Below are 72,089 nucleotides of genomic sequence, written 5' to 3'. Positions count from 1 at the left end.
CCACGCTTCTCCAAGTAGATAGGGCCTTGCTCATCTTCGTGAGGGCGGCACTGTTCACTTTATTCCTTGAGAGGCGTGTGTTTGCGACGTCTACGGGGAACTTGTATCGTTCGTGCAGCTTCGTGAAGAGGAGGTTGCGCAAATTCCCTCGGTCCTTATGCCTTAGGTTCTCGGTGTTGATCGAGACAGTGCTTCGGAGAATACACCCGAGCTGAACTGCGTACCCCTTGACTATTTCTTTGGGCGCCGTTGGATACCCGTCGGAGTTCACTTCAGTAAATTCCTCCTTTACGGTGCTGAGCACGTTCGGGCGTTGGTCCTTCCGTTGCCTCTTCGATTGGCTGCCATCTGTGCGTGCGCTGCCATCATCAGTGGTGGCATCCTCGGCGACACCATTAGTGGTGTCATCCCCAACGCCACTAGGGGTTGTGTACTCGGGATCGGTGTCTTCCGCGACGTCCTCATAGCGGTGAGGTTCTTCCTCCATCTCTTGGGACAGCTCCCAGAATGGCTTGCCTGAACCGCCGGCCTCATCGTTGTGGGCAATGTTTCGCTCTAAATAGGAAAAAAGTTAGGTCAAAAAGTTGGTTATTGTCAAGGAACAAGATCAGTGTCTCATCATTTAGGGTTTGTCGACACCGAGGCATCTTAAAAGCTAAGATTTTATCATTTAGGGTTTGTCGACGCCAAGGCACCCTAAAAGCCTAAGGTTTCATCATTTAGGTTTTTATCGACACCGAGGCACCCTAAAAACCAAGAGTTTATAATTTAGGGTTTGTCGATGCTAAGGAACCCTAAATGCTAAGTTCAATTTTCATCATTTAGGGTTTATTGATGCCGAGGCACCCTAGGTTGACTGATATATATGGGTATCTTCTAATAATATACCCTATCAAGAAAAGGGAAGGAGAATTCTAAGTTGGGCCTAATCACTTGGCTCTATTGCCACCTATGGTTTAATGCAGCAAGAATAAAGGGGCAGTTGATCCTACTTAATTAAGTACTAAGATACCCCGGCCCATGCATTAGTCGCAAGTACCCCATATGTCCTATTTTTAGCAAAGTCATGCTAAAATTCACGGAAAATTTCAGCATGACCTTTGCTGAAAATAGGACATATGGAGTACCCGAATTTGCCGGAACGGAAGTTAATCGACATTCCGGCAAACTCAAGGGCCTCTCAGGGTACTTGCAAAATCATCACAACACGATGGTCGCAGAGCTCGGAGAAGGGTGAGCCCGGGCTCAGAAAAGAATATCCCAAACTACTAATACTACTACCAACTTTCTTGCGTGTGCACAACTTTATTCAACCACCTTTATTATGTTGCAGAGTCATATAAGGATGAAACTGATAAGAAAAAAAGGTTAAATACAACATGTTAAATATGAAATCTGCAAGAAATCTTGGCAGGCTAGTGAAATAAGCCTCTTGTATCAATGCTAGTGAAATAAGCGGGCAGAGTCACATTATGTGTATTTTAGCCCAGGGGGTGATGGAAGTAGAACAAATGACATCTCCACTAGGGTGCCAATTCTGGTTTTGGAGCATCGGGTTCGGTGGCTGACCATGGGCATAACTAGTTAGTAGTATGAGTTTTTGTTTTACAGAGTTTCAAGAACCAAGATGTGTCTCTTGTATCAATGAATTTCATTGTCTTAAACTCACTGCTTAATAGACCTTGAAATGACAGAGATAGGTAGGCCTTTCGTAGTTTGGTTGTCGTCGGTATACTATATGCTGATGGGGAACAATGATGCTTTATGTCTTCTCTTCATGCCTGCTTGATGTTTTATTTATGCTCCATGTTTTTGTCAGATGATTGCTCCATTTGTTCTGACGTTGGCAGGCAAACAGACTATTTACTCTTGAACTGGCTGGGTTAATGTCTTACAACCTATGTGCAAATATTACTTGGTAGTTGCTGGTCTTTAGCAATGAGCCTGTCTTGAATAGATCTAAATCAGATATTCCCAGTAGATGTTTTACTCCAGCAATGAACGAGAAGAAAGGCGTGCTACTTAATGGCTCAAACGAGACCCCCTCTCGTGGAGAGAGTGGTAGACTAGGGAATGTTGCTCCCGTTGCCAGATCACAGAGTCACAAGTTTCTAACTCTAGATTTACATTTAGCGTCTCTTCGGAATGCCAAAATCAACTCAAGTTCCCCTGTCAAGAGAGAGAAACTAGATCAATGGTTTTCTATTTTTCCTTCAGCAAGACCTCCCAAGGATGTGCAAACAACAAGTGGCACAGAATCTTCCTCTAACGCTAGCTTGGGAAAACTATCTAAATTAGATCTTAATGTATCACCGGACCCGGTTGATCAACTTGAAGGTTTGCCTACAATGCAGGCTGGCTTGAACATACCCCATCATAGAATCTTTCAGCATCAGAAAGCACATGTTCCCTCAGTGGCACCCTTTTCTTCAGTCAGCAGTCAGCTAAGTCTAAATATTGACCATACTCTGAAACCGTCGAATGCATATCAACTTTCTAATAAGAGTGGAGCAGCTGATGTTACCTTAGATTTGCAACTTAAACCACCAACAAGACCTGAGCTTGGTATAAGATGGAAAGGTCTTGCTCCTGATCTAGAGCTAAGCCTCTCTCTATTTGAAACAAGCCTTTCAATGTACGAACTTGAAAGAACTATTGAGACTTCTGCAACAGTTCAGAAAAGTAATGATCAATTCTCTCTATTATCATTTCTAGTTCACATAGTTTGATAACTTGGATGCATAAAGGCTATTGATGTAGAAAAAAAGACACTTTACAATACCAAGCACATCAGAGCAGACATTAGCAATATATCATAGAGAAGTACATGCCGATTAACAAGCTTGGGCTTAGCAGTAATATTCTGGGAAATTATTGTCTTGAAGCCTGAAAAAACTTGCTTTCCTCTTTAAAAACAGAACCAAAACCATGGCACGGTCACTTAACAACATCTATTGACTACACTAGATGGAGAATTTCCATATGATGCAGAAGACCATCGTACACAAAGATATCTGACAAGTGGCCCTTCCCCACAGAAGAAACTAGAACATTATTAGCATGTAAGTTGTTTCCACCACTTGACCAGTGAGAGTTTTCTACCAAACGTGCGAGGTTCACCAAGTTCAATGCGAAACCCAGACAAGAGCCAACGTTTTGGCCTCAAGAACCGCACCAAATCGAGCACGGGCCGGCAGAATTCACAAAATTCCTTATTGACTATTGACTATTGAGCTCCTAAACCTAACCCTAGGTCACCGCCGCGAGGAGAAGGGGATGAACGGGAGAGGTGGAAGACGACTCACCGGAATCTGAAGAAGGAGCCGTCGGTGGTGCTCTGCTACTCACCTCATCGAAGCACAACCACGAACGGCGGCGCGATCGTAGAGGGGACGAGCCGTAGGTGGAGGAGGACAGCGGGCTCCGGAAAAACCGGTCCCCCACGCCTCCGGCGCGGCTGCTGGGCTGGGCTGGGCGGCGGCCCTCTGGATCAAGCCGGGCGGCGCCGGAACCCGGGCCTAATCCCACGAACCAAGAAAGAAAGCAAGCAGGTCCGGCGGTGGTCGGCGAGCGGGGAGACGGCGGGCGCTGCTGTTTGGTGGAAAGGGGTAGGGGGAGGCCGCGGGAGAAGAGAGGAGGGCGCGACCCGGCTTAGGAATGGCGCGCCCCGAGCGGTGCGCCATTAGAATGTTTTTTTGTAGTAATGGCGCATGTATATGAGGTGCGTCTTCTCTATGTTGTTAACCTCCGAAGTAGCAGCGCAGTGGTCCGTGGGTTTTGCCTCCTAGCAGGAGGTTGCGGGTTCGAATCCTCTTCCCCCCTCTTTTTCTTTCCTTTTTTTCTATGCATTGTTTTCTTGTGCTGGTTGCACCTTGGTTTGAGAAGTGCCTAGTATATTATTTTTTATGTTTGCAAGTAGATGTCTAGTGTTTTTTTTATGTTTGCTATTAGATGCCTATGAATATCTAGTGCCTCACAACAACATCTAGTGCCTAGTATTTTTTTTGCATTGTTTTCTTCTGCTGGTTGCACCTTGGTTTGAGAAGTGCCTAGTATTTTTTTGAGAAGTGCCTAGTATCTTGTGAATAGGTGTTCTAGTGGTAAGTATGCCGACGGTGGCGGCGGTGGAGCGGGGGAGGGTGCGGGGGGTGCTCGGCGGCGAGGGGGATCTTGCGAGGGGTGATAGCGATCGAGATGGAGGGGATCGAGATCGAGTGTCCTCATGAATATTCAATATTTTTTCATATTGAATATGAAAAAATATAATCAAATTTAAATACAATCGATCTTAGCTAGCTATTTGTTCATAATCTTCTTGCCCTTATTTTTCGTAAATGGAGTTCTTCTCTTGAACGGACGTCCTTTAGGTAGGGTGGTCCTGCTTCTTCTTGTGGTGTATGCTGGTACTTCATCATCGTCGTCATGTTCCAACTTCGGGTCGCCATACTTGTCGAAGTTTTGCTCATTGGCGACTCCATCCATTCCGATGATCTTCCTTTTGCCTCTCCTCACGACAACACGACTGGGCTTTGGCGGGTCGGTAATGAAGAAGCATTGGTCCACTTGGGAAGCCAGTATCCATGGCTCATTTTTCGCGGTGACGTTTGCGCCTGCGGTCTTGGATTTGGCTTCGGGTATAACCATGGTGGTAAAATACCGGTCTTCTTTTATGACGCTCTTGGCCCATCTGACACGGAACATCGGGACCTTCTCTCCAGCGTAGCTCAGCTCCCAGATCTACTCGATCCTTCCGTAGTATCTGTCCTTGTCGTTACCGGTGTAGGATTCCATCGTTACCCCGGAGTTCTGATAACCATCGCTCTTCATGTCCTTTCCCTCGGTGTAGAATGTGTAGCCGTTGGTATCGTACGCCTCATACGTCATCAGGTTGTGCTCGGCGCCCTATGACAAGGCGAATATGAGCTGTTCTTCCGCGGAAGAATCCTCATGTAAAGGGTACGACAGAAGCTTCTGCTTGAACCAACACGTGAAACATGAGTTGTGCTCTTTGATTATATCTCCGTCCGTCCTCTGTTGGCCTCGGTCATTGTACGTCTTTTCAATAAAGGTTTTGTGCTCTACGACCCAAGGATCGACCACGTCTATGTGTTGTAGTGCGACTAGGTTTGCTCTTTCAAAGTCGGCGAGTCGACCCTCGAAGTCGACATGCATTTCGCGGCAACCCTCACGGTGACGCCATCCTATGAGCCTGCCGAGGTGCCTGTTGACGGGCAGACCAACGGGGTTCTCAATGCCTAGATAATTCGTGCAGTAGGAGATGCACTCTTCTGTCAGAAAGCCCCTGGCTATGCTTCCCTCTGGACGTGACATGTTGCGAACGTATCCTTTGATGGCACCATTCGTCCTTTCGAACGGCATCATGCTATGCAGGAACGTCGGCCCGAGTTGGATGATATCCTCCATGATATGGACTAGTAGATGCACCATAACATCGAAGAATGCGGGTGGGAAGTACATCTCAAGCTCGCATAGTATCACCACGATCTCTTCCTGTAGCCTTCTGAGTTGCCTCACGCCAACCGACTTCTGAGAGATGACGTCGAAAAAGTTGCATAGGCCATATAGCGTTTCACGAACGTGTGCATCCATGATCCCATGGATTGCAACTGGAAGTATCTGCGTCATCAGCACGTGACAGTCGTGAGACTTCATCCCGCTAAACTTCTGCTTTGCTGAGTCTAGGTATCTGCTTATCTTCCCCGCGTAACCGTAAGGAAGTTTTACTCCAACGAGGCAGGTGAAAAACTGATCGATCTCCTCCTGACTTAGAGTGAAGCACGCGGGAGGGAAGTCATTTCCGGTCTTCTTGGACTTTTTGCCTTTGCGACGACTTCCCGTGTCCTGCTTCGCCTCATCATCATCATTATTAGCGTGAAGCTCCTCCCCGATGCCCATTGATTTCAAGTCTGCCCTTGCTTTGGGCCCATCTTTGGTCCTCTCTGGCATGTTGAGCAGGGTACCAAGCAGACTCTCGCACACGTTCTTCGTGATATGCATGACATCAAGGCTGTGAGGCACACGGAGGATCTTCCAGTACGGCAAGTCCCAGAAAACAAACCTCATTTTCCATACCTTCAGCAGCGGCTCTGGCGCCTTTCGCTTCTTTCCCGACTCTGGCGCCTTTCCCGGTGGTGGGCACTCTTTCCAATTTTTCAACAGCTCGTATATTTCCTCGCCGCTCCTCATAAGGGGGCGTCTTCGGGGTTCGGTTTCATCATCGAACAGATCCTTGCGTTTTCTCCATGTGTCATCATCGCGAAGCCACCTTCGATGTCCCATGAACACGGTTTTTGAAGACACGGGATCTCTATCTAGCTGGCGATACATTGTGTCATCCATGCATCTGACGCATCCAGAAAATCCGTGGACCACCTGCCCCGCGACATATCTGTAACCGAGATAGTCGTGCACCGTCGTGAGCAGTGCGGCTCTCATAGGGAAATATTCTTTCTCTGCGGTGTCCCACGTATTGGCTGGAGTTTTCCACAGCGTGTCTAGCTCCTCTTTCAGCAGCCCCAGATATAGATTGATGTCGTTCCCTGGTTGTTTCGGCCCTTCAATTAGCATACTCATGTGAATGTACTTCCTCTTCATGACCACAGGGGGGAAGGTTGTACATCGACACAGACACAGGCCAGGTGCTATGTGTGCTTCTCTGGCTGCCAAACGGATTGACTCCATCGGTGCTCGCGCCCAGCACGATGTTCCTTGGATCGTCCCCAAATTCTGGGTATTCGTAGTTCAACGCTTACCATTGGCTCGCATCCTTAGGGTGACTCAGCATCTTGTCTTTTTTATTTGTCTCCGGATCATTTCCGTCATCTTCTCGCTTTTTCTCCTCCCTATCCGCGTGCCAACGCAGGAGCTTTGCTACCTTAGGTTCCGCAAAATACCGTTGTAGACGAGGAGTGATCGGAAAGTACCACACCACTTTTCGAGGAGCTTTCTTCCTCTTCTTGTATCGACAGACGCCGCACACCGGACATATGGTAGACTCCGCGTGCTCGTCCCGATAAATGATGCAATTGTTCATGCACACATGGTATTTCACGTGCGGTAAATCCAGAGGACACACGATTTTCTTCGCCTCCTCGAAACTGGTCGGGCACTTGTTCCCCTTGGGAAGACGTTCGTGCCAGAATGACATGTTCTCGTCGAAGCATGCGTCGGTCATTTTGTGTTTTACCTTCATCTCCACAGCCATGAGCGTTACTTTCAGGCGGGTATCCTCGGGCCTGCATCCTTCATACAATGGAGTAACCGCGTCTATCTCCAGTTGATCGAGGTTGGCTTTCTCTCGGGCGGCAGCTCTTGCGTTATCCCTCTGCTTGAGAAGCAGCTCTTGAATATGAGGGTCCTGCACCCAGGCCATCGATGGTCCATCGTCGTCTGCTCCGGCATCTTTATCTTCATGATCATGCCCTTCGTCTGCTGCTGCATCTTCCTCATCATCATGTCCGGCATCTTGTACATGATGACTGTGTCCTGGAGATTCTTCGTCTTCTCGCCCGCCCTCGCCGCGGTTGTCTTGCTCATGCCCTTCCTCATTTCTTTCCCGCCCCCCATGGGCGACTTCATAATCATCTTCATCACCTTGCCACCGATAGCCATCCATGAAACCACGCAAGAGCAGGTGGTCCCGCACCTTTACGGAATCCGAGTCCATAAGGCTCTTCAGCTTGCATCTTCGACACATACATCTTATCTCCGTCTCGTTCTTTTGAAGCATCTCGGCCTTCGCGGAGCTCAAAAACCTATTCACGATGCCTTCGGTCATCGTGCGGACCATGATCACGTGCGGGGTAGAGAAAAACTATATTTTAGAACCAAAAAAAAAAATTGGCATGACTTTGCCTAAAAATAGGACAAAAAAGAATGCATAGTGCCAAATTCTCGCCGAAACGGAAATGAATCAACATTTCGTGAAAATATTGGTGACTATCGCATTTCAAATACCGGTACCTGCAAACACAAACATATATGCAACACCACAAACATATGCAACACAACAAACATACGTAGATCTAGCTAGGCCATAAAAAGTGCATGTGCACGTTGTTGGAGGGAGAAAAAAGTATATCTACAACATAAAAGCTTTCCCCTTACTTACCTATCAAAAAAGGTAATTTAACCACTTAATTTGGGTGAATCTATGATGCAAATGAGGTGAGGAGGAGGAGGCACCCGAGACAAGCTTGGAGGAGGAGGTGGAGAGAATGAAAGTGTGGAAAGTGAGTGTGGTAGGTGGTTGTCCAAAATATCTAGCTGGTCCGAGGTTACTAATGGCGCACCACCTACATATGCGCCAATAGTAACCCTGGTTACTAATGGCGCACCTCCTCTAGTGCGCCATTAGTAGTTCTGTAAAAAAATAGTAGTGGCGTACCACCAACAGATGCGCAATTAGTAACACTGGTTACTAATGGCACACTAGCTTTGGTGCGCCATTAGTAGTTTGCAAAAAAAACCAAAAAAAAAAATTATAGTAGTGGCGCACTACTAACAGATGCGCCATTAGTAAGCAGGTTACTAATGGCGCACCAGCTGCTGGTGCGCCATTAGTAGTTTTGCAAAAAAATAAAAAATATATAGTAGTGGCGCACCGAGAGTGTGGTGCGCCATTAGTATCCACCACACTAATGGCACACCTCACATGGTGCGCCACTACTATATAGTAGTGGCGCACTGCTTGTGTGGTGCGCCATTAGTATCTATATCATCTATAGCCCTTTTCCTAGTAGTGTCAACTAGAAGTTTTATATTTCATTTTGTAAAACTGATGTCTCATGTATGCACCTTTTACATGTACTTATATGAACCTGATGTATGCTCATTTTGTACAACTTATGTCTCATACATGCATCTTTTACCTATCCTTTTGTGAACACGGTGTATGGTATCTGAGTAGTTATGTTTAGAACTGACTTAAGTGTGTGTATGTGACAAATAGTTAATGGAATAAAAAATGTTTGGTGGACCTGAAGTGAGCCTGATCGGTGTCTTGGTGATTGTACTTAGAACACATCAACTATATGTATGTGACAATCAGTACCATATGTAAGGTGTGGTTGGCTGAAGAAAATGTTTGTGAACTGTTGGTCGACGAAGAAAAACCCTTGCTAATTGTTGGTCGGCAAAACAAACCTTGTCTGACAGACGGTTGGCAAAGGCTAACACCAGGCCCAACATAATGTCGGTCGGGAAAGAATACCATGTCCAATAGTCGATCGGGAAAGGCACATGGTTTCCCTAACAGACTGTTGGTTGGGAAAGGCCCATGGCAGGCCCAACAGACTGTTGGTCGGGAAAGATACTCCATAGCCGTCAAGAAGTCGGTCGGGGAATCTATGACGGTCGGGAAAGGGTTTTCCCGTATGGACTTTCCCCAACAAACATTGTCGGTCGGCAATAGTTTTTCCCGTCCGACCGTTTGTTGGAAAAAATCATATTACCAACCAAACTGTCTGTCGGGGAAGCAGTGTCGTGGTGTAGTGCAAGCTACCAGCCTCAGCCGTATGCCAACCCCCAAGCCAGCATACAACCCTCCCAACAACAACAATGGGGGCAAGCCCAACAACCCCAGGCAAGTCACATGCTATGGGTGTGGTTAGCCTGGGCACTACTCTAGGCAATGCCCCAATAAGAAGCCCGACGCACCGCGCCCCTATGCGCCAAATCAAGGGTAAGGTCATGGAGAACGAAACCGGAATGAAGCTCCCCGCAACCAGGAATACAATAGCAGGGGACGCGTGCATCACGTCTCCGCAGAGGAAGCCCAAGAACACACGGACTGCATACTGGGTAGGTTCCTCGTGAACTCCACTCCAGCAACAATGTTGTTTTATTGTGGTGCCTCACATTCTTTTATCACCCAAAAGTTTGCGATGAAGAGTGGTTTGAAACCTACATTCCTGAATGGTCAACTGGCAGTACAAATCCCGGGTGCAGTGTTAAGGACAAATATAGGATGTAGGGGAGTTGGGATAGGCATTAACAGGGTAGACATCGTACCAGATCTCATCATCCTTAAGTCGCAAGGCTTAGACGTGATTCTTGGTATGGACTGGTTAGCCAAGCACCAATGCATATTGGATTGTGCCAAGAGGGCTATTACCATGACCAGTGATCAAGGATCGAAGTCAAATATGTTTTCGAGAAAGCCTCCACTCAAGCTCCTCAGGTTAACTGCCTTTCGGGAAAAGAGTTGGATCAAATACCACTGGTATGTAAGTACCCGGCCATCTTCCTTCATGAATTGTCGGGGATGCTTCGTGACCGAGACATCGAGTTCATCATTGAGATCATGCTCGGATGAAGACCTATCTATAAGAATCCCTATAGAATAGGATCCGAGGCATTGGCCGAGTTGAAGAAGCAGCTCGGGAAGGGGTTTATTCGTCCTAGTGCCTATCCTTTGGGATCACCTATTCTATTCGTGTGCAAGAAGGATGGGACTATCAGGCTTTGCATTGATTACCGTTCCCTCAATGAAGTCACAATAGAGAACAAGTATCCACTCCCCAAGATTGAAGACCTATTCGATCAGTTGAATGGTGCCAAGGTATTCTCCAAGATCGATATCAGGTCTGGATACTACCAATTAAAGATTGGGCCCAAAGACATACGAAAGACAACATTCGTGACCAGGTACGGCCTGTAGGAGTGCATAGTCATGTAATTTGGGTTGACCAATGCCCCAGCCTACTTCATGTACCTCATGAACAAAGTCTTCATGGAATATCAGGAACAATTTTTCCTTGTCTTCATTGACGACATACTGATCTTCTCCAATTCTGAAGAAGAGCATGAGCAGCACTTGAGGATGGTGTTGGAAAAACTTCGACATCACCAACTTTATGCCAAGTTCAGCAAATGCGAATTTTTGTTGCGGGAGGTTGGATTCTTGGGTCATACCATGATGCAAGATGGATTGGCAGTCGACCCGACTAAGATTACTACGGTAATGAATTGGGAGTCGCCAATCAATGTGAAGGAAGTCAGAATCTTCTTTGGACTTTCGGGATATTACAACAAGTTCGCGGAGGGATTCTCCAGCATCGCATGACCATTGACTCAACTTTTGAAGAAGGGCAAGAAGTTCGAATGGACGCAGAAGTGCGAAGAAAGCTTCCAAGAACTGAACAATAGGTTGACAACCGCCCCAGTATTGGCCACTCCTGACATTAACAAGGAGTTTGTGATATACTATGATGCATCAAGGAGCAGACTCGGTGTTGTCTTGATGCAAGATGGCAGAGTCGTGGCTTATCTGTCACGGCAACTGCCACCCTCATGAGGATAACTACGCCACTCATGACCACGAGATTGCGGGAGTAGTCATGCTTTGAAGACATGGCGGCATTACCTTCTGGGGAAGCGATGCAAGGTATACACCAACCACAAGAGTTTGAAGTATATTTTTACCCGGAAGGAGTTGAATATGAGGCAGCGGAGTTTGTTGGAATTGATTAAAGAGTATGACCTCAGCATTAAATACCACCTAGGTAAGGCCAACGTGGTAGCAGACGCATTGAGACGGAAGTCTTGCACCTTGAATGTTGTAATCAAGGAAAGGCTACCTGCCCTATATGAGGAGCTGGAAAGCTTCGGGTTGTAGCTAGTCGAACCAGGATTCCAGGAAAAACTCGAAGCCAAGCCCACACTGATGGACAATATTAAGGAGGCCCTAAAGGGACACGAGAGCATCGAAGACATCAAAAGGAAGATCAAGGAAGACAAGGCCCTAGGATTCTTCGTGGATGAGCAAGGAGTTGTATGGTTTGGGAATCACACATGCATACCCAACAAGACTGAACTCAAGAACCTGATCTTGCAGGTAGCTCACAACACACCATATTCTATTGAGCCTGGCGAGACAAAGATGTATCAAGACCTCAGGAAAGGTTCTGGTGGCATGACGTGAAGAGGGAGATAGCTTTATACGTCGTTAAGTGTGACATATGCCAGAGGGTCAAGACTGAGCATGAGCGACCTGCTGGGCTGCTACAACCTTTCCGAGTGCCTGAATGGAAGTGGGACAAAGTCAGTTTGGACTTCATCACGGGTCTTCCCAGGTAAGGAAAGCGGCACTACTCCATATGGGTCATCGTCGACCACTTGACCAAGGTGGCCCATTTCATTCATGTCCGTACCACGTACGATGGTAACCAGCTGGCCAACCTCTACATCCATCGTATCCTGAGTCTGCATGGGGTTCCAAAGTAGATTGTGTCCGACCGAGTCACGCAATTCACCTCAAGATTCTCGAAGAACTTCCAAGATGCTCTCGGGACCAAGCTCTCCTTCAGCACCGCCTTCCGCCCGCAGACCGGTGGGCAGACAGAGTGAGTAAATCAGATACTTGAGGATATGTCGTGCACTTGCGTCTTGGCATACATAACCAAATGGGAAGATTGTCCGCCTTTCGTCGATTTCTCGTACAACAACATCTACCAGTCCAGTCTCCAGATGGTACCATTTGAGGTACTTTATGGCCGCATATGCCGCACGCCGCTCAATTGGTCCAAGACCGGGGAGGGACTAATTTTTGGGCCAGACATCCTCCACGAAGCCGAAGAGCAAGTCCAGCTTGTCATGGATGTCTGGAAACCACCAAGTCGCGACAAAAGAGCTACACGCATGCACACCGCCGAGAGTTGGAACTCAACCCTTGAGACCATGTGTATCTCCGCGTCACACCTCTCGAGGGGATGAAACACTTCCATGTAAAAGGGAAGCTTGCTCCAAGATACATCGACCCCTTCGAGATCATCGCAAGCTGGAACTTCCTCCCGAACTATTGGGTGTGCGTCACGTCTTCCACATGTCACAGCTCCGAAAGTGCCTCCAAGCGTCTAACCATCCGGATCTCTACAAGTACATCGATCATCAAGCCTTCAATCTTCAGCTAGGCCTTACTTATCGTGAGAGATCAATCCGCATCCTGGATGAAGCCGAACGTCATACCCGAAGCCACGACATCAAGTACTTCAAGATCCAGTGGAGCAACCACACCGAGGCAGAAGCAACATGGGAGCGTGAAGACTACCTTAGATCCGAGTTTTCGTACCTTTTTAGCACTTAACTTAGGAATCTCGACGACGAGATTCTTGTAAGGGGGATAGGTCTGTCACACCCTGGTTTTGCACCACTTTGTCACTAATGTTTTATTTTTCAAAATTTGGAGTCAATTAAAACTTTTAAGTGAATGCTATGAATGCCTTGATTGTCATTGCTTGTGTGTGTGCTTGTGAGTAGCTCACTAAAACAACTTTTTCTCTAATAAACTTGCACCTTGACTCTAAACCCCTGCCCAATGGTCATGCCTTGGATATAACACCAGGAACCTATTTTTATAAAATATTATTTCCACAAAAACCCTTTTATTTATTGTTGTAGCTTCAAACCCCTACTTTGGGATTTGCACTACAAGTCCCTGATTTAAAGGGAGTGCTTTTACCGAATTTTTTTATTCTGATTCTATTATTAAAATAACCTTTTAGAACCATTAAATAATTATTTTTAAATTATTTTCCTATTTTATTTTTATACCCTTTCTTAAGACTAGAAATGGTATTTCATGGTGAAAAATTAATTTTCTACCTTAGAAAAATCTAAGAAAATTTAGGGAAGCTGTGAGGACATATATTTTCCATACATAAGAGTTTAAACACCTATTCATGTTCAAAATATTGGACTAAACCCTTAAAGACCATTTCTGTGTGTTCTGATCTTTTGAAATATTTCCAATGGAAATATTCTTAATAAATTCCAAGAAAATTTCCAGCATGTCCCACATATTATATGTGATAATCATGCCAAGTTTCATCCCCATCCAAGATGGTTTGGTTCACCAAATAATTCAGAAAACCTTTCTGTCCAAAACCAAGTTGGAACAACTCTACATTGTAAAGTTTGTCCAATTGGTCTCATACTTTGTAGTAGTGTTCAAAACCCCGAATGAGGAGGGCATGCCAAGTTTTGCATTTGTGGGAGTTGAATTGATCACATTTGCCCACAAGTTTACAGATCTGTCCATTTTTTGGTTTTTTCAAGTCTACATTGTCAAGCTGGCTCAATTGAGCTGAAACTTGGTCAACCTTGTTATTTTCGCCCATTAACCAATCCTGTTAAGTTTTCCTGCATTTGGAGAAGATTAACTTCTCCAAACCAGCATCAAACACCTTCCCCTCAAATTGTAAATCAGCCACAACACCCCTCAAACCCCACTCCTTCACTCCTAATCTCCAACACAGGTTACCAGTGCTACCCACACCTGCAGCAGAGATCTTTAGCTCGAATTCAAAGTGGAGCAAGACAAAATCTTCAATATTCACACTTAATACACTCTGGCAAGAGGTGTTCTTCAACTTTCCTTTGACCTACGTTGTTCCCCTCGGCACAAAAACCTCCAGAGGGCATCTCCACAACTCCCAGGTGATACCGAACAAGATCTAGACACGCTACATCACGCCAGCATGCCATGGCATGCCAAAATTGAGATCTGAATGCACCACAGAGCGCACCTACAAAGAGGGAGGCCAGCCCCGGCCAGGACTTGCCCCCACAGCCTGCCCAAAGGCTCCTGCGTCAACGACTGGCTCGAGCACGACCCAAGGCCCCTCCCTCCTCCCTTTTCCCTGCCCTAGCGATGCGTGCCCGCGCGCACCCCAGTTCGTCAGTCGGGAAGCGCCACCGCGATGCGTCAAAGATGCGGCCTGCTCCCCTTTGACTCTCTAAGCTCGCCTAAGCATTGCCCCAGAAGACCCTAGGCACACCCTAGAGTCCTCTCTTCCTCCCACGCCATTGCAATAACTTCGCCGGCGCAGCACCATTTGGTGGACCGTGTAGCACCTATAATTAGGCCTCCCCCGGATCTTCTCTGACGCCCTTTGACCTCACCACACCTCCAATCTCTTCCCTACTCAGTCCAACCGAACTAACCGAGCACCAGTGCTCGAGATCGACCAAGGCGTCGCCGCGACAGAGGTTAGTCGATCTCGCGACAAAAGCCTGCTCTGGCGCCGCTTTGGCACCAATTCTGACCATCGTTGACTCCTGCATCGTCTCCACCTCTTCCCCGACCATTTCCATCCTCTAAACATCGTTTTTGTTCACCTCCCAAAAGTCTCTGCCGCGGCAGCTCGGCGCCGGCGATTTCAGCCACCCCAAGCTCTCCTTCGACCACCACCAGAATGGCGGGGGTGCAAGGAACCCATTCCTCCACTCGCCTTTCCTCATTGTCGCATGTGCTACCGCCGGTGAGCTTCTCCCCCTCTCTGGCTCAAGGTAGACGACGACCTCACAAAGTGTGCCCCGCCTATCAGCGTCTCCCTCTCTCTCCTCCCCCTAGCAGTCATTGGCCGCAGGGCCCCACATGTCAGGTTTGAACCTGACAACGCACCTGTGCCTGGGCTAGTTGGCCAGCTGGCCAAATGGGCCAGCCGAGTTGCTGGTTGGATCATGCCTGGCCATTAGCATTTTCCTTTTTCTTTTCAGGAATGTGTTTAAATAAATTCCATTGGATTATAAGTTTATCCAATCCAAATAATTTTCCGCCTGAATTCTTGTTTAAATATGAAGAATTTAATAAAACTATTTCTGTAATTTTTACAGAAACTTTTATACATAGGTTTATTTTAAAACCTATAATAAAGATATTTCAACCCTTGTTAAAAAGGTGTTTAAAATCTTTTACCCTACAAATTCTTAAACAAATATTTTTAGAAACAATGTTAGTAATTCATAGAATAGAGTAACATTTTTGAAGTGGTTTGTGTGCCTAGTTTGATTGTGATTTTTATTAATTTATATTATTACCGCAATTATAGGTCACGTGTTTGACGAAGGACTTGGACCCGAAGACCTCAAAGACCGAGGAGACTTTGTTGAGCAAGGCAAGCAGTGCTTTGACCATGTCTGGGAAAATATTTTATGCATGCCATGTTGATTACTTTATTCCGATGCATATGATCATGATTAAATCGATAACCCCGAGGTACGTTGTTTCCAATGGCTCCTTGAGAGCATTTGGATTTGAGCATGACCTTACCACCTATGAGGGTCATGCAGATGAATGTAGTTAGGTTGACAGTAGTGCTATGCATAGGGTAAGCATATGCATGGTGATGGTAACTCACAAATGATTACAAACACTTTTTGAAAACCCCGTAGAGTGCCAGTAATGCCCGAGGGTGATGGTGTTAACATGGATGACCACTTGAGAAAGAAGTGGTGTACCAAGAAAGGTTTTGTGCGCGTAGTTTCGGAAATGGGATTAGATTTAAGATGTGTTGACCATCCCAACCTTACATGTGTGACCATGATACCCCTTTATGGGAAGAGGATTTGTTGATTAATTAGGTCGGTGCTAGCAAAGAGCCTGCATTACCAGTGACGAGGCTGACATCGTCACTCTTGGGACAGGGTTGTGCCAGGAAGGACGACTATGTTGTTTTTACTGGTTCCAAGCACACTTTTGGTCCCTGCATGGATGTTACGATCTAGATTTGGTTCTCGTCAGACGTACATCATGTGGTATGGGTACCAATCGAGTAGACTCTTTGTCTATTGTCGTCAGGGGAAAGGCAATGATCGGGTACTTACCTCAGGTATGTTATATACCACGAGTCGTGGATGACACGGAAGTTTCCCGAATCTCGTGGGTATAGCGCACAACCTCTATAGAGTGTAAAACTATTCGAATAGCCATGTCCACAGTCAAGGACGGTTGGGTGGTGCTGCTTAAACTACGTCTAGTGGTTTCCGCATAAACCAAGTGTGTGTGCGTATTAAAAGTGTTACACGAGAAAGAGATTACTTGAGCCAAGTCCGGTGACTCGGTGTAGAGGGTGACCCTGAGGTGTTCAGCCCTCGGAAGATATGTTGATACGTGTAACCTGTTCTCTTGGTTACCATTTACCCTGAGATGCATGATCATACAACGCTTTGACCCTGTTATTGCATTTAATGAAAAACCTTCTTTCCACAAAGGCTGCATTATATAGTTACATCACACCTCAAATGCATTGTCCGCAACATGGGTTGCTTGTGACTATATTCAATGTACTTATTGGCTTTCCACTGGTTATTTAATTGGCCTGAGATGGAGGAACCAGAGTATGGAGAAGAATTCATCGTCGGAGAAGGTCAAGCGAACTAGGACGCTTCCGAATGAGAATGCCTATAGGTTAAGGCTGATGGCATGGGTTCACTCTTCAACTAATATTTCCGCTATTAGTTGATTTGGTGTGTTGGCCTTCATGGACCTATCTATGAAAGACTTGACCATGAGGGTCATTATCTATATCAGACGTTATTTATAGATGTAAGACTCTTTTTATTTAGTATATGTGTGTTCGGTGAGCATTGTTCTCTGGGATCACTATACACATTCATTCGGCGATCTCGACTCATAAGTCGGGGTCTCCACATTAGTGTTGGAAATATGCCCTAGAGGCAATGATACATAGTTATTATTATATTTCCTTTTTAAAGATGATCGTTTATTATCCATGCTATAATTGTATTGAATGAAAACATAGACACATGTGTGGATACATAGACACAACAATGTCTCTAGCAAGCCTCTAGTTGGCTAGCCAGTTGATCAAGGATAGTCAAGGTTTTCTGGCTATGTGCAAAGTGTTGTTGCTTGATAACTGGATCACATCATTAGGAGAATCATGTGATGGACTAGACCCAAACTATGAACGTAGCATATTGATTGTCTCATTTTATTGCTATAGTTTTCTGCGTGCCAAATATTTGTTCCTATGACCATGAGATCATATAACTCACTGTCATCGGAGCAATGCCTTGTGTGTATCAAACGTCACAACGTAACTGTGTGACTATGAAGGTGCTCCACAGGTATCTCCGAATGTGTCCATTGAGTTAGTATGGATCAAGACGGAGAGGTATCTCGGGGCCCACTTGGTAATACAACATCACACACAAGCCTTGCAAGCAATGTGACTAAGTGTAAGTCACGGGATCTTGTATTAAGGAACGAGTAAAGAGACTTGCTGGTAACGAGATTGAAATATGTATGCGGACACCGACGATCGAATCCCAGGCAAGTAACATACCGAAGGACAAAGGGAATGACATACGGGATTATATGAATCCTTGACACTGAGGTTCAACCAATAAGATCTTCGGAGAATATGTAGGATCCAATATGGGCATCCAGGTCCCGCTATTGGATATTGACCGAGGAGTACCTCGGGGAATGTCTACATAGTTCTCGAACCCGCAGGGTCTGCACACTTAAGGTTCGACGATGTTTTAGTATAGTTGAGTTATATGCATGGTTACCGAATGTTGTTCGGAGTCCCGGATGAGATCACGGATGTCACGAGGGTTTGCGGAGTGGTCCGGAGACGAATATTGATATATAGGATGACTTCATTTGGTTACCGGCAAGTTGTCGGGCATTACCGAGAATGTACCGGAGTGACGAATGGGTTCCGGAAGTTCACCAGGAGGGGGGGGCAACCCTCCCGGGGGAAGCCCAAAGGACTTATGATTGGTGCACCAGCCCGTAGAGGGATGGTGGGACATCCCAATAAGTCCTATGCGTCATAATAGAAAAACCAAAGAAAGAAAAAAAAAGGAAAGGTGGGAAGGAAGAGAAGGACTCCACTTTCCAATCCTAGTTGGAGTAGGATTGGAGTAGGACTCCTCCTCCTCCTCTTGGCCGGCGCACCTTGGGGGCTTGGCCCTCAAGGCAAGTCCCCCCTCCCTCCTATATATACTGGTGATTTAGGGCTGATTTGAGACAACTTTACCATGTGCAACTCAGATATAGACACCATAGTTTTACCTCTAGATCGTATTTCTGCGGAGCTCGGGCGGAGCCCTGCAGGAGTAGATCCTTCACCACCATCAGAGCGTCGTCACGTTGCCAGAGAACTCATCTACTTCTCCATCTTGCTTGCTAGATAAAGAAGGCCGAGATCATCGTCGAGCTATACGTGTGCGGAATGCGGAGGTGTCGTCCGTTCGGCACTAGATCGGAGCGGATCGTGGGACGGATCGCGGGACGGTTCATGGGACGGTTCGCGGGGCGGATTGAGGGACGTGAGGATGTTCCACTACATCAACCGCGTTTCTTAACGCTTCTTGCTGTGCGATCTACAAGGGTACGTAGATCCAAATCTCCTCTCGTAGATGGACATCACCATGATAGGTCTTCGTGCGCGTAGGAAATTTTTTGTTTCCCATGCGACGTTCCCCAAAAGTGGCATCATGAGCTAGGTTCATGCATAGATGTAATCTCAAGTAGAACACAACGGGTTTTGTGGACGGTGATGTTTGATTTGTTGCCCTCCTTAGTCTTTTCTCGATTCGGCGGTATTGTTGGATTGAAGCGGCCCGGACCGACATTATTCGTATGCTTACGAAAGACTGGTTTCATCGCTTCACATGGAACCTCGTTGCATAAAGATGACCGGCGGGTGTCAGTTTCTTCAAATTTAGTTGAATTGGTTTTGACCGAGGCGGGCCTTGGAGAGGTTAAATAGCAATTTGCACATCTCCGTTGTGGTTTTTTGCGTAAGTAAGATGCAATCTACTAGATACCCATAGCAGGCACGTAAAACGTGCAACAACAATTAGAGGACGTCTAACTTGTTTTTGCAGGGTATGGTTGTGATATGATATGGCCAATGACGTGATGTGATATATTGGTGTATGAGATGATCATGTTGTAATAGTTAATATTGACTTGCACGTCGATGGTACGACAACCGACAGGAGCCACAAGGTTGTCTTTAAACTAACATTTGTGTCTGCAGATGCGTTTACTATATTGCTAGGACATAGCTTTGGTAGTAATAGCATAAGTAGCACGACAACCCCGATGGCGACACGTTGATGGAGATCATGATGATGGAGATCATGGTGTGGCACCGGTGACAAGAAGATCGTGTCGGTGCTTTGGTCATGGAGATCAAGAAGCACATGATGATCGCCATATCATGGCACTTATGAATTGCATGTGATGTTAATCCTTTTATGCACCTTATTTTTCTTAGAACAACGGTAGCATTATGAGGTGATCTCTCACTAAAATTTCAAGACAAAATTGTGTTCTCCCCGATTGTGCACCGTTGCTACAGTTCGTCGTTTCGAGACACCACGTGATGATCGGGTGTGATAGACTCAACGTTCACATACAACGGGTGCAAAACAGTTGCACACGCGGAACACTCGGGTTAAGCTTGATGAGCCTAGCATGTGCAGACATGGCCTCGGAACACATGAGACCGAAAGGTCGAGCATGAATCGTACAGTTGCTATGATTAGCATAGAGATGCTTACCACTGAAACTATCCTCAACTCACATGATGATCGGACTTGAGCTAGTGAAATTGGATCATGTACCACTCAAATGACTATAGAGATGTACTTTTTGATTGGGAGTTTAGCAAGTAATTTGATTACTTAAACTCTAATTATCTTGAACATAGTCTAAGTCCACTTTGAAAATATTTGTGTTGTAGATCAATGGCTCACGCGACAGTCACCCTGAATTTTAATATTTTCCTAGAGAAAGCTAAGTTGAAATATGATGGAAGCAATTTTGTAGACTCAGCTCGTAATCTTAAATTGCTCCTGCAAGATGGGAAGAAGGATTATGTCCTTAATGCTGCGCTAGGAGATGAACTACCCGCCGCGACTGACCAAGATGCTAAGAACACTTGGTTAGCACGCAAGGAGGACTACTCAGTAGTTCAATGTGCAGTCTTGTATTGCTTAGAGCCGGGACTTCAACGTCGCTTTCAGCGTCATGGAGCATATGAGATGTTCCAGGAGTTGAAGTTTATCTTTCAGACGAACGCCCGGATCGAGAGGTATGACACCTCCGATAAATTCTATGCTAGCAAGATGGAGGATAATTCGTTTGTCAGTGAACATGTGCTCAAAATGCCTGGGTACTCAAACCGTCTAGCTGAGCTGGGGATTGAACTCCCGCAAGAGGCTATCACTGACAGAATTCTTCAATCACTGCCACCAAGCTATAAGAGCTTTGTATTGAACTATGACATGCAAGGGATGAACAAGTCACCCAGCGAGTTATTCACGATGCTGAAAGTCACAGAGTCAGAACTCCGTAAAGAGCATCAAGTGTTGATGGTGAATAAGACCACTAGTTTCAAGAGAAACGACAAAGGAAAGAACGGTAATTTAAAGAAGAGCGGCAAGCCTGTTGCCAATCCGACGAAGAAACCCAAAGAAGGACCTAAGCCTGAAACGGAGTGCTATTATTGCAAGGGTATGGGTCACTGGAAGCGCAACTGCCCCAAGTATCTGGCTGATAAGAAGGCGGCCAAGGAAAAATCAGGTATATTCGATATATGTGTTATTGATGTGTACTTAACCAGCTCTCGTAGTAGTGCCTGGGTATTCGATACCGGTTCTGTTGCTCATATTTGCAACTCGAAACAGGAACTGCGGAATAAGCGAAGGCTGGCGAAGGATGAAGTGACGATGCGCGTGGGAAATGGTTCCAAGGTTTATGCAATCGCCGTCGGCACAATTTCACTTCAGTCACCATCAGGATTAATTATGAACATAAATAAATTTTATTTAGTGCCTGCGTTAAGCATGAACATTATATCTTGATCTTGTTTATTGCGAGACGGTTACTCGTTTAAGTCAGAGAATAATGGTTATTCTATTTCTACGAGTAATATCTTTTATGGTCATGCACCCAATGTGAGTGGATTGTTCATATTGAATCTTGATAACGATAATACACATATACATAACATTGAGACCAAAAGAGTTAGAGTTAACAATGATAGCGCCATGTTTTTATGGTACTCCCACTTAGGTCATATTGGTGTAAAGCGCATGAAGAAACTCCATACCGATGGACTTTTGGAGTCACTTGACTTTGATTCACTTGACACGTGCGAACCATGCCTCATGGGCAAAATGACTAAAACTCCATTCTCCGGAACAATGGAGCGTGTAAGCGACTTGTTGGAAATCATACATACCAATGTGTGTGGTCCGATGAGTGTGGAGGCACGCGGAAGATATCGTTATTTTCTCACCTTCACTGACGATTTGAGTAGATATAGTTATGTCTACTTCATGAAGCACAAGTGTGAGACGTTTGAAAAGTTCAAACAATTTCAGATTGAAGTCGAAAATCATCGTGACAAGAAGATCAAGTTCCTACGGTGTAACGCCCAAGATACGACCCTATCCTTAATTTGGCATGAGGACCTCGTCAGGGATAGAAGCGCATCTCGTGATTTCGCAAGAATGGATATCGTTACAAGTACATGTACTAAAAAGATGAGATATATGGAATTGGTTTACACTCTCCACAAGGTACATCAGAGTATCATCAGTACATTACATGACCATCACAAAGAAGAGAAGGGTCCAACTACGGACGAAAACCAACAAGAAAAGAAAATGACGTCCATCCTTGCTATCCAAGGCTGCCGGCCTGGAACGCATCCTAGATCGATGAAGAAGAAGAAGAAGAAGCAACTCCAAATGAACAATCAACGCGCTCGCGTCAAGTAACCTTTAACTGTACCTGCAATTGGTGTTGTAGTAATCCCATTTCCAAAGGTATCAAGACTAGCAAAGCTTAATAGGTGCGGCATGGTTAAGTGGTGAGGCTGCAGCAAGCGACTAAGCATTTATATGAGGTGGCTAACTTACGAGTACAAGAATAAAGAGGGGGAAGCCTATGCATAGCGGACGTGAACTACGGATGAACAAAGAATGATCCTGAACACCTACTTACGTCAAATATAACCCCACCCTGTCCTCGATCGAAGAAGGAGCTCACAAAAGAGATAGTCACGGTTACGTACTCAGTTGGCATGTTTTAATTAAGTTAACTTCAAGTTATCTAGAACCGGCGTTAAACAAAGTTTCTATGTTGCCACATAACCGCGGGCATGGCTTTCCGAAAGATTTAACCCTGCAGGGGTGCTCCAACTAGTCCATCACAAATTACCACAAGCTGCATAGAAATCCTCGGTCACGAAACTCGCGATCTCGTTGGATTCCTTAGTGGAAAACCTCAAATCTGAGATTACCCAAAGCTTCACCGGAATCCCGATGCACAAGATATTTCGTAAAAGGTAAAACTAATCCAGCAAGGCCGCCCGACGTGTCAACGAACCCGATAGGAGCTGCGTATCTCGTTCTCAGGACATAGCCGGATGGGAAAGCCTATAGGTACCGAACCTCGAGTTCCCCGTGGTGGCCCCGTAGTCTGCCCTTTTTGGACCGACACTCATGAGGAGCACTGGCCCAGAGGTTTATTAATTACTCCACGGGAGCCGGCGGGTGCCTATGCATTATTAGTTATTAGGCAAATGTAAAACCAAAGTTGGGCCTTTCCAGTCCAATTTTAATCTAAGATGAATTATCAAGGGGGTCCCCATAACAACCCCGATCGTGTTAGGAGCGCTCAATTATGAACCATAACACCGGTAGCCGAAACTAAGGGGGCAAAGGTGGAACAAAACACCAGGCTAGAAAGGCCGAGCCTTCCACGTTTTACCAAGTATATAGGTGCATTAATTTAATAATAATTAATATGGTGATAAGACAAGGAACCCATGTTATCACATGGAAGCAACTGCACCTGCAACTAGCAACGCTAACATATGGTTAAGCAAATAGTAACACAACCAAATCAGTGGTTTGCTAGGTTGTGAACAGGTTGAAGGTTTTCATGGCAATGTTGGGAGGCTGATATCTAACAGGTGGTAGGCGACGAGACATAACGATAGAAACGGTAAATCTAGCATGGCAATGATAGTAATGGTATCTGGGGAAATGGTCATCTTGCCTAAGATCCCGCTTGGAAGAAGAACGACTCCATGAAGCAGACGAACCGACGTAGTCGAATGGGTGCTCACTTTCCGACACGCTTACGGAACTCTATCTAGACGAAGGAAACCGGAAACAAGCATCAACACAGATATTCACCATGGCACATGAACGACAAGATGCAATCCACATATGATGCATGATCAGATGAATATATGCAATACATGGCATGGCAATTCACAACAATCAAACACTACACATTAAGTGTTTGCATATTGACAAAACTCCACATACGAATTATTTAGTACTATCCTGATTATTTACACGGCAATATTAAATGTGGTTAAACATGGAAAGAGGTGAAGCATAATAAAACTACCTATCTAGGCATTTTAAATGAGGTCAAAAATGACATATAGCATCTCCGAGATGACCTCATGCGTTAATTTATAATTCTGTCCATATCTTAGCTAACACGTTTAAATATTTGTTAAACAGCAAAATAAATAGGTTCACGTGATTCAAAAGATATAGAACATCTCCACGAATATTGATATATAGGATGACTTCATTTGGTTACCGGAAAGTTTTTGGGCATTACCTGGAATGTACTCGGAGTGACGAATGGGTTTCGGAAGTTCACCGGGAGGGGGGGGCAACCCTCCCGGGGGAAGCCCAAAGGACTTATGGGTGGTGCACCAGCCCTTAGTGGGCTGGTGGGACAACCCAATAAGGCCTATGAGCCATAAGAGAAAACCCAAAGAAAGAAAAAAAGGTGGGAAGGAAGAGAAGGACTCCACTTTCCAATCCTGATTGGACTAGGATTGGAGTAGGACTCCTCCTCCTCCTCTTGGCCGGTGCACCTTGGCTTGGACCTCAAGGCAAGTCCCTCCCCCTCCCTCCTATATATACTTGTGATTTAGGTCTGATTTGAGACAAATTTGCCACGTGCAACTCAGATATAGACACCATAGTTTTATCTCTAGATCGTATTTCTGCGGAGCTCGGGCGGAGCCCTGCAGGAGTAGATCCTTCACCACCACCGGAGCGCCATCATGCTGTCGGAGAACTCATGTACTTCTCCGTCTTGTTTGCTGGATCAAGAAGGCCGAGATCATCGTCGAGCTATACGTGTGCTGAACGCGGAGGTGCCGTCCGTTCAGCACTAGATCGGAGTGGATCGTGGGACGGATCGCGGGACGGTTCATGGGACGGTTCGTGGGGCGGATCGAGGGACATGAGGACGTTCCACTACATCAAGCGCGTTTCTTAACGCTTCCTGCTGTGCGATCTACAAGGGTACGTAGATCCAAATCTCCTCTCGTAGATGGACATCACCATGATAGGTCTTCGTGTGCATAGGAAATTTTTTGTTTCCCATGCGACGTTCCCCAACAATTAGGTCACAAAGCATTGAGGCAGACATTATGTTGAATCCAAGGGATTTGATAAGTTAGGTTGCATATTATCATCAGGTTCACATTCACTTGACTCAGAGGAGGAAGTATATTTAATTACCTTGGCACCTTTTTCCATGAAGCAATAGGTGGAAGTGAAGTCATCGTCGCAATGTGTAGTGTCGTGGAAAATTTTGTTTTCTTAACTATTGACGATGGGCTTGCTTATGAATGAGGTAGCGAGAGCTAGGGATCACCACGCCAGAGTTTTATTCCTCCTCTAATTCCTCCTCTTCCTTTGATTCCTCAGATTCCTCTTCAGTATCCATTTCTTTGTCAATGAGTGCCTGAGCCTTTCCTAATCTGCTCTTCTTGTGTGATGAGGACTTTGAAGACTTCTTCTTCTTCTTGTCGTCTGAATTGTCATCATTGTTCTCCTTCTTCTTTGATTCCTTTTCCCAGAGAGGGCAATCAGCAATGTAGTGGCCAGACATCTTGCATTTGTGGCAAGTCCTCTTCTTATAGTCACGTGCTGAAGATTCTAATATCTTCACATCACTTCATGACGATTTACCAAAACGAGCACTTGTCGAGAATTTCTGGAATGTCCTCACGAGCATTGCTAGTTCATGGCCAAGTTCTTCACGATCACCAAGATTGTTGTCACATTCTTTATAGGAAATTGCATTTGCCTTCAATGCACAAGCGCTTAAATAGTTTGGCTCATAGATATCTCTCTTATTAGATTGTTGGAATTCATGAGTATTGAGCCTCTCAAGAATATCAGCATGATCCAATGACTTGTAATCTCCACGCTCTTGGATCATCAAGGCCAGAGTGTCAAATGAGGAATCAAGACATCTCAGCAGTTTCTTCACCACCTCATTGTTAGTGATGTCAGTGGAACTAAGATCTTGAATGTCATTGGAGATATGAGTGAGGTGATCGAAGGTTTGCTGAACAATTCCATTATCGAGTATTTTGGAGAGGTTGAAGAGATTGCAAAGAAATTAACTCGCGAGTCACATTGAGTTGATACCCCCTCATTGACTTTGGATAGCCTGTCCCAAATGAGCGTTGAAGTTTCCAAAGCACTCACTCTATGGTACTGTCCTTTGCTCAGGTGGCATCATATTATATTCTTCGCTTGAGATTCGAGTTATTTGAATATCTTCACATCAGTAGCGTTGATGCTTGGGATGGAACGCCCTTTTCCATAATGTATTAGAGATCATTGTCAATAGCCTCAATATGCATATGTATCTTGTTCTTCCAATAAGGGTAGTCCATCCCATCAAAGGTACACTACAAGGAATATGCTAATACATGACGCTATATTTTCATCGCTACATCGTCACGGTTTTTAATTTACGACGATCTCACGACGAAAAACCAAACGTCGAAAAGCGGAGCGTCACAAATGAACAGCAACGATGTTTTGATCAAAATCGTTGTAACCTTTACGACGATTCCTGGATCGTCGTAAGATTTACGACGATCCTAAATCGTCGTTGGCAATCCAACCCACTCCTACGTGGCAGTCCTACATGGCAATATTACGAAGAAATCAAAATGTCATGGTTGAAATCAGCCCAACCCATTTCAATTGATCACATGGGCTCGTTTTATTTTTTGGGGCTTTTCTTATTGGGCCTTGGCCTCTTTACATCCATTTTAATATTTTTTTCGAATTTTTTTTATCATTCTAATTTGGGCCCTGGCCTTTTCATGTCCTCATTTGATCTAGTTTCAGTTTTGGCCTTTTTTCATTTTTGAATTCAGCAACTTTTTTTTCAAAACTTGATTTCATTTCTATTTATTGGGCCTTTTCAACCAATTATTTGTCCAATATTAAATGCAGCACTATTTCTTATTCAAATCAAGAAAATTCTAAGTCGAATTAAAATCATCCATCGTATAACATCACATAATACATCTCCCATCACATAATACATCTCCCAGGTTTACATAACACAATAACTCATTTCATGAATACATTTCCTCACACAGGAATATAGAAAAAACGAACATAATTGGACAATAGAACAATGACACGTCTGCTAACAATGGAGTTCATTCCACTCTCCTATGATACATAGGTTCAGAAATTTTTATGTTGTGTTTATTTGATTGTCCCAAGTAGGCATCATCGACATCTTATCACCACTCTCCTAGCAATAGAGAAAGAGACAAAACAAAAAACATTAGACCGTAATATTACACGAGAGCATAGATCAGTAATTTCAAATCACAAAATATATCCATTATACTAGATGTCAGAGTTGTATAAAAGCTGCTAGTTATAAAAAAACACTTAGAATAGTGACTTCTGAACAACGTCTGGAATTACTGCAGCATATTTGAATCTCAGTAAGAAGGGATGCTTCACATGTTTAATCTAACATGTACTACCACACCTCACTTTATTTTGTTATAAGAACTATAACTATTGGTACTAACTTCTAACGCATGTCTACATATTGTTTAGTACTCCCTCCGTACTCAAACAGAAGGATTGCATTATAACTCACTATCACATAATGCAAAACTAAAGACATATGTGAGTACATCAAAATCTTGATATCCACACCCATGGAAAAAATAGACAGAACCAGCAACTGATCCGCAATAAATACCATGATCATCATCACAATAATCAGTGTGCAGATCGGGAAACTAGCACCATGTATAACCTTGACTAATAAACAATGATCCATAAATATACTTGCAAATAAGAAACTGTAAATGTGTCATATACATTAACTTAAGCTAGTCATATTTCACTAAGTGTAATTCTGCAAAGAACCACACAGCCGCCCACCCTACGAAAATAGTGAGTTGCTACATACCATCTATCATGACAAAACATACTACACATATATAGACAGTGAAGTAAAAAGGAATCTTCATCAGATCTAATGGGTTAACTGACCACCCAATCATAGCAATGAAGATTAACATGGAGAAAAACTAGACAAATCACACCAAACATGACAACACATACTGCATGATTTTGTGCATCCCATAGAGCGAAATCCCCTGCGAAAACAAATCTGAAACATAAATTTTGGTGTTCAATTAGTGTCTGTTTACTGAATAAAATGGTAAATGCAGCACAGTGGAAGTTTTTCACAGATACTGTGCCACTGCAAGAATCATCAGCTAGCATTAGTACTAGCTGATGATTCTTGTGATCTATGGATACTAACTATGAAATTCATTGTTGGGATAAAAATCCTGCCTTATTGAATTTCATTGGAAAAAGAAAGGTGCAGTCTGATGGCTTTGAAAAGTGTTGCTCCCTTGAAGCAACAAAACTCAAGTGACGAAATAACTCCACATGGAATTCTTCTGTCTACAAAAGCTCTTATGTTAACTGGAGCACTAAGAACAAAGGTGCATTGTGCAAAAGCCATCCGACTATGCAATCTACAACTGGGCAAGCCGAAGTCCAAGCCAAGAGCAACTTAAAAATCTAAACAAAAGGAATTAATGTGTGTTGTGAAGCTTGTGACCAGATTGTACAAACATGTTAGGCATTTGTGATCACTAAAACTTCAAATTCGTTCTTGTGAAAAGTTGAAAATTCAATTAGAAACCCTGACTTCTTAAAATTCATTGGATAAAAGAAGGTTCAGCATGGTGCTTGTGAAAAAGTTCTACTCCTATGATGACTTGTGCCTAAATTCTCCACTGAAAATACTCTACCTGCAAGACTCTATGAGATGAGAAGTTCTCTCTGAAATCAAAGAACCACAGAAGTAAAATCAATAGATGCAGCGCGCAAAGGCCAAGCCGGCTGTGGAATTTGGCTGACCAATTTGGTTCTCGACAAGGCCAAGTGCAAGCCAAGAGCAACTCAAACAAGTTGCTGCTCTGACTTGGACCTGTTTGCGCAAAGTCCAGAAACAAAGTAGTTCACCGAAAATTTCAAACTTAAAAACCAAAAGATGAGAATAACACAGATCAACAGGGCAAATAGGAAAACCTCTTTGTAACTTAAAGCTCAGTCATAGATAGGTATCCTCGCTACTTCCAAATGGAACTCTAGATACTGCTAGAGCTACGAGCAACAGGCTCCACAGCCAAAGTCGACAAAACAGAGTCATAGCCATCTCGGTCTCTCTCTCTCTCTCTCTCTCACGAAGAACAAACTCAGGGTATGGTAATGGTAGCGTAGGGTGGGAACAGCTCAATAGGAGCTCAGCAGTAGAACATCACGTCCTTGACGTTCTCCTTGATCTTTGGGAGCTGGCGCACCTCCACTGGGCCCTCCTGCGAAAATGAAATTAACCTGTCTTGTATATGCCAGCAAGAAAATGGATGAATTTTGGATCCATGAGATGATGGATGGATGGTGAGCTGACCTGGTGTTTTGGGAGAGGAGGGCGAGGGCGCCGAAGAGGAAGAACATGAGCAGCATGCCGCCGTGCTCCAGGTCGTTGAGGTGGGCCGGGTTGACCCCGCCGCCGGGTGTGAATATGCGGAGGTGGGTGGAGTAGAGCACCTCCACGCACATGTCCAGGAAGGTGCCCCCGGCGACGACGTAGAGCTCTAGGTGCCGCAGCGCCCCGCCGCCCACGCCCACGGGGTTCCACATGCGGAGGCGGAACCCGGTCGGGTCCATGGCAAAGCGCGCCACCGCTGCCCACACGTGCCAGGCGCCCACCGCCAGGAACAACGTCCCCGGCAGCACGTGCCCCTTGAACGACCCCATCGATCAACTCCGGGGATCTGCCGCCGGCGTTGACTTCGTATCCCCCGGGCGGTGCCCCTTCAGCCCATGCCTGCCCGCCCGCTCGCGGTCCTAGCTCAGCACGCCCGCTGGTGGGCGCCCCCCCTGAAACTACGGAGCTGCGGCGACCGCTCGATTAGTAGCGTGGTCTCGCTGGCTGAAGTGGAGACGAAAAGCAAAGAAAATCTCGACGAGCGAACGAGGAGACGACCGGCGAAACCGCGAGACGAGGAGGTGGCGGCGCGGGGGGGGGGGGGGGGGGGGGGGGGGGGGGGATGGGGAGCCTCGCCGACGCCATCGCCTCGCGATGGGGAGATTCGCGGGAGCCCCGTCTCCGCGGCAGGGTGAGGCGAAGCTACGGGAGACGGAGGCTACGGAGAGATTGGGTCTGGATCGAGAGACTGAGGGAGGAGGACTGGAGGGTGTGCCTCCTTGATTGGTTCGAAATGTGAGGTTTTTTCAAATAATGATTTAGTGCTAAAAAGAGAGTGTTTTATGAAGCAGCTCTCCAAAATATTTTGCAAAATGACATCACTAAAATTTGCACTAATTTTGTACCATATTTTATGGATGATAACCAATTTTTATGCATTTCCGATTCTTTTAGCTATTTTTATGCATTTAAATAAACTAGCTGAATGCCCGTGCGTTTCCACGGGATAGCAAATAACATATAGACACACAAATAAAAATTCTTAGTAGTCATTTGTATCTCCTTAACCAACATCCTTGCAATCAGCTACTTACATGCAAGTGATACAAATGGGATAAGTGTTGGTTGATTGCCCGTGCGTTCCCACCGAAAAAATTAATATCATATATTTTTTCAATTTTTGAAAATGTATTCACAAATATGGTGGCTTCTTCCGTAATATTTAGCAACCTCCACATCCCCCTTGGAGGTCAAAAAACCTACATATAGGCTAATCAATTGACTTCTATATTTCATCAAACTATGGGAGAGTAATGTGCATGCAATGTTCTACCAAATCACTACATCAAAGCTTGTTTTTCTCTCCCGACCTTTTGCCATATCACGCCTCATGTTCTTCTTTCTCTCTGATTTAATGCCATCCCACTTCATTGTGTATCCATCGCCAACTTCGTGTTGTATCAAACTTGGAAATTTCGATCCTTAATATGGATAACGAATACTACTACGTGAAAACTTTGACAGATACGTGTTGATTTGACGCGATGTAGTTGAATTACGTGGTAATCTAGTTGAATGCATCAGTGACCGAGTTGAATGGACTACGTGGTCATCCACATGTAAGTATGAAACCGTACGGACAACAACATATATTATAGTTTCTTATACTTTTGTATAGTTCTTTGACGCATATAAATTTATATGGTTTCCAGAGGCATAATTCCAAAGGTATATCTCTTTGACGCGATGCATTACGTGGTCATCTAGTTGAATGCCCGTACGTTATTACGGGACAACATAATAGTACCGTTTTAGGTGTAGTTTTTTAAGGTGTTATATTAAGGTCATGTCGTTCTATACTTTTCCTTGACAAGCATATTATTTTTCCCCACCGGATAAGCCTTGCTCTTCCTTGTCTGTCTTGTATCTCAATCCGCTCCTTCGTTCGAACTTCGTTGTTGTCTCTTTACTTCTTACCTAGTTGAATTCTTATGCGTTGTCACGAAATATAAACCGTCACGGAGTGTATAAGCAGATTGTAAACCTATTACACACGTTCATGTAGTCATGGCAGCCAAGCGAACCGATATTGGCCATGTTGCAAGGCCGTGTGATCGCATGCGCGAAGACGACTCCCAATACTGATCGCTCCCAACCACAACCCAACCACCAAATAAGCAGCGACACAAGAAAAAAAAGAGAAAATTGTTAAGCATCACTTGGAAAGAGATGGTGAGATACCCAGCAGAAAGAGCATTGTTTAGCACAGGCAATAGTCACAATTAGCAAGCCTTTCTTAATCTAGCATGAAAATGAATAATGTTCTACTTCCGACACATTTCTAGACCTTGAAGATGAGAAAACATCAGCGAGCAAAGTAGCTCAGATATGTATCAAAACAAAAGACACAAAAGACCGAGCCGCCACTGGTCTTCCTATATTGTTCACCATAGCTGCCGCTTGCTGGACAACGGCAGGAGAAGGAGCTGGGGCAGGGTTGTCCTGCGGCTCTTGTTCAGCACCAGTTTGCTCCTTTTCTTGTTGTTGGTTGTACTTCTCGACATACTCAGGAAATAGTTTCCTGAAGTGTAGGCAATTTTTGCTATGGAACAAAAGCAGTGTTGATTTATACCCCATGGTTTGGAACAGGGAATATCTCGTGTCAGAAGGCGAGGTAAAGACATGGGAGAATAATAAAGACCATTTCAGCACAAGCCAACAAATGCGAGTCATCTAAAAGTGAATTAAGTAAATGAAATTATAGCAATATCATGCAGCGATTTAACAGACATGAGCTCGTTGCATTTGGGGCACAGGGCTTACTGAATGAGATATAGGATCCCCTAAAAATAAAAACTAAGATATTAATTATGGAAGCACATTTACTGAACCGTAAGTGAAAGCTTCTACTAATTTCCCCTCCTGAAGGATCAACATTTTTCTCAATCACACCGGAAAGAGTTAAAATTATCTTACAGTGAAATGCATTTACCTCTCACATTTATAAGCAAGCGAAGCCTTTGACAAACGCTTCTTCTCTCCATCTGTTCTTCTGATGCTTCCAGTTGTAAGAGCATCATCCATCTACAAATACAAGAACAATTGTACAGTTTACATCAGAAAATTGCGGTTGAGCATTTTGAGGGCAAGTAACTGAAGACCATAAACTCAAGTAGCTAAAATTTAAAGGGGAAACATCTTATGGGGACACATCTATGTTCAAACATAGAAACATCAAAATATTTCCAAGATTCAACCACTAGGTAGGAACGGTCATACGTGCTGTTTTGACCGCGTTTTGAAATGGCCATGTAAAATTCAAAACAAATTCAAAAAAATGGAAAACCATCGCATTGTGTCATTATATGTGACAAAGTTACCAGGAAAAATAATAAACTTGTAATATGACAATTATTTTAAATAAGTGTTCTTAGAAATGGGCTATCATGTGTTAAGATATATGGCTTTCAAGCCAAATGATCAATCTTATGGCCACATTCATGACATAGTTTGTTGATATGATATAATATTTTTCACAAGGGTGCATATTGGAATGGCAAACAATTTTAATTGAGAAAGTTTTCATTTTCCTTGTATGAAAAAATCATTTTCCATTTTTCAAGTGACCAAAATGAGCTTTTTTGTGAAGGACCTACCATATATTTGTTTCAAAATTGGACCAAATCATTTTTATAAAATACTAGTCCATATTTAATGTACAATTGAAAAAATGGTTGGATGTTAAAAACTTTTATCGACCTCTCGTGAAAAAGACAAATTTTCATTGAATCAGCTGAAAGCGGGTTAAATTTGAACTGCCGCTACATTATAGTTTGCTCTTTATTTTTCTTAAAAATAATTTCTAGGTACACAAATATCTATTTAATCGTGAATACATGGTGTGGTGCGTTGACGTTGAGGTTTGGATGGTGGTCGAGGGCCCAACTCCAGAGCGCGTGTACTTGCATACCAGCCCCATGGTCACCGCCTGACCGTTGCGTTGCCACGCGTTCTAGGTGGAATATGCATGTCTGGTGGGTTGGAGAATCCCTCGGCAGGTGTTAGCAAGAAGAATACAATAGAAGAATCTCACGAGGAGACTGAACTAAGCTCAAACATGAATTAGCACCCAAGTGTTTGATTATCGGTGCGGGTAATTCACATAGACAATGGGGCCTAAATTTTGGCTGAGGGTGATCATCTACTAAGGAGACTCTATTGGTAAATTTGTAGCTCAAATGGATGAACCTAGGTGGCACTTGCTTTACAAAGTAACACACTGTGCAGAAAATATGAATGTTGAATCTGGGATCAAATGAATGAATGGATTGAGCTGAAATTTGGTGTATGATGTTAATTTGGGCATATGAAGGCACTGTATAAAATTATACCATTTGGACATGCCAAAGTGACACTTCCTTCACAATGTGCCAATCTGGACTGAAAATGCTAAATGGAACTGGGCTCACATAGGTGATTGGATTGAGATGAAATTTGGAGGAAGATGATAATTTGGGCACATTAAGGTACTGTAAAAATTTCATAAAATTTGGATAAACAAAAATTGTACTTCCTTCACAATACTCTCTACTGAACAGAATATTGGAAAAAATATTGAGAGAAACTGGCTAAATTAAATGAGCTAAAATTTGGTGGAGTGAGGTTATATGGTCAGTGTCATCCCGTGGTAAATTTTCATCAACTATAAAGCAATATAAAATGTAGTTGCTTCACAAAATGAAAATATTACCAGAAATAAAGATTGGATCATGAGCTCACATGGATTGTTAGATGTGGCTAAAAGTTTATGGAGAGCTATGTTTTGGGCACATAGATGATGTGGAAAAAATTCAACTCATCAGGATATTCCTATCTAGTACTTCCTTCACAAAGCTATTAGCTGAACACAAACTTTGGAAATTTGCTGAGAAAGATTTACTAGGCAAATCGTTACAAAAGTTTTCATGAGGCAATGATTTGGATAGGAAAGAGTGCCCAAAAAATATGAGGGTAATCAAAGAAATAGAAATAACACTTCCTTCACGAAGTGCTATTCTGAACAGAATAGGAAAATGAATATTGCTGAATTATTTTTGAACTATGGAAGGAAGGGTTTTCACATATTTGAGAAATATATGATCCAAATTATTTATGATAATTTTTCGAGAATTTTTGGAATGACAGAATAGTAGGTTGCTTCACAAACTAGGATGAGGTGGGATAGAATGGACCCACGAGTGACATGTCAACATAGTTTGAACATGTTACGACATTTTTACAATCGTCGTAGAAGTTATGACGATCTCATCTTATGTGGTTACGACGTTTTTGACTCACATCGTCGTAATTTATATGTAGATTTGATCCCCTCAAACGGTTTACGACGATCTCGGATGAAATCGTCATAGATTTATGACAAATTCATCAACGACATTTTAAAAAACGTCGTGTATGAGCATATTTCTTGTAGTGGTAGGACACCCAGCCGAGACCTTCATCATACCTCCAGTCGCCATTACTAAAACTCCAGACGGTTAAACCAAAATAACACAAAACAAGGGAGTAACATGCTTCAATATCAATTGAAAGTGTGTTATATCGACTAGAGGGTAATGATGGGGTGATTTTTACAAATTCATCATTGCAGGAATTTCTAGGTGAGTAAATAGTAGGGTGATGAAAATTATTGTAGCTAAAAATTTCTCAAGTATACACGAGATAAATGAACAAAGTTGTCATCATGAATTGAAGCATATGAGTGAAAGAGTAACTAGCGATCAGGATAAGTGTAGCGACTAAAGAACTTGGATTGAGGAAATTGAGAAAGTCTTCAGTAAAATTCTTCACAAACACAACAAACAATTTCTTCATGATGCGAGTAAGTAAGTGATGAGTTTAAGGAATAGAACCGGGAATCTTGGTAAATACAATGGATTTTTTCAGCCAGTTCCAACTACAGTGATAGTTGTACGTCTGGTTGGGGCGGATGGCCTTGCACTCTAAAGACACTTAGTCCTCACTGCATTCCCCTTGAGCAAAAGTCACATAGACTCTGCCCAGTCAATCGGTGTGAGTATACAAGTGTCGGGGGGATAACCCAGGGGTAGGCTCAACGAGCCTGCTCCTTTATCTTCAGCCCAGAAGGAATGAACAAAACAATTCTACAAGGGCCAAGTCTCCTGGCCGGCTAGGCAGCACCTGCCGGCTGGGGGGCGAGACGTCCAATTCTCTGGCCGGCTAGGTAGCACCTGTTGGCTAGAGGCAAGACGGCTACCTCTCCCTAGCCGCCTAGGCCAAGCTAGCCAGCTAGGGACGAGGCGGACGTGCCCAGGCCGGCTAGTCAAGCAGGCTAGCAGTTGGGGATCTTAAGTCACATCAGATCGTAGGTCATGACGAGAACCTACGATTAAAGGTGGCTACGCGTCAACAAAGGTACTGGATTGTAGTGCCTGGCGGGTACCAGCGTGGGCGGCCACGCCGCTGACCTCCCGCGGCTCTGATCCATCACCCTACACAGTGTCGGCCTGTCAAACTCCCACTCCATTACTACACTCGGAGTGGGAACATTGGAGGCGGCCATAGTGTCTGCCTATGACGAATCTTGCTGGATGACGCCGGACGTACCATACGTGTCCTGCATCAACCTTACGCGAGAGCCTCATTGGCTAGCCGGTAGGTCCCACAGCCAGACGGGATCTCACAGCCGGCCGGCCCTTCAAGCGACAAGACAAGACCCCCGTGGGCCCCCTGGCAAGCCGGCGAGGCTGCCAGTCGGGTCCCACTCTTGTACCCTTTATCCATATTGTAGGCCGGTGCGTTCGTCTATAAAACCCCCCGGCCCCCCTCCATGCAGAGGGTCCATCAACTTATCACACACACACACACACACACACACCAACCACATAGAAGAGGCAGAGTCGAGTCGGCTGCTCCTTCTTCCTATTCCCCGATACAGCTCCAGGAGCAACTTGTAATCCCATCCATATACATCATACACTCCGGCAAGACTAGGGATATTATCTCTACGGAGAGCCCTGAACCTGGGTACATCACGCGTTCCATGCTTGTACCAACCTCGCCCCCAGCACCCTCTGGTGCCACTTCGGTTCCTACCATCTTTAGCCTACCCATGGCTTATGTTGTGAGTATTCACCGACATTTGGCGCCCACCATGGGGCCGATCGCGGCATCGGTTGGCTTTACTCGTTGAGCGGGCGGCCCCGCACCTACACCACCGGATGCATCATGTCCGGACTGATCTGCATACCCCTGGAGCCTACCTTCGATGAGGTAACACCGATGATGATCGACGTCCCTGTCCGCCATGCGGATTCGGACGAGGAGTCCGACGACGGGGCACCCCCTAGCGTCGAGAACCTCAACGTCCTCTTTAGCGACCTGCGCCTCAACGATGGTCCTCGCTACTTCGGCAAGGACTTCGTTGTCGAGGCGTTGTGCGCCAGCTTCCGTAAGCTCTCTATCGTTGAGACGCCTACACACGACGTGTACCCCAGCAGTGTACTCGTCTTCGACGGCCCTCCGCCGTCTGTGGGGTTCTTCACCCCATACCATGTCGCCACCGTCTCCAACGTTGTGGAGGTGATGGTCATCGGCGCTGGCACCTGCACGGCTCAGGGCAAGGCGTCTGCAGACGCTGGTGAGCCTGCTGCTGTCACCGCTGACACTCTTTAGGCTGCGCTTACCGGCCTGAAGACACCTATCACGGCCTCCACAAACCCTAATGACGTGCGGGCCTCGCTGGAGGAGGCTCGCAGGAAAATCTTGGAGGAGGGCATCTCCATCGCTTCGGCTAAAGGCCGGATGGAGGCCACGCGGCGCGAGTATAACTCCGCATATGGCCTCACTCCGGTCGCCGAGGCACCTAGCCGGCTTGGCTTGGTCCGCGGCCGCGGGCGGGTCATCGCCGAGATCCTAGGCGGCAAGCAGCCCATCTACGAGACTCCTGCGGCCAACTTGCGGGCGGCCCAGGCGGCCATGGTAGAAATGCCAAGTTTGGAGGGCAAGGAGCGCGCCTTCCAGGAGAAGCGGGTCAAGGATCTCCTCGACGCCGCCAACGAGCAGCAGACACAACTTAACCCCGGTCAAGCCCAATCAGAGTCTCCGGGACCCAACCCCGGAGCGCGTCGCAACCCGAGCGGTCATAAGCACGCTGATGAATCTTCCTCGCATCGCACATCCGGCCGGAAGGACGAGGGAAGCCATGACAGGCGCTCCAAGTGCCAGAGCGAGTATACTTCGAGCCGGCGTCGTGGAGATGATGAAAGCGACTTGGTGTATGAGGTTCCTCGTCTGGGGAGGACCCATGTCACGGTTGCGGTTGCTGCTATCTTTGTATTCCTGCAGACCAGTCTCAACCTGAATAGCCTTGTTCACGAGGGTGGCGAAATCAGCATAGTCCTGAACGAGGAGTGTCAGCTTGATATCAGGGTGGAGGCCTTCACGGAACTTCTCCTGCCTGCATGCATCAGTCGCAATGTCTTCTTCAGCATAGCGAGATAATTCCAGAAATTCCCGCTGATAAGCATCCACAGTCTTGGTGCCCTGGACCAAGTTGCGGAACTCACGCTTCTTCCAGTCCATGATTCCGTGGGGAATGTATCGAGCATGGAAAGCAGACTTGAACTTTGCCCAAGTGATGATAGTTCCATCGGGCTGAGAGCGCCTGTGGCTGTCCCACCATTGAGCAGCGGGACCCTTCAGAAAGTAGGCGGCAAAGTTGACATAGCTCGCCAGGGGCACATTGGCAGACTCTAGCTCATAAGAAATGTCACGGAGCCAGTCATCAGCATCAAGAGGCTGAGTTGAGCTGCGGTAGATCGCAGGGTTGAGACGGCAGAAGTCTTGCAGTGTCATGCCTTGTGGTTGGTTCATGTTCGGCCTTTGGAACTGATCCATGAGCCCTTGCATAAACTGGCGGTTAAGCTCAAACTGTTTGATCATCCCCGCCATATACTCAGGAGGCGGGGGTGGTGCATCGTTGGCAGGGCTACGCGGGCGGCCAGCTGGTCTAACCATCCTGTTAAATATTTAGCAGGGGTAGTTTAGCTTAAAGTAATTGTAAAGGCATCGCACACATTCATGAAGTAATTAAGCATAATGGAAGGGAAATGGGATAGATACTCCATAGTAGTTGAGTTCGACATACAGACCCATACATAAGTTCGATTACAGACTAACGATTACAAATTCGAAATTTGGCGATAGCCCGGACGCTTTTGACGATACCCTGGACTCACTAGGCGGCGCGCAGGCAATTGAGATACTAATACCACCCAATTGAGATGTGGGCCCGTAAGCCGCAACATCAGTGTTAGTAAAGTTTTTCAAACACTAGACTCAACTTCGGCCAAGGAGTTGGAAAGGGGGCTACCTACAGGCAGTTGGCTCTGATACCAACTTGTGACGCCCTCAGCTTAATCGTACGCTAACCAAACATGCAAGTGCGTACGATCAAACCCAAGGACTCACGGGAAGCTATCACAACACAACTCTAGATACAAATAAAATAACATCAGCTTCATATTACAAGCCAGTGACCTCGAGGGCTAGAATACGAAAGCTCGATAACCACACGAGTCAACGGAAGCAACAATTATCTGAGTACAGACATAAAACATGGGGTGCCTTAGAGAAGGCTAGCACAAAAAGACACAACGATCGAACGAGGCGAGGCCTCCTGCCTGGGAACCTCCTAACTACTCCTGATCATCAGCGGCCTCCACGTAGTAGTAGGCACCGTCGGGGTAGCAGTCGTCGGCGGCGGGGACCTCCATCTCCTGGGCTCCATCATCTGGTCGCAGCAAACGGATCAAGGGAACAAGGGGGGAGCAAAGCAGCGGTGAGTACTCATCCAAAGTACTCGCAAGTCTTACATCAGAACTATTCTAATTATGCATCAGTATCAAAGAAGGGGGGGTTTATATATGGACTGACTGCAGCAATGCGAGAATAGAGAGAGAAGGCCTAGTCCTATCGAAGACTAGCATCTTCAGGGTCTTGCAGCAATAGACGAGAGTAGGACAGGGGGTAACATATTAATAGTCATATTGTTACAACAAAATTAAAGTGAGGTCACGCCTAAAGATCCTCCCTCGACTCCCTGCGAGGAAGCAATCCCGAGGCAAACTAATTCCAGTTAAGTAACAATTGTAGTTGTAAAAGATCGGGGCACAACTCCAAGTCGTCCTGTAATCGTGGACACGGCTATCCGAATAGTTAATTTTCATCCCTGCAGGGGTGCACCACATGTCCCGTCACGCTAGATAACACTCTGGCCGGACATACTTTTCTGGGTCCTGCCCGGCCTCGGAATATCGACACGTCGCAGCCCCACCTAAGACTAATCAGAGAGGCCAGCCCGCCGGCCTAAATCCTAAGCACAAAGGGTTCGTGGGCCCAGTTCCCCTTCACGCTCCTGCACGTGGCGTGGGCGGCCGACGTCAGTCCTAGCATCCCTTAATCACAAGCGCGATGCATCTCGGGACCACTCGGGCGCGTGCCGCTACATTGCTGGCATCTGAAAAGCTTCGGCTGATACCGCGACGCCGAGTACCCATAATTCTTCCCGCGTAGCCAGTTAGTGCGAAAAGGTCTCCGACCAACCCAGATCAAATACCCAAATCCATTAGCATTTTAATTAGGCCAACAACACAGTCTCACGGGAATCCACCCGTCTTACAACTAATCACCAAAGATCCCAGTAACATGGTCGAGTAACTGTGTGGTTGTAACATCGGGGGAATCCGAGGTATCACCCTCGTTGGATTCCGAACGATGTACCCGTCAAGGTGGGCTTAGAGGAATCACCCTCGGGGGTCCCACACTCGCGGGGTGGCACGACAGAGACGTCATCGGGAATGGTGAAAGAGGAATCACCCTCGATAACCACGACCGACTAGCTATACTACAGAGATATCATCAGGAGTACTTAGCGAGGTGTCACCCTCGGTACCCGATAGTATCTCTGTAGCGTCGTACAACGAAGGGGGTGAATGTGCTGTGTCGGGTCTGGCTCGTCGATCAGAGATCGAGATTTGAAAACAAGCGGGGCAACTGATCTACGGGGTCAGAGGGGATGACTGCTCCACCTATACTAAGCATATTAAAGTACAGGACTGAAAGTAGCAGTTCATCAAAAACAGGCTATGCATCAGATATAGGAGGTAACTACAACAGTAGCAAAATACTAATGCAAGCAGTAGAAAGAAAGACATAGGCGATATAGGAATGATCAAGGGGAATTTGCTTGCCTTGCTGCTCTGCGGCAAAGGACTGATCGGCAGGGTCGTAGATGTACCCGGCAGCAGCGTCAGTCTCGGGGTCTACCTGTAAGAAGAGGGGGAAGAAACAATAAATAATAGCACCGATGCAACACAAAGCATGACATGGCAAGATGCAGGCTAGACATGAGCTAACGCAGCAACATCCGTCATAGACGGGTCGGAAGAATATCTGATGATATTTTCCGGGTCTCGGGCTACTACCCGTTATACTGGAAACGATGGAAAAGTTCCATGTTTGCTATGCTAGGGACGCGTGACACACGAATGGACCGTGTATCCGGGTTCGTCTCGATCTGCTGATCAACTTTCATGTTGAAAATATTTTGATCTGACTTACGGGTTATTATATATTAATTTTTGAAGTTTTATTAGTTATTTAGGAATTAAAAACAGATTTAGCTATTTTAATAAAATTCCAATATGTCATCATCACGATGTCATGCTGACATCAACATTTGACTGGTCAACTGACCTGCGGGTCCCGAACGTCATAGGCACAAGTTTTATTTAAGATTAAATATTATTTAATCAGATTAATTTAGTGAGGGACACGCGTGTCATACTCTAATTATTCTAATTAATTAATTTAACTAATATATCTATTTATTTATTTAATAAAAACATTATTTTTTATTATTTATATTAACTACCGCGGTGGGCCTCCCTGTCATAGACAGCGGGTGCTTGGGCCCCACCGGTAAGTGACCTAAGGCCATTTACTCGTTTCATTAATCACAAATACATAACCATACACATGTCGTATTTCTCCACATGCCTATATACGCAAATACATACATAAATATGGGTATCAAATACATACATACATACCGAATACAACATTTGTTTTTTTTCTATTTTCTCAAAACTATCATCTCCCTCTCCCTGTTAACAAATAAACAAAGAGGTTCTTTGCTAACTCCACCGAGAAGAACCAAAAGTTCAATCCTTCCTACCGGAGTCTACCGTCGACGGATCGGGGCCCCGTTTGCCGGAACGGAACCGGGGCGGTGAGGGGAACGCGACAGTGGGAGGAGCTCGAGGAGGGGCTCACCGACGTTGACGGGAGGGGCCGGTGAAGCCGGAGTTCGCGGGAAGGGGCGGAGGAGACGGCGTGGAGGCGGACGAGGCGGTGACGGTGACGATGATGCCGGTCACCGGAGAGGTCGTGCCGGCGAGGAGGAGCCGGCCGGAGGTTCGCCGAGAGGGGCCCCGGTGAGGAGGGGCCCCCGGAGATGGAGGCGGCCAGAGTGGGTGAGGCCGGCAAGAGGGACCTCGAGGAGGCCGGGGCCCCTGCCGGCGGGGTGGAGGCCGGGGGGGGGGGGTGGCTCGCCGGCGGGAAGGAGGAGGCCGTGGGGGGGGGGCTCGCCGGCGGGAAGGAGAGGGGACCGACGGGGGTGACCATGGGGCCTCGGCCGGCGGGGGATCTGGGGGCCGCCGGCGGGAGGGGGAGGAGGTGGAGAGGAGGGGCACGGGCGAGAGGGAGAGAGGCGGCAGGGGCCGCCGGCGGGAGGCAGGGGGCCGACGGGAGGGGAGCCGAGGTGGGAGGCGAGGTGGGGAGGGATCTGGGAAGGGACGTGAGGGGGGAGAGGGGTCACGGGAGAGAGAGGGCTCTCTCGTGGGGATGGGGCGACGGTTGGTGGGGGGGTGCGTCGGTGGGGGTGGGGCCGAGGGGGAGCGTGGGGGGCGCTGGCGGCGCTGGTGGGAGGGGAGGGAGAGGTGGCGGCTCCCTCGCCAGGGGGGCTAGGGTTTGAGCGAGAGGGGGCGCGGGGGCCTGGCCAGTTGGGCATTTTGGCCCAGCTCGGCCACGGGGTGGGGGTTGCCTTTTTTTTTCTTTTTTTTGTTGTTTTGTTTTGTTTTGTTTTATTTTGCCTTTTCCCTTTTTTATTATTTCTTTCTTTCTAATTTCTTTTTCTTTCTTTTATCATTATTATTTTTTAATACTTTCTTTTTATATATATATTCTTTTAATATTTGTAATGAACTTCTAAAGTACTTTTCTTTTGTTTCCAATTTTTTTTAATCCAGATAGACTTGAATCAAAGCGGGTCTGAGATGGGAATTCTCGATGATGTGGCATCATTACCGAGGGTGATTATTGTAGCTTAATTACAATAATTACTGTAGCAAAAGTCGAGGATGTCACAAATTCATAACCAGCCCGATTCTCGGTGGCTACACCCAGTGGGTGCGCTAGCGCGCCCCCACTAGAAAAGCAAAGCAAGAGATAAGCTTGAAGAGATTCGGCCCGACCAATGCTTGGGCGGCCCGATTCTCGGGGGATACACCCAGTGGGTGCGCTGGCGCTCCCCCACTGAATCAAGAAGAAGAAAAAAAATTGAAATCCAAGACAAAGATGAGGCACTTACCCTGGTGCGCTCCTCTAGGCGCTCCAGATCGCTTCCCGCCATGCGTGCTTCCTGCTTCACCTTGTATGGATTGTTGGCAAACAACGATACCAGCTCCGGGACAACTTGGAGTATGGTGCCTGCGGCAGCGTCTGGCGCTCAAGGTTGGCCGCTCGCCAAGCCTTCATGGTCGGCTCCCGGCTCTGGGGCCGGCTCCTGGAGCAGCCGGGCCACGATTGGAGACGACGATGGTGTCGTCTCCAGGCGTCGGTGTGACGGTCGGCTCCGCCGACTTTCCAGCCGGCGCTGTGTCCACATCAGGAGGTGGATTTGCCGCGTCCGGTGCGTCCATGACCACGTCTAGCGCATCCATGGCCACATCTGGTGCGTCCAGGTTTAGCTCTGGCACGTTGGCCACCACCTCGGCCTCCGGCGACTCAGGGATCTCTTCGACGTCCACTGGTGCAGAGGCGTCCGGCTCAGACGGCCGGGCCGCCTCGCTAGCTGGCTCCTCCATGCGAGCACGCGTGGAGGGGTCATGTCCAGCCTTCGTACGTCTCTCCGCAGGCTTCTCGGCCCGGCTGGGCCGAGATTGGCCTTCGGCCATCTTCTCCGCATCCACATCCCAGCGGCGGGCGGATTGTTCCTCAAGTTCCTTCTAGGCAGCGTCACCCGCCGCCCAGCCAGCTCGCTCAGCGGGGGAGGCGGTGTCTTCCACTACGTCCTCCGCCTCCCTGCCAAGTAGAGCTTTGAGGAACAAGTCTTCACGCAAGACAAAGCAAAAAGAATGAAAGGGAACCCTTACCCCGCGATGATGGGCACCTACCTCTAGCCGGCACCAGCACGGCGCTTCTTAGGGGCGCCTGCTCGTACTCTGGCTGGAGGACCTGTCGCGGTTCGCTTGGGAGCCGGCCTGGAAGCTGTGGCACCCTTGCCTTTCCTCCGGGCCGCCTCGCGAAGATCGGCCGCCTCGGCCTTATGGCACCGTCCGCGCATCAGTGGCGGGCTGTTGACCTCCTCCACCCCGTCAGAGTGTTCCTCAGACGCTGCATCATATAGGGAGGGTGGAGTCTCATAATACTCCGTCCAATCAACAATGGAGGGCTTCACATGCTCACCTGACGGCTCTGTGCCCTCCGACTCCAGCGCATCCTCCGAACCTTCGGAGGCGGCAGAGCGAGACTCGATCATGCCCTCGTCCTCGATCTCCGAGGCATCAGACCTCACCACGTCGGGGGCAGGCGGGTTGAGTGCCTGCAGCTTCTCGAACATATGCACAATGGAGTCGGCGGCCGGCTCAAAAAGATGATCGACTTCAAGAAAAACAACAAGAACAAACTCAACGAGAGGGCTTACCATCAGAGGCGGACTGGACCTGTCATAAGGGGCCAACCCCCACTCTCAGTTCCCACCATCGTCCATGTGGGCGGTGGAAATCTGGTTCACACCTCGCGCCACCGCGCTGGCTGTGAAGCTCTTGGTGGAGGTCCGGCAGGGATCATACCGGCCGCTCATCTGACAAACCAGATGCGGCCGCCTCTGCAGAGGCAAGATCCTGCGGGAGACCATGGTGGTAAGCAGGTCACGGCCCAGGAGGCCGCCACCCTTCAAGCTATCGAGGTAGGCGCCGATCTGTTCCACCTCAGGAATCGGCTTCGGATAGTTTGCTCCCTAGTTCAACTTCTCCATCGGAGGATCGATGTTGAATGGGGGCATGTTGGGGGCGTCATGTGTGGGGCTAGCATTCTTCACATAGAAGAAGCCTTTCTGCCACTGCTTGATGGATTCTTGAAGTGGCATCTGGGGAAAGTAGGACTTCGACCGATGATGCACCAGCGCGGCTCCGCCCGGCGTCATCGGGCGAGGGCCGTCGAGATTCTCCAGCTCGGCCTTGTCCATCTTCCTGGACTGCTGCTTGAGGAACAATAAGGTCTGCCAGAGGTCGAGGGGGGGCTTGATCCCCAGAAAGCCCTCGCACAGGACGACGAAGGAAGACAGTTGGAGAATGGCGTTCGGCGCCAGGTGGTGCGGCTGCATGCCGAAGAAGATGATCCAGTTGGAGAAGAAGGTGCTCGTCGGAAAACCGAAGCCCCTGTAGAAGTGCTCGTCGAAAACGACGATCTCTCCATCCCGCGCATCAGGGCGGTCTCGGCGTCGGGAATCTGCACCATCACGAGAGAGGCCGGAGGCAATATCCGGCGGTGGCGGAGCACCTCGATGTGGCCGTCGCAAATATCGCTGCCGAGCCAAGCTCTGTGGGATGAGCTCTTCTTCGAAGAGGAGCCGCTCGCCATGACTGCGGTGACGGGTGCTTGGGAAGATTGGTGGCGCGACGACGACGGAGAGGATGAGGCGAAGACACACAAACTCTTTCTCTCTGGGCTCAGGGAGGAAGAGGGCGTCGATGCGGGGCTAGAAGGGGCGAATGGCCTCCTCGGTACCCCGGCACCCCATTTAAACCCCACGAAAGATCGTTTGGAGGGGATCCGGTGCGCGCAGAGCCCCACTAATCCTATGTATTACGGGTGGTAATGTTTCCCAAAACCCAACCGTCGCAAAGGATCTCACAAGTGGTTTTTAGCAAGGAAAAATCTGCAAGCACTAAAATTGTCGGTAACAAGTGATTGTGTGGTGAGATGATTTGTAGCTAGCAACAAGTAACAAAAGTAGCAACGGTGCAGCAAAGTGGCCCAATCCCTTTTGTAGCAAGGGCAAAGCCTGGACAAAGTCTTATAGGAGGAAAAACGCTCCCGAGGACACATGGGAATTTTTGTCATGCTAGTTTCGTCATGTTCATATGATTCGCGTCCGTTACTTCGATAGTTTGATATGTCGGTGGACCGGCGCTTGGGTATTGCCCTTACTTGGACAAGCATCCCACTTATGATTAACCCCTCTCGCAAGCATCAGCAACTACGAAAGAAGAATTAAGACAAAGTCTAACCATAGCATTAAACTAGTGGATCCAAATCAGCCCCTTACGAAGCAACGCATAAACTAGGGTTTAACCTTCTGTCACTCTAGCAACCCATCATCTACTTACTACTTCCCAATGCCTTCCTCTAGGCCCAAATAATGGTGAAGTGTTATGTAGTCGACGTTCACATCACACCACTAGAGGAAAAACAACATACAACATATCAAAATACTGAACAAATACCAAATTCACCTAACTATTATTAGCATGACTTATCCCATGTCCTCAGGAACAAAAGTAACTACTCACAAATCATAATCATAATCGTGATGAGAGGTGTAACGAGTAGCATCAAGGATCTGAACATAAACTCTTCCACCAAGTAATCCAACTAGCATCAACTACAAAGAGTAATCAACACTACTAGCAACCTTACAAGTACCAATCGGAGTCGCGAGACAGAGATTGGTTACAAGAGATGAACTAGGGTTTGGAGATGAGATAGTGCTGGTGAAGATCTTGATGGTGACAAGTACCCTCCGATGAGAGGAGTGTTGGTGATGACGATGGCGATGATTTCCCCCTCCGAGAGGGAAGTTTCCCCGGCAGGATCGTCCTGCCAGAGCTCTAGATTGGTTCTGCTCAAGTTCCGCCTCGTGGCGGCGGCGAAACCACGAAAAAGCTCGCTTCTGATTTTTTCGTGGACGAAACCCTCCATATAGCAAAAGAGGGGGCAAGTGGGACAGTGGGCTGCCCACAAGCCCCCATGGCGCGGCCTGGGGGTGGCTGCGCCGTGCAGGCTTGTGGGCACCCCCTGGTGCCCCTCCGGCACTTCTTCGGCCCAGTATTTTTTATAAATCAGGAAAAATCTCCGTTGGTTTTCATGGCGTTTGGAGTTGTGCAGAATAGGTATCTCAACTTTTCTCCACTTTCAGGCCAGAATTCCAGTTGCCGGTATTCTCCCTCTTCATGTAAACCTTGCAAAATAAGAGAGAAAAGGCATAAGAATAGTACCGTGAAGTGAAATAACAGCCAAAGAAGCGATAAATATCAACATGAAAACATGATGCAAAATGGACGTATCAACTCCCCCATGCTTAGACCTCGCTTGTCCTCAAGCGAAAGCCGAGCTAAATAAATATGTCCACATGTTTAGGGAGAGAGGTGTCGACAAAACAAGATACAAACATGCATGCATCATGATCATGATGAGAACAACAATACCAACATATAATCTCTCATGCTAAAGTGATAATTCCTTTACAAAGTAAAGCATGGATCAAGAACCCTACCGAGAAATAACAACCGATAGCCTTTATTCATTGAAGCAATTGCAATTTATCACAACATCAGAAAGAGTCAAATAAGAGCTTGTAAAGCAAATCCACATACTCAATCATTCTTTCGTTCTCTACAATTGCTACAACTCACGTGGTACTCATGAGATCAAAGTTTTAGCTGAACACAAAGAAAGATAGGGGCTTATATTTGCCTCCCAACTGCTTACCTCAAGGGTAATGTCAACAATAATAATTCATGAATACTTACCTCCAAGTTGACATATGAATATAGATCTTTCCCAAGCATGTGACGGTAGCCAAGACAAAGGCAAAATAAGGAATTGGTGAAGATCACCATGACTCTTTCAAGGGCAAAAAGTAAAGGTACAAGATAGGCCCTTCGCAGAGGGATGCAGAGGTTGTCATGCGCTTTTGAGGTTTGGATGCGTGTCCTCTTAGTGCGGAGGAACGTCACTTTATATTGCCCCCTGTGATAAAGAACTTTATTATGCAGTCTGTCGCTTTTATGTCTTCCTCATGACAGGTTTGTATAAAGCTTATTTTCCACAAACTAATAGATCATACATATTAGAGAGCAATTTTTATTGCTTGCACCGATGACAACTTACTTGAGGGATCTTATTCAATCCATAGGTAGGTATGGTGGACACTCATGGCAAAACTGGGTTGAAGGTTTATGGATGCACAAGTAGTATCTCTACTTGGTGCAGGAGTTTTGGCTAATATGAGGTGGAAGCAATCGTCACATGCTAAGGGATCTCTAATCATACAACATTGTTCAGAGCCAAGCAAACCCAATTCATTATGTTGTCTTCCTTGTCCAACATCTACTTCTAGGCATGCAATAGTTTGGTGAGTGTTCACAATCATAGATGGTGTCAGAGATGATATATTTGTATGTGAACCTCTCCTTCTTTATCACTTCCTATTAATTGCAACAATGACCAAGGTCTATGTTTGCCTACCCTCAACAAGTTTCAATCCTCATTCTTTTTATATGTGAAGCCATCACTTCCCATAAGATAATTACATGATCTTTCATGCTTTTGTTCTATTCTTACTCTTTTGATCATGGCAAGAGGCAAAGCCTTTCAACTAAGACACTCATTATTATATCGCTCACGAGCAAGAATACATCGTAGGTGACACAAGGCAAAACTCCAGACTAAAACACTAAGAATTTTAAACTACTAGAGAAAGAGAAACCTGAAAAGGAAAACTAAAACAAAGGTAAAGGCAAAAGATGTGATGGTGATACGATACCGGGGCCACTCCCCCAAGCTTGGCACAAGCCAAGGGGATTGTCCATACCCATGCTTAGTTGTCTTCCTTTGGTGTTGATGGTGGAGTTGTTGCAATCTTTGACTCCAAGAGGGCCATTAATCTTTGATTTATGCCTTGGAGATCTGCGATATGTTTTTCCAGCAAAACAACTTCACGAGTGAGACAAGTATTGCGAGCATGACACAAAACCTCAAGAGTTCAATCAAGGATGGAGACAGTAGATGGAGGTAGCGTTGGAGGAAATCCAATCCTTCAACTTCTTCCTTGTTGAGCATAGATTGCACTTCATCCCATGCCTGATCCTTCTCCTTGGCTTTGCCCTTGTTTTCTTTAGGTAGCCTCTCTCTAGCCTCCACGACCTCCATCCTTTTCAGATCAGCATGAACATCCCCATAGATTTGATGGAGGTTGTTCTCCCCCACAGATTCCTAGGAAGACCTCTTGACCTAGATCTGCGGCAGAAAACAGGCTCGAAACAAAAAACAGAGGAAATCTGCGTGATGCAGGGGTCACACCAAATGGAAGTAAGTATAATGATTTTTTCCAGACCAGAAGGAGTACCTTGCACGAAAACGGAGTCCGGGAGGCACACGAGGTGGCCACAAGCCCTCACGGCGCGGCCAGGGGGTGGGCCGCACCGTGAAGGCTTGTCGCCTCCTCGCGCACTTTCCGGACTACTTCCAATTTTTTTATTTTTTCAAATATTCCAAAACAGAGAAAATTTCCTACTGGAAAAGTTTTGGACTCTGTTTTCTTACCGAATCACATACCTCTTCGTTCTCAGAGTCTGAAACATGTTGATAAATGTCCCTTAGGTATTCTTACGAAGTTATGGTATTGATGATATTGCTTTCAACATTTATGGGAGTACCTGAGATATTATGCTTGATTCTCTGCCCATTTACCACTCTCGGACAATTACCCTTCGTGTTGTTGATCTTGATAGCACCGGAAAGATATACTTCCTCAACAACATAGGGACCTTCACATTTGGAGAGAAGCTTGCCTGGAAAGAATCTTAAACGAGAGTTATATAGCAAGACATAATCACCTAAATTGAACTCATGCTTTTGTATCCTCTTATCATGCCACCTCTTAACCTTCTCTTTGAAAAGCTTGGCATTCTCATACGATTGAGTTATCCACTCATCATGCGAGATAATGTCAAATAACCTCTTCTCACCAGCAATTTTGAAATCAAAGTTGAGCTCTTTGATTGCTCAATAAGCTTTATGCTCTAGCTCAAGAGGTAAGTGACATGCTTGACCGTACACCATTTTGTATGGAGACATGCCCATGGGATTCTAATAGGCAGTTCTATAAGCCCACGGTGCACCATCGAGCTTCTTAGACCAATTCGTTCTAGACCTGTTGACAGTATTTTGCAGAATTAGTTTAATCTCTCTGTTGCTTAGCTCTACTTGACCACTAGACTGAGGGTGATAAGGAGACGCAATTCTATGGTTGACATCGTACTTAGCAAGCGTTTTACGAAAAGCACCATGAATGAAGTGTGAACCACCGTCGGTCATTAGATATCTAGGGACTCCAAATCTAGGGAAGATAACTTCTTTTAGCATCTTGATAGAGGTGTTGTGATTAGCACTACTAGTGGGGATAGCTTCTACCCACTTAGTGACGTAATCAACAGCAACTAAGATGTGAGTATACCCATTGGATTTTGGAAAAGGTCCCATATAATCAAAGCCCCAGACGTCAAATGGTTCAATGACAAGTGAATAGTTCATAGGCATTTCCTGACGTTTGCTAATATTACCTATTCTTTGACCTTCATCACAAGACAAGACAAACTTACGGGCATCCTTGAAGAGAGTGGGCCAATAGAAACCTGATTGCAATACCTTGTGTGCAGTTCTATCTCCCGCATGGTGTCCTCCGTAGGCCTCGGAGTGACACTTCTGTAGGATATGTCCCTGTTCATGTTCAGGTACACAACGTCTAATAACACCATCTACTCCTTCCTTATAAAGGTGAGGGTCATCCCAAAAGTAGTGTCTCAAGTCAAAGAAGAATTTATTCTTTTACTGATATGTGAAACTAGGTGGTATGTATTTGGCAACGATATAGTTTGCATAATCAGCATACCACGGTGCACTACGTGAAGCATTGATGACACTCAATTGCTCATCGGGAAAGCTATCATCAATAGGTTGTGGGTCATCAAGAACGTTCTCCAACCTAGAAAAGTTATCTGTTACTGCGTTATCAGCACCCTTTCTGTCAACAACGTGCAGTTAAAATTCTTGTAGCAAGAGAACCCATCTGATAAGTCTAGGTTTAGCGTCCTTCTTCTCCATGAGGTACTTAATAACAACATGATCAGTGTGAATAGTGACTTTGGAATCAACTACGTAAGACCTGAACTTTTCGCATGCAAACACGACTGCTAAAAATTCCTTCTCCGTAGTAGCATAGTTTCTTTGGGCACTGTCTAGAGTTTTACTCGCATAGTGAATAACATTCAACTTCTTATCAACTCTTTGCCCTAAAACAACACCAACAGCATAATCGGTAGCATCACACATGATCTCAAAAGGAAGGTTCCAATCAGGTGGTTGAACAATAGGTGAAGTTATCAAAGCCCTCTTAAGTATTTCGAAGGCTTCCTCACAATCATCGTCAAAGACAAAAGGAATATCCTCTTGCAAGAGATTGGTAAGAGGCCTAGAAATCTTAGAGAAGTCTTTAATGAACCTTCTATAGAAACCAGCATGACCAAGGAAACTTCGTATTCCTCTGATATCTGTGGGGTATGGCATTTTCTCGATTGCATCAACCTTAGACTTACCGACTTCAATACCTCTTTCAGAAATTTTATGTCCTAAGATGATGCCTTCATTAACCATAAAGTGGCACTTCTCCCAATTCAAGACAAGATTGGTGTCTTTACATCTCTGCAAGACTCGATCAAGGTTGCTGAGACAATCATCAAAGGAAGACCCGTAAACGGAGAAGTCATCCATGAAAACCTCGACAATCTTTTCACAAAAGTCAGAGAATATAGCCATCATACATCTTTGAAAAGTGGCAGGTGCATTACATAAGACAAAAGGCATACGTCTATAGGCAAAGGTACCGAAAGGACATGTGAAAGTGGTTTTGTCCTGATCAGATTGTGCAACTAGTATTTGGGAGAAACCAGAATAACCGTCTAGAAAGCAGAAGTGTGTGTGTTTGGATAGTCTTTCTAGAATTTTGTCGATAAAAGGCAAAGGGTAATGATCTTTCCTAGTGGCCTTATTCAACTTCCTAAAATCAATCACCATCCTATAGCCAGTAATAATCCTTTGTGGGATCAACTCATCCTTATCATTAGGGACAACGGTGATGCCTCCCTTCTTAGGAACGCAATGCACCGGACTCACCCAATTGCTATGAGCAACATGATAGATAATACCTGCTTCCAGGAGCTTTAGCATTTCTTTTATCACTACTTCTTTCATCTTAGGATTCAATCTCCTTTGATGATCAGCAACTGGTTTGAATTCAGGATCAGTTTTGATCATGTGCTGGCATAGAGGGGGATTAATGCCCTTAAGATCATCAAGATTATATCCTATAGCAGCACGGTGCTTTCTCAGAGTTTTTAGTAACTTCTTTCCTTCATGCTCCGAGAGGTTAGCACTAATAATAACAGGATACATCTCCTTTTCATCAAGGTAAGCATAGTTAAGAGTATCAGGCAACTGTTTAAGCTCGAACACAGGATCACCCTTTGGTGGGGGTGGATCCCCAAGCAGTTTAACAGGCAGATTATTCTGAAGGATAGGATATTGTTCTAAGACAACTCTATCTATTTCATCCCTTTCATCCATATGCATATCATTTTCATGCTCAAGCAAGTATTGCTCTAAGGGATCAGTAGGAGATACGGCAATAGAGGCTAAGGCAATAGTTTCATCCTTACTAGGCAACTCCTTTTCATGAGGTTGTCTACCAAACTTAGAGAAACTGAACTCATGTGACACACCTTCAAAGCCAACAGTGACAGTTTGCTTCTCACAATCAATATGAGCATTGACGGTATTGAGAAAAGGTCTGCCAAATATGATGGGACAAAAGCTATCTTGTGCAGTAGCAAGAACGAGGAAATCAGCAGGATACTTCATTTTACCACACAAGACTTGAACATCCCTAACAATTCCCACAGGGTAGATAGTATCTCTATTGGCAAGCTGAATAGTGACATCTATAGGTTCTATCTCTACAGGTGCAATCTCATCTTTGATTTCATCGTATAAGGATTGAGGTATTTCACTAACACTAGCACCCGCGTCACATAAACCATGATAACAATGATCTCCTATCTTAACACAAACCACAGGCATGCCAACAACATGCCTATGTTTGTCTCTAACGTGAGGTTTAGCAATTCTAGTAGCATCTTCACAGAAGTGAATATTATGTCCCTCAACTTCTTCAGACAGAAGATCTTTGATAATAGCAATGCTAGGTTCAACTCTAATTTGCTCAGGGGGTGTAGGTGTTCTAATATAGCCTCTACGTATCACAGTTGAAGCTTTAGAATGATCCTTTATCCTAACAGGGAAAGGTGGTTTCTCAATGTAAGCACTGGGTACCACAAGATCATTATAGGCGATGACTTTCTCTTCAACTGGAGTGGGTTTAACCACATTAACTTCTAAAGGAGGATGATATTTAAACCACTTCTCTTTGGGGAGATCAATATGAGCAGCAAAGGATTCACACAATGAAGCTACTATCTCAGAGTCAAGTCCATACTTAGCGCTAAAATCACTAAAGGTATTTGTCTCAACAAAAGATTTAACGCAATCAAACGTGAAATTCATACCTGACTCCTTACCTTCTTCAAGCTCCCAATCTCCAGAGTTGCGTTAAATTCTCTCCAATAAATTCCATTTGAAGTCAATATCCCTCTTCATAAAAGAACCAGTACAAGAAGTGTCAAGCATGGTGCGATCATCATGAGAAAACCGAGCATAGAAGTTCTGAATGATAATTTCTCTCGAGAGCTCTTGATTGGGGCATGAATATAGCATTGATTTAATCCTCTCCCAAGATTGAGCGATGCTTTCTCTGTCATGAGGCCAAAAATTATAAATATAAATCCGATCACGATGTACTAAATGCATAGGATAAAACTTTTGATGAAATTCCAAATTCAACCGATTGTAGTCCCATGATCCAGTATCATCACATAGCCTATACCATGTCAACGCCTTATCCTTCAAAGAAAAAGGAAATACCCTCTTATTGACCCCATCCTTGGGAAAACCTGCAAGCTTAAATAAACCACAAACTTCATCTACATAGATTAGATGCAAGTCTGGATGTGATGTTCCATCTCCTGTAAAAGGATTAGCCAGCAGTTTCTCAAGAATACCTGAAGGAAATTCAAAGAAAATAATTTCAGTAGGTGCAGCAGGTTGAGGAGCAACCATTCGTGCTTCCGTTTGAGGTGAAGATACCCCGAACAAGCCCCTCAAAGTATTAGTATCCATAGTGACAAGTGACAACAAATTTCAGCACACTATATGAATGTTTCATTACCAAGTTCCACTTACCAAAGGCGCTTCACTCCCCGGAAACGGCGCCAGAAAAGAGTCTGGATGACCCACAAGTTTAGGGGATCAATCGTAGTCCTTTCGATAAGTAAGAGTGTCGAACCCAACGAGGAGCAGAAGGATCTGACAAGTGGTTTTCAGTAAGGAAAAATCTGCAAGCACTGAAATTGTCGGTAACAAGTGATTGTGTGGTGAGATGATTCGTAGCTAGCAACAAGTAACTAAAGTAGCAATGGTGCAGCAAAGTGTCCCAATCCATTTTGTAGCAACGGACAAGCCTGGATAAAGTCTTATAGGAGGAAAAACGCTCCCGAGGACACACGGGAATTTCTGTCATGCTAGTTTCATCATGTTCATATGATTCACGTTCGTTACTTTGATAGTTTGATATGTGGGTGGACCGGCGCTTGGGTACTGCCCTTACTTGGACAAGCATCCCACTTATGATTAACCCCTCTCACAAGCATCCGCAACTACAAAAGAAGAATTAAGACAAAGTCTAACCATAGCATTAAACTAGTGGATCCAAATCAGCCCCTTACGAAGCAACGCATAAACTAGGGTTTAAGCTTCTGTCACTCTAGCAACCCATCATCTACTTACTATTTCCCAATGCCTTCCTCTAGGCCCAAATAATGGTGAAGTGTTATGTAGTCGACGTTCACATAACACCACTAGAGGAAAAACAACATACAACATATCAAAATACTGAACGAATACCAAATTCACATGACTATTATTAGCATGACTTATCCCATGTCCTCAGGAATAAAAGTAACTACTCACAAAGCATAATCATAATCATGATCAAAGGTGTAATGAGTAGAATCAAGGATCTGAACATAAACTCTTCCACCAAGTAATCCAACTAGCATCAACTACAAAGAGTAATCAACACTACTAGCAACCTTACAAGTACCAATCGGAGTCGCGAGACGGAGATTGGTTACAAGAGATGAACTAGGGTTTCGAGATGAGCTGGTGCTAGTGAAGATGTTGATGGTGATGAGTCCCCTCTGATGAGAGGAGTGTTGGTGATGACGATGGCGACGATTTCCCCCTCCGGGAGGGAAGTTTCCCCGGTAGGATCGTCGTGCCGGAGCTCTAGATTGGTTCTGCTCAAGTTCCGCCATGTGGTGGCGAAGAAACTACGAAAAAGCTCCCTTCTTATTTTTTTCCTGGACAAAACCCTCCATATAGAAAAAGAGGGGGCAAGTGGGCCAGTGGGCTGCCCACAAGCCCCCATGGCGCGGCCTGGGGGTGGCCGCGCCGTGCAGGCTTGTGGGCACCCCCTGGTGCCCCTCCGGCACTGCTTCGGCCCAGTATTTTTTATAAATTGGGAAAAAAATCTCCGTTGATTTTCACGGCGTTTGGAGTTTCGCAGAATAGGTATCTCAACTTTGCTCCACTTTCAGGCCAGAATTCTAGTTGCCGGTATTCTCCCTCTTCATGTAAACCTGGCAAAATAAGAGAGAATAGGCATAAGCATAGTACCATGAAGTGAAATAACAGCCAAAGAAGTGATAAATATCAACATGAAAACATGATGCAAAATGGACGTATCAGAAGCCAGCCGGCTTTCGAGCCGGCATCCCCTGCCGCAGGCGGCGGTAGGAATACAAAGACAAACAATCAAGCCAGTGAGGCCACCCGCAACCAAGCGGTAGGCCTCTCCAGCTTTGGGGACTACTGTCAGGGGGATAACCCCGGGGTAGGCTCAACGAGCCTGCTTCTTTATCTTCAACCCAGAAGGAATGACCAAAACAATTCTACAAGGCCCAAGACTCCTGGCCGGCTAGGTAGCACCTGCCAGCTGGGGGGCGAGACGGCCAATTCTCTGGCTGGCTAGGTAGCACCTGCCGGCTAGAGGCAAGACTGCTACCTCTCCCTGTCCGGCTAGGCCAAGCCAACCGACTAGGGACGAGGCGGCCGTGCCCAGGCCGGCTAGTTAAGAAGGCTAGCCGGCTGGGGATCTCAAGTCACATCAGATCGTAGGTCATGACGAGACCCTACGATTAAAGGTCGCTATGCATCAGCAAAGGTACTGGATCGGAGTGCACTGCGGGTACCAGTGTCGGCGGCCACGCCACTCACCTCCCCCGGCTCTGATCCATCACCCTACACACTGTCGGCCCGTCAAACTCCCACTCCATTACTGCACTCGTCGTGGGAACAATGGAGGCGGCCGTACTGTCTGCCCACGACGAATCTCGCTGGACGACGCCGGATGTACCGTACGTGTCCTACGTCAACCTTACGCGAGAGCCTCATTGGCTAGCTGGCTGGTCCCATAGCCAGATGGGACCTCGCAGCCGGCAGGCCCCTCAAGCGACAAGACAATACCCCCGTGGGCCCCCTGGCCAGCCGGCGAGGCTGCCAGCCAGGTCCCACTCTTGTACCCTTTATCCATATTGTAGGCTGGTGGGTTCGTCTATAAAACCCCCGGCCCCCTCCATGCAGAGGGTCAGTCAACTTATCACACACACACACCAACCACATAGAAGAGGTAGAGTCGAGACGGGTGCTACTTCTTCCTCTTCCCCGATACAGCTCCAGGAGCAACTTGGAATCCCATCCATATACATCATACACTCCGGCAGGACTAGGGGTATTATCTCTACGGAGAGCCCTGAACATGGGTACATCATGCGTTCCATGCTTTTACCAACCTCGCCCCCAGCGCCCTCCAGTGCCACTTCGGTTCCTACCATCTTTAGCCTACCCATGGCTTATGTTGTGAGTATTCACCGACATCAAGGTAGACTTCCAAACCTTCACAGAATTGGGCACCCAACAATACACAATTACTCTTGGATGCTCTAAACTATGACGCCTAACCGTGTGGAAGATACACAATCTTCAAAGGTAAAAGGCGTTGGGTCCACATCGGATAATTTCGTTAGTGATGTTCAGTCACTTTGAGGCTCTCGATGTATGGGTTTTCCTCACTTAGGTTTCTCTCTAAGTCATGAGAGGAAATTTCTCTCTAAATGAAAGTTGTCAATCTCTCTCAGAGCAGCCAACCTACTTATGGTTGTGGGGGTGCCTATTTATAGCCAGGGGAAACTCGACATGATATGACATAAATGACACTAATGATATGACCATTGTTAGGATGAGATCATTTGGACAACTGACACTAAGTACAACAACGGTCGGAAATATGAAGTCCCAAATTCGTCGGGGCTCTCAAAGTTGTCACGGTAGGCACATCGAACTAGCGAAGGACTAACTCCTCAGTCAGGCCATTGTCGTCAGCGACTAAAATAACTTCATCTATGTCACTCAAGAACTTGTTTGCGATGTAAGAGCTTTCCAAAGTCTTCACTCGAAGGATTAGAAATGTAGTATTTGAGAATTACTTGGAAATGTGTATATGCTTCACTTAGACCCCCTTTAACACTACGATGTTCCCTATGACTCAGGAAAAAAAGAAAGGAACGATGAGAATAAAGTCTTCAAGCTTCAAGTCCTCACGTCGATTTCTTGAAGGTCAAGCTGAATTATTCACTCCAATTTCTTCATGAAATGTATCAAAGTCGTCACTTGAAGAAATACATTTTTAGGAATTGTCTTTCCTTAGGTAAACCAAACTCTTAATGGGCTATAACGCATGTGTACACCCACAAACTCATTAGTTCTTTAACCTATTTGTCTTCAATACTCCAAAACCACAAAAAGGGCACTAGATGCACTAACATCTCTACCTCCTGGATCTCTAAGAGCTCTCCACCAATTGTCACCGTCTTGCTGGGGCCAACGGGTGTACTTGAAATTTTCTTTGTTTGTTTTGCTGGTTGAAATATGGGCCCTAGATTCAATTTCCACAGGAGCTCTGCCTCCAATAGTCTTATTTGCTTCCTTATCTTAGCGAGCTCCATGGAGGCTAGAGCAGCCTTGACAAGCTCTATGGTGGCTACCTCTACCTCATAGGCTTTTTCCGAGATCCCTCGTATGATGATTGTGCCATTCGGGCCTAGCATCTTCAGTTCTAAGTAGGCATAGGACGGGACTGTCTTAAACTCTATGTACGGTACCACCCCACATGGTATTCGGTTTTGAAGGGGCGACCTCAAACTAGATTGCCTCGCTTTCGTAGTTATGTTCATCTCCAAAGAGGACTTTGAGCCTGATCCACCCCACCAGGTAGAGTTGGTGCACGGTACCACCGCCTGGAATCCCACGTTTGACCTTCTTCATTTTTTCCAGGGTGCTGGTGAAGATGATATTGAGGCTGCTGCCTTCATCCATTAATACGCATGAGATACGATACCCCCATGATCAGATCTAGTACCAGGGCATGCTTGCCTAGATGGATGGTGTACTATGGGTGATCTCTAACGTGTAAGAAAACTATTTCCTGGGACCATGCAAGTTTCTCACTAGTTGCGGTTTCTGCCATCTAGATTGCATGTCGTGTGACATTCTGATTTTGGTGTGTGTCCATAATCGTGAATATCATATTCATGAAAGTATCGCGAGTGACCTGTCAGCCTTGTGGAGCCCATGTGGCATTCCACTCACGTCCTGTGTGATATGATTTGGGCTGAGGCAGACCCCTACGGCCTTCCCTTATTCATCATAGAGGCAATCGATGAGGTGTGCGGGCGAGAGGTCCGAAAAGTGCTTGCTCAAATTTTTAATGAAGCATGAATAGAGTTTGAGACAAGAAAGAATAGATAGATAGAGGGGGTACCTAGGCATTCTTGTACATCAAGTTGGCTAGAAAAATGAAATCCAAATATAATAACAATTGGATGTCCTCGAATTGAGACAAATATGCATATCCACATGTGCACACAATAAGATGTCAAATACAATATGTCAAACATGCACAACCTGTAATGCCCAAGATGCGATCCTATCCTTATTTTGGCACGAGGGCCTCGATAGGGATAGAAGCGCATCTCGTCGTTTCGCAAGAATGGATATCGTTACAAGTGCATGTACTGAAGAGAAGAGTATATGGAATTGGCTTACACTCGCCACAAGCTACATTAGATTCACATCAGTACAATACATAAATATCACGAAGAAGAGCAGTGCCCGACTACGGACGAAAACAAACGAGAAAAGAACGACGTCCATGCTTGCTATCCCAGGTTGCCGGCCTAGACCCCATCCTAGATCGAAGAAGAAGAAGAAGAAGAAGAAGCAGAAGCAACTCCAAATGAACAATCATCGCGCTCACGTCTTAATCACCTTACCTGTACCTGCAACTCGTGTTGTAGTAATCTGTAAGCCACATGGGACTCAACAATCTCATTTCCAAAGGTATCAAGACAAGCAAAGCTTAATGGGTTAGGTATGGTTAAGTGGAGATGCTGCAGCAAGCAACTAAGCATTTATTTAGTGGCTAACTTATGAGTACAAGAATAAAGAGGGGGAAGATCTACGCATAATGGTCGTGAACTACTGTTGATCAAATGAATGATCCTGAACACCTACTTCCGTCAAACATAACCCCACCGTGTCCTCGATCGGAGAAGGAGCTCAAGAAAGAGACAGTCATGGCTACGCACTCAGTTGTCAAGTTTTAGTTAAGTTTACTTCAAGTTATCTAGAACCAGTGTTAAAAAAAGTTTCCACGTTGCCACATAACCGCAGGCACGATTTTCTGAAATATTTAACCCTACAAGGGTGCTCCAACTAGTCCATCGCAAACTACCACATGCTGCGACGGAATGACCTCGATCAGGGAAACCCGTGATCTCCTCGGATCCCTGTTGGAAAACCTCAACCTCGAGTTTAGCTCAAAGCATCCTCAAAATGCCTCGCATGAGACGCTCGATAAAGGTAAAACAAGTCCAGCAAGGCCTCCCGGCGTGTTGACGATCCCGATAGGAGCCGCGTATCTCGTTCTCAGGACATGACGGATAAGCACAGCGTACGGTGGCCTAATAGACATCACCCGAGTTGCCTCGGGTTGGCTCCGCAAACGGCTCTGTTTTGGACCAGCACCATCAGCACTGGCCCTCCCTGTATTATGTAGAATTACTCCTCGGGTTCATGACGCCCTATGCTTTTCAGTATTAACAATATTATTATGTTGGGAAAATATAGTACCATTGTTGGGCCTTGCCAGACGAGCTTTATCCTAAAAGGAGAATCTAGGGGGTCTCCATAATGACCCCAAGCATGTTAGGAGTGCTCATTTATGGAACATATCACCGGTAGCCGAAACTAAGGGGGCAAAGGTGGAACAAAACACCAGGCTAGAAAGGTCGAGCCTTACACCTTTTACCAAGTATATAGGTGCATTAAATTAAATAAAATTGAATATGGTGATATAACAAAGGACCCATGTTATCACATGGAAGCACCTGCACCTGCAACTAGCAACGCTAACACATCGTTAAGAAAGCGGTAACATAGCCAATCCGTGGTTTGCTAGGTTGTGATCAGGTTTAAGGTTTTCATGGCAATGTTGAGAGGCTCACATTTAACAGGTGGTAGGCAATGAGACATAGTGATAGCAACAAAACAACTAGCATGGGAATGATAGTAATGGTATCTAGGGAAATGGTCATCTTGCCTGAGATCCCGCTTGGAAGAAGAATGACTCCGTGAAGCAGGCAAACCGACGTAGTCGAACGGACCCACACAATCCGAAGCGGTCGGAACTCTATCGAGACGAAGCAAACCAGAAACAAGAATCAACACATGATATTCACCACGGCACATGCACGAAACAATGCACTATCTAATATGATGCATGTCCACCCAAATATGCACGGCATGGCAATCACCACAATCAAACACTACACATTAAGTGAAGCTCAATATGCAACGAGTTGCATATTGGTGAAACTCCACGTTTAATTATTTAATACATTCACGTTTACTTACACAACAATATTAAATGTTGTTAGACATGGCAAGGGGTAAATCACGAATTAAACTACCTATCTAGGCATTTTAAATGAGGTCGGAAACGACATATAGCATCTCCGAAATGACCCCACGCGTTAAATTATAATTCTGTCCAGATTTATCCTAATTACATTTTTATATTTGTTAAATGGAAAAATAAAGTGGTTCACATGATTCTACTCGTTGTTCTAGTCCATTTACATATATAGATCATCTCCAACGGAGCTACGGATCAAAAGTTACGAGTAAAACGGTATTAGCACGGCACAACACGCAAAACTATGCCAACAGCAAGCTTAACAGTTTTAATCATGCATGAGAGTTGGAAAATATTAATCCATGCAAAATTCTAGAAAATTTACATATTTAAATCACGCTGATCCGATGCACGGTTTAGAAACTACGCTCGTTTGAAAAACAATGTTTTTTTTAAATTAGCAAAATCCCTTAAAATTAGAAAAATCACACGACGTTAAAAAAACACAATGGACCCAATTGCACCATAGTGCAGTGGCTAGGGCTGAAATTGACCCAAAGAACTGTGTGCGCATGTGTGCGCGCAAAAAAATTAGTAGGCACCAACAAAATTGGGGGTGCCCAGGATTCGAGCTCGGGACCTTGATACGTCTACAACGTATCTATAATTTTTTATGGTTCCATGCTATTATCTTCTCAAACTTTGGATGTTTTGTATGCCTTTTATATATTTTTTGGGACTAACTTATTAAGTCAGTGCCAAGTGCCAGTTTCTATTTTTTCCATGTTTTTGACCCCTTTTAGAGGAGATTTTGAAACGGGGTCCAAATGGAAGAAAATCCCCGAAAAGGTTTTTTCTACAAAATATCAAAAATACCAGAAGAAAAAGTTACTGGAGAAGAGTCCCGAGGAAGCCACAAGCCTGGGGTGTGCCCCCACTCCCCCTGGCCGCGCCCCAACGGCTTGTGACTTCCTTGTGGGTCCCCTGACTAATTCTCAATGCCATCTGGTCTTATAAATACAGAAACCTCCAGAAAGAAACCTAGATCGGGAGTTTCGCCGCCGCAAGCCTCTGTAGCCACCAAAAACCAATCTGGAGCCCGTTCCGGCACCCTACCGGAGGGGGAATCCATCTCCGGTGGCCATCTTCATCATCCCGGCAATCTCCATGATGAGGAGGGAGTAGTTCTCCCTCGGGGCTGAGGGTATGTACCAGTAGCTATGTGTTTGATCTCTCTCTCTCGTGTTCTTGAGATGTCTTGATCTCAATGTACCATGGGCTTTGCTACTATAATGAATTGAGTTTCCCCTTTGAAGTTATCTTATCAGATTGAGTCTTTGAGAACACTTGATGTATGTCTTGCACATGTCTATCTGCTGTGATCAACTTGCGGGTTTGTGACAATTGGGAACCTATGCATATGGATTGGCACACGTGGATTCATGTGAGTACTCGATGTATGTTTTGGTGATCAACTTGCGGGTTCATGACATTGGGAACCTATGCATAGGGGTTGGCACATGGTTTGACTCTCCGGTAGAAACTTTGGTGCACTCTTTGAAGTTCTATGTGTTGGTTGAATAGATGATTCTGAGATTGTGTGATGCATACCGTATAATCATGCCCACGGATACTTGAGGTGACAATGGAGTATCTAGGTGACATTAGGGCCTTGGTTGATATGTATCTTAAGGTGTTATTCTAGTACGAACTCTATGATAGATCGATCAGAAAGAATAACTTTGTGGTGGTTTCGTACTCGACAATAATCTCTTCATTTGTTCTCCGCTATTAGTGACTTTGGAGTGACTCTTTGTTGCATGTTGAGGGCTAGTTATATGATACAATTATGTTATCATTATTGAGAGAACTTCCACTAGTGAAAGTATGAACCCTAGGCTTTTTTTCCACGCATTGCAATACCGTTCGTGCTCACTTTTGTTACTAGTTACATTGCTGTTTTTGTAATTTCAGATTACAAAAACCTATATCTACCATCCATATTGCACTTGTTTCACCATCTCTTCACCGAACTAGTGCACCTATACAACTTACCATTGTATTGGGTGTGTTGCGGACACAAGAAACTCTTTGTTATTTGGTTGCAGGGTTGCTTGAGAGAGACCATCTTCATCCTACGCCTCCTGCGGATTGATATACCTTAGGTCACCGACTTGAGGGAAAATTGCTACTGTCCTACAAACATGTGCACTTGGAGGCCAAACAACGTCTACAAGGAGAAGGTTGTGTAGTAGACATCAGACCTCCAGTTTAGTAGCCTTGCTGCCCAGCCAGCTCGGCTAGCATTATGCTCTTGCTCAAAAGTGGTGGCTATACTAAATAACTTGGACAGACATAATGGATCTTGGCAAAACAAACAAAGTTCAGACCGGGGCACTTCCTTACAGCGGACAGAAAGGCCGACGGGGATGCAGGCTAGGGGCGGTGCTAGGACTTCGGCGAGGGTAGGATGGGGAGGAGTCGGCAATGGAGCTTGGCGGTGTCCTAGCCCACGAGCAACTAGGCAGAGGGGGCCCTAGCACCACCGCGAGATGCACCTGGGCGAGCTCGAGGACCTACGTCCATGGCGGAGCAGCACACCAAGCTGCATCCAACAAAGAGATAGAGACACAGAGAGAGAGAGAGAGAGAAAGGTGGGTTAGAGGGGGAGCAGGGGAAAGAGGAGGAGAGGCGAGGATACCGGCGTGGCTGGTGTTGTGGCTGCGGTGCTCGGCTTGGTCAATGCACAGGAGGGTCGGGGCGCTTGTTCTAGCCCACCAAAAGGCAGAGCACGGCGGGCGGCTGACGCGCACGCGAGGGAACGAGGATGATCCGGGCTCGGGCGGATATGGCCGAGGGACTCGGGATCCGGCTGCAGATCGCAGAATCGGGAGCGGGGCGATGGGGAACTCCGGGCAATGGGGGCTGCAGGGGTGCGTCCATGGCGGACATGGGGCTTCCAGAGTTGACGTCGCTAACGTTGTTGTTTCCTGAAGAAACAAGACAGAGAGGATTCAGAGAAAATAAAACAGAGGGTAGGGAAGAAGAAAGATAGAGAGAAGACAGGGCACGACGCAGCCCTGCTAGACCAAAGAGGATCACGGTGGTGCTCGCCGGTGACGGTCCGGGGCATCCCTGATGCTCAACCTGTGAACCTCTCCCGCACTCTGCTTCTCTTACCTGACGAAGAAGAAGAGATGAAGGAGAAGGTTGGCGGCGGCATGAGAGGGAGGAAGGGATGGAAATGGAGTCGGGCTAGGGTTAGGGAACCACTGGGGTCTTATGCTGCTCGACCCGGAGCTGGACGACCGTCTGATTGACCTGGGAGGTGATCAATGGTGCCTCTCTGGTTCATACAGAGATGCCAAACGCACGGAAGAAGAGGAAAGCATTGGTGGGGTGTGGGCCTAAACTAACAGTACTGGGCCGCGTCCTCTCTCTCTCTCTCGTAAAAGATTTTGCAGAAAAAAAACATAACAGGCATCTTTGAAATACTACAAGGGCCTAAGAAAAAGGGTTTTTGACAAAATAAAATTATCTTTGGGATTCTAAAATATTGGCACTGTTTATAGAAATAAGTAGGGCATTGTAAGAAGGAGAAAAATAAATTACTTTTAAATGAAATGGGGCTCTGTTTTTGAATAAAACCAAAAGGAAAAATAATTCAAAGAAAAGAGTGTTGCACCGCACAAAGAATAGGAAGAAGTTTTGAAGAGGAGGAACATTTTGTTTGAACCAAACAGAAACTTTTAAATATGCCTCAACTAAATGGAAAGAAAGGAGTTTGAAAACATGGTGCACCAAGAGGGGTTAAGAGCTTGATCTTGGTGCACCCAATCATCCTGCCAAGCCCTCAGGCACATACACACATGCGCTCACATTCAAACAACAAGGTGCAACTAGCCACACAAGACAAGCACACAAAAGAAATGATGCCATGCATGATGCGATGATGAATGCGACAAGCAATCTAACTACACGTCGGCAACGAATTAAAAGGGGAATCTTCTGGAGTGTCGATCTCGGGTTGTCACAACTCTCCTACACTACAAGAGGATCTCGACCCGAGATCCAAGAATGAAAGGGGAAGAGGAAGAGAAATAACAAGTGGTAAAACTTAATTGCTTCTTTAACAAACGAGTGAAACCAATGACTCTTGGAGGTTAAACAAAGATGAAGAATGATATGAAAAAGAAGCGAGAATTCACACAAAATTTCGGCAGCACTTCGGTAGGAAAAGGGGACAAAATTCGATACAATGGAAAGAACTTGAGAAGATTCACAACAAACTAACTAAATTGAACCAGGGAACAATATGATCTTGAAAAGAAAAAATGATCGATTGAAGAGAGCAACATCACAAAGCCTCCGTTACGAAGAATAGAAACTAGATCTTGGAAAGAAGGAACGAAGAAGAAAAATGACACTACTACGACAAGAATCTTGAAGAACACTTGAGAAAAAAAATTGATATCATGAGCCACTACGGAAGAAGAATTCAGATCCCTATGAACAAGAATAAGATTTATGTTATGCTTATCCTTCATCAGGTTTAATTGATGACAAGCAACGGATTTAGCGTATCACTTAATTCCTAGAAATGATTGAGGAGAGATATGAGCACAAACTTGAAGAAGTCTTGAAGGAGACACCTGTAAGAATTGGATTGAATGGGGATATAACAAGAATGAATTGGGATACATGAGAACAAAAATATCATGAGCCACCTAACAGAAAACTTGCATGAGGCACCGGAATAATCGAGAGACGAACGAAGAGACAACAATTGAGAAGAATTTGAGGATGAAAGCTAAAAGCTAAGAATGAAGAAATCTTCTGAAATGATGACCCTCGGAGGATCAAGAATGAAACAATTCTGAAATGCACCGGATAGCAAGAAAGAGATTTCATGATCGAGAACAATTCAAGGCGTTAACACAAGGATGAAATGACAATCTTCAAAAGAATGGACAAGATTTGAGAGAAACACTCCTTCGGTTTCCCAAGCTAAGAATGACGAGGAGAACAACACTTAGAATAACTAAGACACTACGGAATGGTGAACAAGGAAAAGTTGAGCCAACAAAGGAAATTAATTTGAAAAGATCTTGGAGAAGGGATATGACTGATGGAAATCATTCTTACGTCATAGTTGAAAATAATAGAGATATCCGGAAAAGATTAGAAGAGCCAGATAAGATCCCGGGAAAAGCCTGTGGGTTATGGGCCCACTCAAAGAAAACCCCAGATGAATGGATGGCTAAGAAAGAGAGATATTGCACCGGTACAGATGAGAACTTGATGAGGTTGAGAACCTCAAAATAATTGAAAGGATTGAAAACAAGAAACTTTTGGGAATCTTCAACACACCGGATAGAATAGGGAGAGATGAAAACAAAAGGACTTGATAAGAATTTTCAAAATGGGAAAGAATTTAAAGGATGAAAAGGATATGATGAACACCGAGAGCTTGAATTGAATCCACCGGAGAAGAAAACAAGAATGAAGAAAGATGAACCCTAAACTCCTAAGAATGTTCACAATAAATCACCGGTAACAAAAGAAAGAAAAGATGGCAAATCAATAATGAAAGGAAGATACTTGGATGATAATTTAATCACTTAAGAAAAAGGGGCGGGAGGGCGGGGAAAACAAAAACAACTTGGGACAGATGAGAAGAACTCCGAAAGAGAAAAGAGAGATTGATCTTGCAAATATTGGAGACGATAGAATAACTTGAAGAGAAGCACACCGGTTGAAAATAATTGACATAACAACTCCGGTTGACAAGAATTGATAGAGCAAAAGAATTTGCATTCCCATAAAACACGAGAACACCTCTTGGAAGGATATGAATTCACCACTTGACATCGAAGCAACTCGAATTACCATATTTCAACAAAAACAAAGGTTGCAGCTTATGAAACAAGCGAGAACAAATTCATGAGAGAGATTCCGTCCGATATTTTCGTGGACAGGATCGCACGGGCTCGATCTTACAGTAGCCATCATGTACAAGGCAGTGCACACGACATACGCAGCGTCCCCAAGTAGTAGCAAGCTACAAGGACTCTTTGAGACACAGCGAGAACCGTTGTAAGACGACTGTGAACAAGCGAATCCACTAGATGTCGAACCCCAACCTAACATCATGCATTTGTTGGAAGATTGTCCTATAAGTAACTACTTGAATTCCCAACTAAGAACTTCCAAAATTTCTGGTCATGCAATCTGGTCCACGGATACAAGGAGTAATATATCACTCAACTCCTATACTAACCCGTCCAGTGTATCACATCCGTCAACACATAACCAGAATCTCGAAACCTCATCTATCTTAGACACTCGTAATCACAACAACACTAAGTATGGCGATAAATCCGGAACTATCTGCACCAGTACTGGGGAAGCCGGACTCTTCTCGCCACTACTAGTATTGAAACAATTTTGAACATCCTTTGTCCTAAAATACTAATCATCTGAATGATAATGATGTGCTCAAGAATCCCCTGGAGCTCAACTCCCCGGAAGAAATCAAGTCAAACAGGAGGCACCAAGACAAAACTCATTCACGTCGACATCATACAGATTCAAAAATATCCACGTGATCCTAATATTTTTGAGTGAGAAGAGGAGTAGAATTAAAATTATTACGTCAAGATTCCTCACCAGAGCATAGAAGAGGAGAAAAAAGAATCCTACCCTCTGATATATAACTAGACTCAACGCAGTTTTTCACTAGACTCGACTCGGCCAAGTTCGATCAATCAAGGGGGATCCTAGGTCGGTACTGCTATGATACCAACTTGTAACACCCAAGATGCGATCCTATCCTTATTTTGGCACGAGGGCCTCGACAGGGATAGAAGTGCATCTCGTCATTTTGCAAGAATAGATATCATTACAAGTACATGTATTGAAGAGAAGAGTATATGGAATTGGCTTACACTCGCCACAAGCTACATCAGAGTCACATCAGTACAATACAAAAATATCACGAAGAAGACCAGGGTCCGACTACGGACGAAAACAAACGAGAAAAGAAAGATGTCCATCCTTGCTATCCCAGGCTGCCAGCCTGGAACCCATCCTAGATCGATGAAGAAGAAGAAGAAGCAACTCCAAATGAACAATCATCGCGCTCACGTCTTAATCTCCTTACCTGTACGTGCAACTGGTGTTATACTAATATGTGAGTCACAGGGGACTCAGCAATCTCATTTCCAAAGGTATTAAGACTAGCAAAGCTTAATGGGTGAGGTCTGGTTAAGTGGTGAGGTTGCAGCAGCGGCTAAGCATATTTTTGGTGGCTAAACTTACGTGTACAAGAAATAAGAGGGGGAAGATCTACGCATTACGGACGTGAGCTACTGATGATCAAATGAATGATCCTGAACACCTACCTACGTCAGACATAACCCCACTGTGTCCTTGATCGGAGAAAGAACTCATGAAAGAGATAGTCATGGTTACGCACACAGTTGGCATATTTTAATTAAGTTAAGCAAAGCTTAATGGGTTAGGTATGGTTAAGTGGTGAGGCTGCAGCAAGCGACTAAGCATTTATTTAGTGGCTAACTTACGAGTACAAGAATAAAGGGGGAGATCTACACATAGCAGACGTGAACTACTGTTGATCAAATGAATGATCTTGAACACCTACTTACGTCAAACATAACCCCACCGTGTCCTCGATCAGAGAAGGAGCTCAAGAAAGAGGCAGTCACGGCTATGCACTCAGTTGGCAAGTTTTAATTAAGTTTACTTCAAGTTATCTAGAACCAGTGTTAAACAAATTTCCACGTTGCCACATAACAGCGGGCACGGCTTTCCGAAAGATTTAACCCTGCAGGGGTGCTCCAACTAGTCCATCACAAACTACCAGACACTGCGACGGAATGACCTCGATCAGGGAAACCCGTGATCTCCTCGGATCCCTATTGGAAAACCTGAACCTCGAGTTTAGCTCAAAGCATCCTCGGAATCACTCGCACGAGACGCTCGATAAAGGTAAAACGAGTCCAGCAAGGTCGCCCGGCGTGTCGACAATCCCGATAGGAGCCGCGTATCTCGTTCTCAGGACACGATGGATAAGCATAGCGTACGGTGGCCTGATATACATCACCCGAGTTGCCCCAGGTTCGCCCCGCAAACGGCTCTATTTTGGAGCAGCACCATGAGCACTGGCCATCCCTGTATTATGTAGAATTACTCCTCGGGTTCATGTTGGGCAAATATAGTACCATTGTTGGGCCTTGTCAGACGAGCTTTATCCTAAAACAAGAATCTAGGGGGTCCCCATAACAACCCCAAGCATGTTAGGAGCGCTCATTTATGGAACATAACACCGGTAGCCGAAACTAAGGGGGCAAAGGTGGAACAAAACACCAGGCTAAAAAGGCCGAGCCTTCCATCTTTTACCAAGTATATAGGTGCATTAAATTAAATAGCATTTAATATGGTGATATAACAAAGGACCCATGTTATCACATGGAAGCACCTGCACCTGCAACTAGCAACGCTAACACATGGTTAAGCAAGCGGTAACATAGCCAATCAGTGGTTTGCTAGGTTGTGATCAGGTTGAAGGTTGTCATGGCAATGTTGAGAGGCTCATATATAACAGGTGGTAGGCAACGAGACATAGTGATAGCAACGAAACAACTAGCATGGCAATGATAGTAATGGTATATAGGGAAATTGTCATCTTGCCTGAGATCCCGCTTGGAAGAAGAATGACTCCGTGAAGCAGGCGAACCGACGTATTCGAACGGACCCACACACTCCGAAGCGGTCGGAACTCTATCGTGGCGAAGCAAACCGGAAACAAGAATCAACACACGATATTCAGCACGACACATGCACGACAGAATGCACTATCGAATATGATGCATGTTCACCCAAATATGCACGACATGGCAATCACCACAATCAAACACTACACATTAAGTGAAGCTCAATATGCAACGAGTTACATATTGGCGAAACTCCATGTTTAAATATTTAATACATTCCCGTTTACTTACACGGCAATATTAAATGTGTTAGACATGGCAAGGGGTAAAGCACGAATTAAACTACCTATCTAGGCATTTTAAATGAGGCCGGAAACGACATATAGCATCTCCGAAATGACCCCACGCGTTAAATTCTAATTCTGTCCAGATTTGTTCTAATCACATTTTTATGTTTGCTAAATGGAAAAATAAAGTGGTCACACGATTCTACTTGTCGTTCTAGTCCATTTACATATATAGATAATCTCCAACGGAGCTACGGATCAAAAGTTACGGGTAAAACGGTATTAGCACGGCACAACAAGCAAAACGATGCCAACAGCAAGCTTAACAGTTTTAATCATGCATGAGAGTTGGAAAATATTAATCCATGCAAAATTCTAGAAAATTTACATATTTCAATCACGCTGATCCGATGCACGGTTTAGAAACTACGCTCGTTTGAAAAACAATGTTTTTTCTGAAATTAGCAAAATCACACGACGTTAAAAAACACAATGCACCGAATTGCACCATAGTGCGGTGGCCCAGGGATGATGTGCGCGCAAAAAAATTAGCAGGCAACAGCAAAATTGGGGGTGCCCAGGATTCGAGCTCGGGACCTCCGGTTTAGTAGCCTTGTTGCGCCAGCCAGCTCAGCTAGCGTTGTGCTCGTGCTCAAAAGTGGTGGGTATACTGAATAACTTGGATAGACATAATGGATCTAGGCAAAACAAACAAAGTTCAGACCGGGGCACGTCCTTACAGCGGACAGAAGGGCCGACGGGGATGCAGGCTAGGGGCGGCGCTAGGACTTCGGCAAGGGCATGATCGGGAGGAGTCGGCGATGGAGCTTGGCAGCGTCCTGGCCCACGAGCAACGAGGGCAGCGGGGGGCCTAGCACGGCCGCGAGCTGCACCTGGGGCGAGCTCGAGGACCTACGTCCATGGCGGAGCAGCACATCCAAGTTGCATCCAACAGAGAGAGAGAGAGAGAAAGCTGGGTTGGAGGGGGAGCAGGGGAAAGAGGAGGAGAGGCGAGGATACCGGCGTGGCTGGTGCTGTGGCTGCGGCGCTCGGCTTGGTCAATGCGCAGGAGGGTCGAGGCGCTCGTTCTAGCCCACCAGAGGCAGAGCGCGACGGCGCGGCAGACGCGGAGGCGAGGGAACGGGGACGAGCCGGGCTCAGGCGGATATGGCTGAGGGACTCAGGATCCGGCTGCAGATCGCAGAATCGGGAGCGGGGCGACGGGGAACTCCGGCGAACGGGGGCTGCACGGGTGCGTCCGGCGTACATGGGGCTTCTAGAGAGGATTCAGAAAAAATAAAACAGAGGGTAGGGAAGAAGAATGATAGAGAGAAGGCAGGGCACGACGCGGCCCTGCTAGACCAAAGAGGCTCGCAGCGGTGCTCGCCAGTGACGGTCCGGCGCAGCCCTGATGCTCAACCTATTATGACATCCCCGGATTAGACTACATCAATCTCGGTAATTGAACTGCAGTAAACCTATGCAAAGGATGCCACGTCACCGTGTTTCCTATCGTTGATCTCGCAATTGTTTGAGACGGTTCGAATTTAAATTTAAAATTAAAATCAAACGAGAAAAGTTTTCAATTATTAAATTAAAAATGTCGGATGAGTTCCAAATATTCCTTAATTATTTACAGAATTTAAACGAGCATTTCTGAAATTAGTTAGAACCCTATATATTTAAAATAGAAACTGTTAAAAAAATAACAAAAATATATATTAAAAGGCAGACCCCTCCGGCCCAACTAGGCCACCGGCCCAGCAGGCCGGCCCACCCCAACCGCGGCCTCGGGCGCCCCAACCCTAATTCCCTCCCCGTCACCCCACTACTCCCCCTGGCTACCACAACCACCTCCCCATGCCTCGGCCTCCCAC

At 45.7% G+C, this 72,089-nt stretch overlaps 1 protein-coding gene across 1 annotated transcript; it reads right to left on the bottom strand.

Annotated features, from left to right (window-relative positions):
- Positions 1–29,207: 29,207 nt before the first annotated feature.
- Positions 29,208–30,368, bottom strand: LOC123430212. The gene is made up of 2 exons (XM_045114101.1): positions 29,603–30,368; positions 29,208–29,510 (listed from the first exon to the last, which is right to left on the bottom strand). Exons 1-2 carry the CDS (start codon positions 29,950–29,952, stop codon positions 29,453–29,455), a joined length of 408 nt encoding a protein of 135 aa, XP_044970036.1. The 5' UTR covers positions 29,953–30,368; the 3' UTR covers positions 29,208–29,452.
- Positions 30,369–72,089: the final 41,721 nt, after the last annotated feature.

Source organism: Hordeum vulgare, chromosome 1H, assembly GCF_904849725.1.
Source record: "Hordeum vulgare subsp. vulgare chromosome 1H, MorexV3_pseudomolecules_assembly, whole genome shotgun sequence".
In the NCBI taxonomy this organism is placed as follows: domain Eukaryota; kingdom Viridiplantae; phylum Streptophyta; class Magnoliopsida; order Poales; family Poaceae; genus Hordeum; species Hordeum vulgare.
Note: the sequence above shows the minus strand (reverse complement) of the source record. Positions and strands in the feature narration are given on the sequence as shown.

What these genes read in the sequence shown, in the direction of transcription:
- LOC123430212 (XM_045114101.1), bottom strand. Translation starts at nt 29,952, where the DNA reads ATGGGGTCGTTCAAGGGGCACGTGCTGCCGGGGACGTTGTTCCTGGCG. An exon ending in CTCCTCTCCCAAAACACCAG is followed by an intron (nt 29,511 to 29,602) that starts GTCAGCTCACCA and finishes TCATTTTCGCAG; the next exon opens with GAGGGCCCAGTGGAGGTGCG.